Genomic DNA, 69,400 nt, shown 5'->3' on the forward strand with positions numbered 1-69,400 from the left:
ACATCTACTTCTTGTTTCAAAAGTATGTCAACCATTTTCCACCTTGGCCTGCACGCAGTGGTGTGCTGTGAACATTCAACAAGGGGGCTCTGGGGCAGCCTGGTACCAGCAGGCTCCAGTGCTCCCACTGATTGCACAGGTGTGTTAAGGCCAAAGCTTAAGGACTGATGACTAAGCTTTGCTGTTCTCCCTCACTGGGATGGAAACCAAGGCACAGAGAAAGCCGAGGCTCTCTCTTAGGACCAAAAATTCAGTGGTGGTGAAATTGAGTCTGAATCCAAGTCATTTGACTGGGAAGGGCCTGGATTCAGGTCCAGCCTCTCTGTCCAACTGTGACCCGAAACAAGTTGGCTAACGTGTCTGAGCCTGTATTTTCTTGAAAAAGAAAATTTCTCAAAGACTGTTTTGCAGCTTCACTACCAAAAAAAAAAAAAGTCTACCTGAGGGTGCTTTGAAAACCTTAAAACCCTGGCCAGGCATGGTAACTCACACCTGTAATCCCAGCACTGTGGGAGGCTGAGACAGGCAAATCACCTGAGGTCAGGAGTTCGAGCCCAGCCTGGCCAACATGGTGAAACCCTGTCTCACTAAAACTACAAAATTAGCCGGGCGTGGTGGCAGGCGCCTGTAATCCCAGCTACTTGAGAGGCTGAGGCAGGAAAATCGCTTGAACCCAGGAGGCAGAGGTTGCAGTGAGCCGAGATTGCGCCATTGCACTCTAGCCTGGGCAAAAAGAGTGAAAGTCCATCTCCAAAAAAAAAGAAAAAAAAAGAAAGAAAGGAAGGAAGAAAACCTTAAAACCCTAATACAATATAATGTGTTTTTAAACAAAAAAGAAAATAGAAATCACCTTTTCCTCTAGCCCCTCAGTTCAGCATTAGTCAAGCTCTTTAACCTACTCTTGAATGTACCAAGAGCCTTCTTCACTTGGCCCACCCTGGGTAGAAGTGGATTCTCTCTTCCTCTCTCCCCAGTTCCTGAAGTTTCCATGGCTCTATACTCTCTGTAACAAGCAAAGGGGAAACAGGCCATCCTCCCTCCGCTGGAGCTTCTCCACAGGTGAGTCCTTTGCTGCCAAAGGCTGTACCTGTTCCGCCATCTCCCCCTGGTGGTGACTCTCATGAGGCGCTCTGGCTTCGCTGGCATCTGGGCAGGTTGGAATTTAAGAGAAGTATCTAGATGCACCTAGATGGGGCTTGGTGAGGAGGAATCAAGCTGCTGGGCCTCGAGTAACATCCATCTCTGCACCGTGGCCACTGTGCCCATCATGCCGGCAGTGGGCTGTGCAATAACAAAGGAGGGCTGTTGGAGGTTGACCAAGTCATTTTGTCTAGTTGGTTGTTCAGTGCCTATCTGCACTGGATGCTCTCTGGCAGCTGTTAATATGTGCTACAAAAACCTTCACGCTTGGGCCCACTCCCTAATGTCCAGACACGTCCTCCAGCTCAGACCTGCTGCTCCTCAGCTTCCAGCCTTTTTCCTTCAGGTCCCAGCCTCTGACCAGCCAAGCCATCAGCCCTGCCCATGAGTTGTACATGTACTTCTCTTTCCACACAAAGGGGACAATTAGATGCACCATCTGAAACTTGCCTATTTATTGGAGGATTTTCTCCAATAATTTTGGAGAAATAATTTCCAAAATTATTGGGAAATTATTCCAAAATAATTTCAAAATTATTGGAAATTCCAAAATAACTTCCAATAATTTTTTTCAAGGCCACCCCTGAGTGAGGCTGCCATCATTTTTAGTTTGCACATACATATGGAGTTGTACCCCAAGTTCAGGCTTTTCCTCCCACTTTGGCTGGTTGGACAGGAACCCATAGAATCATGGGCTCGAGCTGGGGTGGGGGCCCTGCGGCTTGCGGTCTACTCACTTCAATCCTGGAGGATGCATCTCCATCTTACAATGGGCTGCTGCTGGACCTGCTTGGCCTTATGGCTTGGGAGGACTGACAAGACCCAGCTCACAATGGGCAGTTCTGGCTGCATGGTCACTTGGTGCCCCATGGCGGTTTCTTATTTTATTTTATTTTTTTTTGTTTTTTGGCATGTAGTTCTCACTGCAGATGGCATGGCCTTGCTAGAGAATCTCAGAGGGCTCACTGTGAGTCTCCCACTGGAGCCTGCACAAACACCATAGGCGTCCTTCCCCACCATTGATCTTTCAGCACCATAATGTCTGCTGGGCCAGAGGCTTCAGGCAACAGGCTGCATCTGTAGGTGACACAAGGCTACTTGGAGTCATTAGGGTAGGGCAGTCTGAGCAGGGGATGCTGTTTCCTTCTCAGGGGAAGCTCTTGTGAATGCAAACAGAGCATATTAAGTCCTGGAAGGAGAGACAGAGAGAGAGAGGGAGAGAGACAGAGGTGTGTGTGTGTGTGTGTGTGTGTGTGTGAGAGAGAGAGAGAGAGAGAGAGAGAGAGAGAGAGCAGGGGAGAGAGAGAGATGGGGGAGTGGGGAGAGAAAGAGAGAAGGAGATGGGGGAGAGAGAGAGAGACAGAGAGAGAGAGGTGGGAGAGAGAGAAGGGAAGGAAGGAAGGAAGGAAGGAAGGAAAGAAGGGAGGGAGGGAGAAAAAGAAAGGGAGAAGAGAAAGAAAGGGGAGGAAGAAAGAAAATGAAGTTGCTCTTTGCTGTATGCTCTGTGTCATTTAGGGTCTTTTTCTATATACAACACCCCAACTAACTGTGAGTTCCTTAGGGGCAGAGTTAGAACCCCAGCTCCTCCACCTACTGGCTATGTGATCCTGGGCAAACCACTTCACTTCTCTGAGCCTTGGTGTCCTCCTCTGTAAAATGGGGATTTTTTTTTGAGATGGCGTCTCGCTCTGTCACCCAGTCTGGAGTGCAGTGGTATGATCTCAGCTCACTGTAACCTCCGACTCCGGGGTTCAAGCGATTCTCCTGCCTCAGCCTCCCAAGAAGCTGGGATTACAGACATGCACCACCACACCTGGCTAATTTTTGTATTTTTAGTAGAAACGGGTTTTTGCCACGTTGGTCAGGCTGGTCTTGAACTCCTGACCTCGTGATCTGCCCGCCTTGGCCTCCCAAAGTGCTGGAATTACTAAGCCACGGTGCCCAGCCCCGAATGGGAATAATATTTTAATATTTTAGCTCACAGCACAGTGTCTGCACCCAATCAGCACTCCTTAAAGCCTGGCTAGCATTCTCCTCCCCTGTGGCCCTCTGACAGAAGATTCCCCACCCCAACCTCAGCGCTCAGCAAATCTGTGCTAATGTGTGAGTGGGTATCGATGAGTTCATATAACCCTTGGGTAGCATGTGGTTAACATGTGTGCATTTTAATAGGGCTATTTTACAGCGACTCTAATGATGTGTGGATTGTCTGGGGGCCGTGGGGGTTGTTCTCTCAAGCTATAAACTCACCAATGCTCTACTCCACATTCTCCTCAGAGTCTCTAACCTACCTCCTCTTTGGCCCTGGGTCTGCCCAAGCTGGCCCCTCGCAGGTGCCCAGGGCTGCAGGGTGTGTGTATGTGACTTGTGTGGTGTGTGCGTGTGTGTGTGTGTTGTTTGTGTGGTGTGAGTGTGGGTGTTGCTCATATGATGTGTGTTGTCTACTTGGTGTATGTATGTGTTGTGTGGTTGTACGTATGTGTGTGTCCTATAATTAAAGTCCCCAGAAACAGGAAAAAGCCACACCCTGCCTGGTTACCACCTTCTCACCCCTCTCCACGGGCTCTGAGCCCTCCCCCGACGTGGCAGTGGGCAGCACCTGTGCCCTGATCTTTGCATCTCAGCATCTCGCCCAGGGCTTTGTGCTAAACGGGTGCTCAATACGGTAGCACTTTGCTAATTGGAAAAAAGCCGTCGCGGGATGTTCTTTCCAGGGCAGTGCTGCAGTGCCCTCTGGTGGATTTTCTCTGAACTTCTCTAGGTTTGCGGTTCCGCTCGTCCTTGACAGGTGAGTCGGTCCTGGGAACCCAACCGCCTGGCCTTCTTCGCTCTGGGTCACCCCTCCACCTTGCAGAGAGTGGGGCTCAGTGGGAGCTGAGGCTGTGTGAGGGTGAGGCTGGGGTCAGGCTGGGGAGGAGACTGATGTTGGGAGTCCGGAGGTACAGTTATTCTTGTACCTCTAGGAATAAGAACTGTGAGGTGGAAATGCCCATTTCAGTGATGGTGGAGAGAAACCAATGGAACCTGAACATAGGCAGCGATCCCTTAGGAAGCATCTCCTCCTCCTCCCCCTCGTCCCCCTCCTCCTCCCCCTCGTCCCCCTCCTCCTCCTTTCCTCCTCCTCCGCTTTCTCTTCTTTTCAGACAGAAGTGCCTCCACAGATTCCCTTATTATCCACGTAGAAAAGGAAGGAAGACATGAAAGCTTGTATGTCAGATATGTTATCAGTAATCTGTTTAAAAGGGGAAAAGAAAATAGGGGAAGAGATAAGAAACAAGACAATAAATCTAGAAAATCAGGAATGTGAATAAAGATAACAACCAGAAAAGCAACAACACAGAGGTAGAAATCAAAACTAAAGTGATCTCAGTAATCATGAATAGATTAAATTATCCATCCTCTGAATATGAAAATATGAATAGTTTAAATTTAGCTATATCTTGTTAATAAAGATGACACATAAAGGCCAAGATTCTCTTACACTAGGCAAATACTCACATATGCACATCCAATCCATCAGCAAGTCTTGCTGGCTCTGCACCCAAAACACATCCCAAATCCATCTTCCCTGCTGGCGCCACTGCCCAAGCCACCATCATCTCTTGTTTGAATGATGCCAGGAGCTTCCCAACCCATCTGCTGGGTTCTTTCTGCTACTCCCCTGTAATCCAGATTCCACACAGTAACACAGTGTTGTTGTTGTTGTTGTTGTTTCCTTTCCTTTTTTCTTTTTTGAGACAGAGTTTTGCTCTTGTTGCCCAGGCTGAAGTTTTGCTCTTGTTGCCCAATCTCAGCTCACTGCAACCTCAGCCTCCTGGGTTCAAGCGATTCTCCTGCCTCAGTCTCCCAAGTAGCTGGGATTACAGGTGCCCACCACCACGCCCAGCTAATTTTTGTGTTTTTAGTCGAGATGGGGTTAGACCATGTTGGCCAGGCTGGTCTCGAACACCAGACCTCAGGTGATCTGCCTGCCTCAGCCTCCCAAAGTGCTGGGATTACAGGCATGAGCCACCGCACCTGGCCCACAGCGTTCTTTTGAAATCAGAAATCAAATCACGTTGCCACCCCTGTCCCCTGGTTTAACAATACATCATTTTCCCCCCATTTCACTTGACATAAAATCCAAAGTCATTTCTGCAGCCTATGCAACCCTGTGAGTGGGATGAAGAAATGATGCCACTCCAGAGGGCAGAATCAGGGCCAAATGACAGGAGTTGCAGAGCACGAACCTTGACCCAAGGAAGGGGGAATTTTCTAATCATCAGAGCTGTCCAAGCTGACTGTGCGGTGCGGAATAAGGTCCCCACTACAGAGAGTACGGAGCTGCAGCTGAGAGGATTTCCGTACAGGGTTGGCTGGTGGCCGAAGTAGATTTCCCTGTTGCCTTCTTGCAAGAGACTCTGTGCCTCTAAGAATAAGAACTGTGAGGTGGAAATGCTCACTTTGGTGATGGTGGAGAGAAACAAATAGAATCTGAACATAGGCAGTAGTCCCTTAGGAAGCATCAGCTTCTGCTTCTTCTTGATTACTTCTTCCAGTGGGGAGCTCAATATGTGGCGGGCAGCCCTTCCTTTCAGTCAACACTTCACGTATTGGGCAGGCCAAGTCTGTCTGCCTCCCCGAAACTTCCTCATCTCAGTCTCAGCTTCTCTCTCTTGCAGAGTTCTAAGCACTCTTCCAAAAGTGTGCCAGAAATTGTGCTGCATGTTGGGGACATAAAGATGAAAGATGTGAACTCTGCTGTCAAGAAGTGCACAGACTAGAGGCAGCTGGCTCATTCACAGCAGGAGTGCCACAAGGATGATGGGGTATTGCAAAGGGCAGGGCATGCAGGAACTGCAGTGCAGGAGAGCTCAACCCTGGCTGGGCATCACCATTATCCAGGGAGCTCTGAAAACTCCCACACTCACAGGGTCAGAGCATCCAGAGATTGTGAGGCCTGGAGTGCAGTGGCACAATCTTGGCTCACTGCAAGCTCCACCTCCCAGGTTCACACCATTCTCCTGCCTCAGCCTCCTGAGTAGCTGAGACCACAGGCGCCCGCCACCACACCCAGCTAATTTTTTGCATTTTTAGTAGAGATGGGTTTCACCGTGTTAGCCAGCATGGTCTCGATCTCCTGACCTCGTGATCCGCCTGCCTTGGCCTCCCAAAGTGCTGGGATTACAGGCGTGAGCCACCACACCCAGTGGCTTTGGTGTTTCTTAAAGATCCCCAGGTAGTTGTAAGGTGACTAAAGTCGTGGGCCCCAGGCTTAGTTGGGAAGTGCTTCATCTCTGAGACACCTGGATTCGAATCCCAGTTTTGCCACTTAACAGCTTAGTGGCCATGGATCTGCCTCTCTAGTCCTGTGAATGAGCAGGAGAAAAAAACAAGAAGGAGGGAGGGAGAGAGAGGGAAACAAGGAGAAATAGCTTGAGCAGTGCACCTGGCCATAGAACACCAGGGTGGGGCTGGGGGTGTCTTTGCAAATGGTCACATCACACCAGGCCTAGCTGCACCCCAGTACACCAGGCCGCCAGTACAGCTGTGGCACCCGCTCAGTCGTCTTCCTTTGCGGAACACCTGCTGTCAGGGTTTATTGCAGAAGGAGCCAAGATCACAACTTTATGTAGGCAACAAAATAAACCCTTACAAAACATGAAAGGATTTTTACAGCCACCCTATGACATGAGAACTGAGTACCCCCATTACAGAGAAGGAAACGGTTACATAGTCTGTCTAAGGCCATGTGAAGTGAAGGGCTGGACTGGAACTAGAATGTAGACCTATCTCATACAACACCCTGGAATGAGTCATGCCCAAGTGAAAAAGGAAACTACTGGCCGGGTGCGATGGCTCACGCCTGTAATCCCAGCACTCTGGGAGGCCGAGGCGGGCAGATCACCTGAGGTCAGGAGTTCAAGACCAGCCTGGCCATGGTGAAACTCTGTCTCTACTAAAAATACAAAAAATTATACGGGTGTGGTGGTGCATACCTGTAATCCCAGCTACTCGGAAGGCTGAGGCAGGAGAATCGCTTGAACCTGGGAGGCAGAGATTGCAGTGAACTGAGATCGCGCTATTGCAATCCAGCCTGGGCAACAAGAGTGAAACCCCGTCTCAAAAAAAAAAAAAAAAGGAAAAAGGAAGAGGAAACTATTAGAGTGTAGCTGTCTGTATTCCCTCCTGATCCTCTCACCTCTCTCCCCTCCAACCACTGTCCTGAATTTGTGTTGATCATTTTCACCCGTCTATATGCCTTTGCCATATGTGAAAGATTCCATACCCAGTACATTGCATCCGATTGCATGTTTTTCTGCCTTGTATAGACAGCATCATAGGAAAGAAATCCTCCTCTTGCATCTTGCTTTTGTCTACTAAAATTGTCTGTGACATTTATCCATTTGAATACATATATCTCTAATTTGTGTATTGTTACTGCTTTTCAAAATCCATGACTCTGCTGATGAAGTTTCAGGTTGCTTCCCGGTTTTTACTGTTACAGATAATGCTGCTACAACCATTTTTGTTCTGGTATACTGCACGTGCGTGAGACTTTCCCAAGCATGTACACCTGGGGAGGTTACTGGGCTTGGAGTACGGTGCTTTTCCTGTCTGTCGTGCAGGTTACCTTCATGCCAGCGTGAGCCAGTTTCTGTTGCTCTGTGCCCTCACTCACACTTGGTATCACCACATTTCACACATACAAGCCTACATTCTTCTTTTCTTCTTTTCTTCTTTTTTTTTTTTTTTAGACAGAGTCTCCCTCTGTCTCCCAGGCTGGAGTGCAGCGGCACAGTCTCAGCTCACTGCAACCTCTGTCTCCCAGGTTCAAATGATTCTCCTGCCTCAGCCTCCTGAGTAGCTGGGACTACAGGTGCTCGCCACCATGCCCTGCTAATTTTTGTATATATATTTTTTATTTTAGTAGAGACGGGGTTTCACCATGTTGGCCAGGCTAGTCTTGAACTCCTGACCTTAGGTGATCCACCCGCCTTGGCTTCCCAAAGTGCTGGGACCACAGGCGTGAGCCACCGCTCTCGGCCACAAGCCTATATTCTTTATACCGTCCCTAACAACCTTTTGGGAGAATAGTTGCACAGAGAACTGCAGCTAGACCATGTTCTTGGCTATGACATCCTTGGCAAAGCCCGGACGGAGGTCACTGAGGCAAGCTGTGCCAACATTGATTCAGAACATCCTGTTGCAAAACATGGAGTGAAAGACATGAAGCAAAAGAGGGCTTTGGAAACGTTTCTTGGCCATCTCCACCAACAATTTGCTTCAAGGTATCATTCTTTCGTCTTGACCTTTTTTTTTGAGGGACTAAGTAGGGAGCCCAAACTCCTATATTTACCCAGGGTAGTCCCAATTCAGGCCAGTTGTCCCAGTGTAATTATTAATAGTACCACCTTTGACTCTTCAAGGTGTTCAGACTTGAAAGATAATTTATATGGTCACCTTCTGTAGGAGGGTGGCAATTCACAGCAATTTCCTATCCACAGGTACTCTGCTGTGGCCAATGTGGGGATGACTGAATGATGGAGAGCCTGTGTTATACAAACCACAGGGGAACATTTGCCATTGTTTCTGCTATCGTCCCGCAATTGTTTAAGATGGAAGCACGAGCCCTTGGAAGCTTTCAGAGAAGAAGCTAGCCAGAAACTCACAAGCCCTTTCCTTGTGAAGATCTGGCCCGTGGAGTGCTGGCCATGCTCCCTGGTCACTGCCCATGGGATGGTCAGCTCCCGGGGCAGGTGGTGCTGAGCAGGTTGGCGGGTGTTACCCCTCCCAGTCTCCTCAAGATTAGAATCTGTTCCAGGCCACCAGACAGAGCTCTCTGCCAGCGCTCTCACTAGAACAGTTCCTGGACGTGCTTCGAGAGCTGTGGCCAAGCTCTTGTGACAACACCTCCTGGAATAACAAAGGGATCCTTTGTGGGCAATCGGCTCCAGCTAACAGCTTGTGGATGGCTGGACTCCCTCTGGCATTTTCTTTTCAAGACAGCCGCCCCCCCATTCCCATCCATTCAGCTCAAGACAATCTGGGATCGTACATAGATAATTGGATCATTTGTTCAACCTGAAGAGGTAGGTCAGGGCGGCCTTCCAACATCGAAACTTCCGGAGGAAATGATGGACACAATGGGAGGTCTGTGGGGGTGACAGCTCAGGGCATCCGCATTCGATGGTTCCCTTCCAGTAAGTATTGTGCCACCTCTGAGAGAAGCCCTTCAGCTGGCAGTGTGCTCGTGTGACAAGGGCTTATTCTTAGCAATAGGTCCACAAAGGATTTCCCACTGAGCAGCTTTGGAAACCTAGGCTGTTACTTGGAAGGGCAGGCCCATTGAGGATTGCTCTTGCCAATGGAGCTTCAAGACTCCTCTGGGGCCACCAACTCCATGAAGTCTTTGTGGAGCCACTGCCTCCCAGATGTTCGCCCAGATGAGAGTTGCACACTCTTGCTTTTGTGCCCCCTGTGTTATCCCCGTGAGTGTGTGCATATGTGTATCTGCCTCCATGCACATGTCCATATGTCTGTCACAGCACAATCACTCCCCCAGGGACAGCGACACTACCTTACTCTTCTGTGTTCTCCTTCCTGCACTGGGAACTCAGTAAAAGCTTGTGAAATGAAGAACAGAGTCAGTCTTTCACCTGGAGGTGGCTGGGCCCAGAAGCAGACTGCATGGAGTTATTCAGATGATATCGTCTCATCTCCTTTTGCCTCCTGAATTCTTCTCTGTTTCTTTTCTTTTCTGTTACTGTAGATGAATGTTCTCCATGTTGGGGGAGATGGCCACCAGCACCCCCAACTGGCAACATTGCAGCTCTGGAAATGAGGGCAGCTCCATGGTCTCTCCCCCGTCCCTTGATCACCCCTGTGGCCACAGGGTGGGGTGCAGTGACTAGCGGGTCCACTAGAATGCCATGATTGGATTGGGGTATAGCAGTTCCCCAAAGTGGGGCGATTGAGGTGGCCCTGAGAGACAAAAACAACAGACATCCAGGAGAAAAGCACTGAGCTTGAGGGACCTCTAGGAGGACAGATTCTGACCTGGAGACCTGGAGGGCTCCTGTGAGAGGAAAGACTGAAATCTCCAACCACCACAGGCTGAGGAGCTTGGGCTGGGCAGGTTTACAAAGACCACCCCCTCAGAAAGGACCGCGAGTGGTTGATCTGCAGGCTTTGAGCATGAGGCAGCAGCAAATGGACCCTCACTGGGACACCCAGCGGCCAGGTCCTGTGCAGGACCGGAAGTCAGCGGCCAACCCCTGCTCATCTGCTGGGGGACCGTGGTCTGCTAAGTGGCCCCACAGAGGCCCTCCTCCCATCAGGCTGGCTCCGGGATGACCGGGTGGTGGCCCTCACAGCAGTAGTTAACATTCTGGGAACCAGGCTCCCCGGGCACTGCCCCATTGCCTCCTGCCACATGTGCTATCTTGTAGATGTTAGGATTTAGAATCAGAAACAGGCCCTAAATTAAGCAGAGAAAGAGAGAGAGGGTGGGAGGGAAAGAGAAGAGGAGAGACTGAGGAGAGAAAGGGAGGCAGAGAGAGAAAATGTTGGAAGGACACGGGATAGTTGAAGGAAAAGATGAACAGCCGCTTTCGGGATAAACGGGCGCAGGACCGAGGCCTGCTGCTCTGCCGACCCAGGGCCAACTCCCTTCAGTCCCTGTGACTGCCCCGGGAGTCCAGTTCCCAGGACTAACACGGGCCGGTTCCTGCCCCTGGAATCAGGGATCAGGTTCTGTGATTGACCACCCCACCATGCGGACTTGAGGGGCCGCTCACTCAAAGGAAGGGTGAGAAGGAGGGAAGTTTATTGTGGACAGACAAAACCAGCAGCTCTCAGGCCCCACTAGCTCCATTTTCCAGGTAAGGAGACAGGCTTGGGCAGGGGGCAGGACTTGTCAACATCACGGTGACAGTGAGTGACAGTACTTAACCCAACTAGCTTGACTGCAGCACTACATTCTTAATCACGGTGTTTGCTCCCCATCCAACCAGGGATGGCTGCCCGGTGAGGACACCTCATTTGATCACAAATTGTAATTTAACAGAATAATATAGTGGTTAAGAGTCTGGGGACCTGTTAGAAAGTCACTACAGTTAAACAGGCAAGAGAGGAAAGGACTAGCCTGTCCCAAGGAAGTAGCTAGGATGACAGGAGGACATGAATCAGTAGATGCCAGAGAGTGTGAGAAGAAATCTGTCACGACTGAGAACTCATAGGACTGGGAAGGGAGGAAGGAGTGGGGTCTACATTGGCCTCAGGCTTCTGGTTTGGGCACTGGGTAGATGGAACTGCCCTTCACTGAGGTGCAAAGCCCAGGAGGAGGAAGCGGTGGCAGTGGAGGTGGGAGAGAGAGGAGTTTCATTTTGGAAATGTTGGGTTTGAGGTGCCTGCAGGACACCCAAGTGGAAATGCCTAGGGTTCAGTGGGTCCATGGGGTGTGGAGCATGAGAAAGAGCCATAGGTGGAGCTGGTATCCCCCAACGGCATGGTATAGTGTGAGGCTGGCAAAGGCCTGAGGACAGAGCCTGGGCATCATGGCATTTAGGGGCAGGGAAGCCTTCTCAGGTGAGAAAGCATCAGTAGCTCATTCTTTCCTTGCATGAGTGTGATTCTGTCAGCCTCTTCCTTCCCTGTCCACTCCCCCAACTTTGCCTTGCCCAGGTAAGCCTTTTTTTTGGACAGAGTTTCGCTCTTGTCACCCAGGCTGGAGTACAATGGCTCAATCTCGGCTCGCTGCAAACTTTGCCTGCCTAGTTCAAGCGATTCTTCTGTCTCAGCCTCCCAAGTAGCAGAGATTACAGGTGCCCAGCACCATGCCCAGCTAATTTCTGTATTTTTAGTAGAGATGGGGTTTCACCATGTTGGCCAGGCTGGTCTCGAACTCCTGACCTCAGGTGATCCATCCACCTTGGCCTCCCAAAATGCTGGGATTACAGGCGTGAGCCACTGTGCCCGGCCAGGGTAAGTCATTCTTAACATTTCAGCCTCCACAGTCGTTCCTCGGCACAGCCTTGCCTGGCCTCCCAAGCATGCTTTCATAGGCTCCCATGCTTTTCCAGCACAGGACTTCTTACCTTGCAATAACCAAATCATGTCCGTGACGATCGCCCCTGCTGGACTGTAAGCTCCCTGAAAACAGGGGCCATGCCTACCATGCTCACTGTTGTATCCCTGACGGAGGTGGAGAAACTCCCCCTCTCACTCTCTTCCCGTGCCCCGCCTTTTCCAGGGATTCGGATTGACTGGGTGAGTTTCCAAGACGCAGACGGGGACAGAATCACAATCAGTGTATGAAACTGACCCACATTTCTGTGGTCCTTCTTCAGCTTCCTTCATCAGGCCCACTGGGTCAGGAAGACAGCCTGGACTCTCTTGCAAGCTGGCATCTTCTCTCTCTTGTCTTCCCACAGAGTGCCTGGGTACTTGGCAGTGCTCCTCGTTTGGGCTGCAGCCCTTGGTAAGACCCAATCTGGGCTGTGAGGCTGAAGCACATGGCCCACCCCATGCCAAAAGCAGCCTGTCTTGGGGAATCACACAGTCACCCAAACTTGTAACAAAGGGGCACTTTGGTCTCTTGTTTATTTTCACCCTCACAGCCTTGGGAACCTTATGGAAAGAGGGATCACTGGAGGCCAAGATTTGGCCATTCCCAGGTCCTCTGGTGAAATCCCATTGAATAGACCCTTTCCCTTGTTTAACCCCTGTTCAGTGAATGAAGGAAAGAAGGAGGAAAGGGATGCACAGAGCAGAGCTTCAACTCTAGAGTCATGATCATTTATGAGTGTCTGTCTCTGGGGAGATCTGGTCCTAGACCATTCAGATACCATATGGATCCAGGGCTTTGCTCCCATGGTACTGCGTGGCAGACAATGGGCCCTGTTACAGCAGTTCCCACAAGCATTTGGAAGGCTCCTCTGTCAATCTGCCAGCCAGACAGTGGTATAAACCTCTGCAACCTAAGCACAGGTTGGGCTGGGCGCAGTGGCTCACACCTGTAATCCTAGCACTTTGCAAGGCTAAGGCGGGGGGACCACTTGAGGTCAGGAGTTCGAGACCAGCCTGGCCAACATGGTGAAACCCCGTCTCTACTAAAAATACAAAAATGATCCGGGTGTGGTGCCAGGTGCCTGTAACCCCAGCTACTTGGGAGGCTGAGGCACAAGAATCGCTTGAAACTGGGAGGCTGAGGTTGCAGTGATCCAAGATCATGCCACTACACTCCAGCCTGGGTGACAGAGTGAGACTCAGTCTCAAAAAATAAAAATAAAAACCAAGCTCAGGTTGGAACGTCTGCCGGGTCTGTTAGATATTCAGCATTTTCTTGGCCCATGAGTAGCCTCCAGATCTAATAAAATGTCTTTAAAACTATCTGAAACTGGCCAGGTGTGGTGGCTCACATCTGTAGTCCCAGCACTTTGGGAGGCCGAGGCGGGCGGATCACGAGATCAGGAAATCGAGACCCTCCTGGCTGACGGGGTGAAACCCCATCTCTACTAAAAATACAAAAAATTGGCCAGGAGTGATGGCAGGCACCTGTAGTCCCAGCTACTTGGGAGGCCGAGGCAGGAGAATGACATGAACCTGGGAGGCAGAGCTTGCAGTGAGCCAAGATCGTGCCACTGCACTCCAGCCTGGGTGACAGGGCGAGACTCTGTCTCAACAAAAAAAAAGTCTCTGAAACTGCCTGCATGCTGGAATTCACATCAGTCCTATAAGCTAGGTGGCACATCTTGTTTTACAAAAGGGGATACAAGCTCAAAGAAATCCTATCATTGGCAGAATACCCAGCACGAGTAACAATAATTAACAGTAATGAATGATAGTAAATGGTGCTACCATTGACTGAAGACCTACTATGTGCTAGGTACTCCATTCAGGCTTCTACATGTTTCTGTCACTCATTCTTCGCAGTTGTCCAAAGAGGTTGATGCCATTATTTTACAAATGAGGAAACCGAGAATGGGAGAGATAGGTGACTTGCTAGAGTTCACAAAGTTAATGGGAAATGGGGTCAAGGACTCGAACCCAAGTCCGTCTCTAAGGCCTTCTTCCTTTTACTGTGCTGTTCTCCTTCCAGCTGGTGGCAGGAGGTGCAGCGAGGATTCTGTGTGTAGCAGGAGGGACCCAGACAGGCCCGACAAAACAGATTCTGAAGGAAAAGGCTGTTAGGCCTGGTCCAGGAGTGGCAGCTTCAGAAACCAGGGTAAAGGAATTGCCTCATTTGTATTGCATGCTGGGCCAGGTCATGTGCCAGCCACTTCCCAGGGGGTGGCTGGGCATAGTGGTTCATGCCTGGAATCCCAGCACTTTGGGAGGCCAAGGCAGGGGGATCACCTGAGGTCAGGAGTTTGAGACCAGCCTGGCCAACATAGTGAAGCCCCGTCTCTACTAAAAATACAAAAATTAGCAGGGCGTGGTGACGGGCGCCTGTAGTCCCAGTTTCTCGGGAGGCAGAAGCGGGAGAATCACTTGAATCTGGGAGGCAGAGGTTGCAGTGAGCCGAGATTGCACCACTGCATTCCAGCCTGGGCGACAAGAGCAAAACTCCGTCTCAAAAAACAAAACAAAAAAAGAAAAAAACCAAGAAAATAGAAACCCAGGGGGAAACTGGCCAGACCTGGGACCTGGGCAGAGTGGGGACAAAAGGCGAGAAAAGACCTGACATTCAGATGGCCATTCCCCACCGGAAGCAGATGCAAAGGACTCGTGCTGCCCAGAGACACAGGGCAGGGCCTGGCAAAGGCCTTAGCTCTGCAGAGGAAAGGAGAAGCCCTGAGAAGGCCTCATTTGGGAAGGAGATGGGCCAGGAGACCTTGAAGGTCCAGTTGGCCCTGGTGGCCCTGAGTGAACCTCTCTCCAGGGATCCTTCTACATCAGCAGTGGGAGAGGGAGGGAGAAGAAAGAGGTAACTGAGATTTTTCTAAAAGATTTTGTTTTATAAAGCATTGTGACTGACTGAGGCTTCTGCTTGAAACATTAAAACCCATCTGGGAGTTCGTGTCTCTCTCAGGCTGAACTGGAAACTCCTAACACAGCTAACAAAGCCCTGTGTGCTGTGGCCGCTGCTGACCCCACCTGACTGTCCGTGTCTCCAACACATATCTCATGATGCAGTGGTTCTCAAAACTTCCCTTCCCCTTCTCCCTAGCATGAGAACCCCCTGGGGGCTTTAGAAACGCACCCATGCCCAGGCCCTAAGGCAGACCAGTATCTCTGGGGGTGGCATCCTTCTTCCTAAAAGCCTTCCCAGGTGATTCCGTGTGTGTCTAGGGCTGAGAACCCTGCCACTCAGCCTTCTCCGTCATCCTCTCCTGCCCAAATCCTCCTATTCTCCAGGCCTCAGCCAAGTCTCTGTGCGGGGTCTGTTCCAGAGGAAGCCCTCCCCGACCCCTCTCCCAGAGTTGTATTTGGCACAACAGGTTGGGTGGCCCATCTGCGCCTGTGTTCCCATGGCACCTTGTGATTGTCCGGAACTGCTTGACACTCACCTTTCTCCCTGTGACTGTGATCTCCCTGAGGACAGGGGCCTTGTCTGGTGGTTCACAGTTGCATTCCTGCACCTGACATATGATGACTGTTCAATAAATGGGCTGAAATATTAAATATCAAGTTAAAAATCTGTCTTCCTAAAAATTTCCCTTAGTCCCTGATGTTCCCACCTTCCTAATTAAACGTGAAAACCCACTTCTTTTCCATTTTTTAACTTTCCCCAAATGTCTATGGATATTGGCCCTTAATTAGCGCTTTTGAATCCCGCTGGGTCCTCCCTGTCCTCCTGAGCAGGGAGCTGGCTTTCTGTTCCTGCAAACATTAGTGTTTCCCCAAATAGCTCCTAGAAAAGGAAGCACAGCTTCTCCACAAGAAAAGACAGTTTGCAAACAAGAGCTCCGCACAGGCAGGCTCAAAGGCAACTGAAGCGGTTCCCTCTCTGGGAGATGTTTAAAGCACCTTCATTTAGGATCACAGAGAAGTTTAGTCAATACTCACCCATTTCCTCCTCCACCCTTCCTAAGAGGAAGCCAGAACGGAGCTCTTGTCAGAGAGGGTACCGGCCGCAGAACAGCTTCAGGAGAGTAGAGGGGATGACACATGTTGGAGCGGAAGAAGATGAAGGTGAGAAGCTGCCAACAGGGCATTAATTGGCTTTGGAACAGCTAAGAGCCTCACCCTGGCCCAAAAACCCCGAGGCAATTTCCGAAAGCAACTGTGGAGGAAGAGGCTGCCCCTTTCTCACCTCCTCTGAATGGGCAGCTTGGAAGTGGGAAAGAGGGCCAGGAATCCATGGGGCATCCTTCTCCCGCCAACTGCCTGGGGCCTGGAGGGAGGCCAGGCGCTCACCTCCTGGGGTTTGGGATTGTGCCTGGATATAAGGAGCTGCAGCCCCCATCTCCCCATTACTGAGAGGAGGTGTTGAGAGCTGCCCCGGCAGAGCTGGGGCACAGGGATGGCTGCTGCTAAAGTGTTGGGTGTGGACAAGTGGTCTTTGCTGAGTTTCTGGCTCCACTGACGTTTCTTCTTAGCTCAGTTTCCTTATCTGAAAATGAAGGGATTTTTGGACCAGATATCAAAGGTCTCTTCAGCATTGCTTCCTGGGGCTGGTGAGAAAACAGGGAAGCAGGAGGGGAAAGCCCAGGAGTGGTTGTAACTCAAAGACCGGCACTGAGCCCCTGTCTGGGGGATTGGGCATGTCCTCACAGTGGTATCCAGGCTCTAGACTGGGGGCTCAGATATAAAAGGGGTGGCAGGTCTACCCCTACATCTTGTATGAGTCATTACATGAAGGAATCGGGCCCAAAGAGCTTTAAAAGACTCACACAAGGTCACACAAGTAGTGAGCATGGAAGCTTTCTCTACTACATGGATGGCAGGTAGATTTACCTTCATGCCCAACTCTGATAGATTGGCAAGGGCTGTTGGGAGCATCATGTGGAGGAAAGAGTCTGTGTTCTATTAGCAATGTCTGCCACACGCTTGGAAAGAGGAAATGGCAACAAGACCACCACATGTTTACCGTAATTACTAATTATTTACTAAATTGTTATTGAGAGGCTGCTTCATGTAGGGCACTGGTCCTTATACTGGAGATTCAGTGATAAACAAGAGCAGCTCCTGCCCGTAGGAAGTTTCCATTCTAGAAGGGGAGACAAACAATATATATGTGAACAAATGACTAAATAATATCATCTCAGCTAGTGCTAAGAAGTATAAGGAAGATAAAATAGTGCAATGGGATAGGCAGTGGTGGTGTGGGAGAGGAGGGAGGAGATCAAGGCAGCCAGCAGGCAACATTTAGGCTGAGACCTAGATACTGAGAAGGAGGCCTCCTTGTGAGGAGCTGGAGGAAGAGCATCCCGGCAGAGGGAACAGCCAATGCAAAGACTCTCCAAGAGACAGAAAGACCAGAGTTGAGGCTGCTTAGAGGGCAAGCAAGGGGGCCAGTGGAGGGGATGGGAGCAGCGAGAAAGCCAGCTGCCTGCTCAGTGTGACCATTCGGATGTCTGACAGGCCCCCCCAATTTAGCCAGTCCAGCACGACACTCTCAGTCTGCTTCCCCATCACCCCTGCTTCACACACAACAAAACCTGCTCCTCCCCAGGTCTTTCCCTTCCCTTCCCAGCAAATGACATCTTTGCCCACCCTGTTGCTTGGTCCACTGTGCTACAACCCTGGCCATGCCACCATCAACTCTCTCCTGCAGCCTCCCCGTAATCCTCTACAAAAGCCCCCAAAGCACTCATCAAACCAATCCCCTCATTGCTTACTGCCCAAGGCTCTCTTCCTCCCAGTTTTGTCTTTTTTGCAGCTATCCCTAACCCATGAACCCACGAACCCAGGAACAGATACTTTATCATCTTTTTAAAAAGAGAATCTGAAGTTGGTTATAGCCATAAGAGCACTAAGCACCAATTCAATCCACACATATTCCTCTAGTTGCCCCCAAACAAACAGTGTTTCCAGAGTGGATATGAGGACTGGGTATTAATGATCACAGGACCATTTATCAGGCCCCTGCAGTGCTCCTGGCTCCCTGGCCAGAGCATCACAATAGCCCTGCAGGGACGGCATGATTTTCATCCCACTTTCATTCATGCAGAGATTTAGACTCAGAAAGGTTCAGCTTCTTATCAGAAGTCCCAGAGCTGGTAAATGGCTGAGCCAGGATTTGGACTTAGGTCTCTCTGATGCCAAAGCCCAAGCTCTTACTTCTGCATCAAGTTTCCTCCTAGACTCAGATGGGCAAAGAATGATGGGCTCAGAAAGAGACACCTCAACCTCAGTCCAGATGTTTCCCTTTTATACCAAAATCAAAGGTCAGAACCTGCTCCCTGGGTTCCTTGGGACCGCCTCAGCCTGGAAACAGGAGGGGTAGGACCTTCTGCCCACCTAACCCCAACAAAATGAGGCATCCCAGCTCTCCTTATCTTCCTAGCTTTCAGTCTTCATCCTTCCATCTGCACCTTCCCAAGTCCTTCTTTTGCCAGGTGGTCACCTTCTTGCCCTGGGCTGTTATAGCCAGTACCCCAGTTTTCTCCAGGAAGCATTCCCGTGGGAACCACAGTGCCAACATCCGGTGAGGACAGGCCCTCCGTTACCTGCTGGCCCTGCTGCCTCTGCTATCAGAACCAAGAACAAAGGAGCTTGGTGCCTGCCGCCTGGCTGGCTGTGTTTGTCCAGGGTGAGGCCTTGCCTGGCACAGATGCTGAGCAAACAGAAGTGCGGCTTCACAGATCCGCCTTACAATGAGTGGGACTTTAGGGGATGTGTTGCTGCCAGGCCACCTGCCGAAATATCACTGTGCCCAACCCCAGCCAGCACTCCAGGGCATGGAGGACTGCAGGGCAAGGGGACCCATCTCTGAGCCTTAGGCTTTTCGGCTCTACAATGGGCGAGTCGTACAAGATGATCTCCAAGAGCCCTTCTGTGGTCTGGAGCCCTGAGAGATGTTTCTGAAAGCCCATAGGGCTTGAGAACAGATCTTGGTGGCAAAATGCTGAGGGTGGTGTGGGGTTGGAAGCCAGGCTTCTGACTCATGGCAGTCCAGGCCCCAGCCCCATGTACCCACACATGCCTCTGTCTCTGACCAGCAGGACTGACCTCTTTCAGAGAAATGTCCTTCAGCACTGGATTTATGACCTCATTCACTCTCATGGAACTTCCAGGACTAGAGCTAGGGCACTTCACAGTCAGAGGACTAAGTGTGCCTGTGTTGCTTCTGAGGTCATTCAGAATCTAACTTCTCACTCTCTGCCTGCAGAAATCAGGGTAGCTGGGGAAGGCTCTGAGGGACTGTGGAGGGAGGTTTCTCCAGTTAGGACAGGAGAGCTGCATGATGATGGTGATTCTCAGAATGTAGGTGCATCAGAACCACCTGCTTGTTAAAAATACAGAATCTTGGACCCCAAACTCCAGAGGTTCTGAGTCCCAAGATTTGAGGTAGGAAAGGATAGCTTAGAATTCTGAGTTTTAAACAAGCACCTAGGTCCTCTGTAGGTTTATGATGAAATGTATTTAAAAGCTATAAAGTCCTGGGTTCAAATCCCACCTCTGCCACTTTTTAGCTATGTGACTTGAGAAAGTCACTGAGCCTTTCTGGATGTCCGTTTTGTCTGTAAAATGAGGCTGTATAAAATAACTTGCAATAAGTTCGAGTTATTGTTTCAGAGTGTTGATTGCACTGTGTAAATGTTTGTGGAGTGAATGGGACAGAAGTCTATTTGCCCAAACCAGAAACCTACTGTTCTCCTTGACTTCCTCACCTACCACATCTCTCCACCAACCAATCACAAATTCCTGTGAACTCTATCTGCTACATACACTTCACACCTGCCAGCTTCTCTCCATCCTCAGGGCCATGACGCTAGCCAAAGCCACCATCTTCCCCTGCCTGCGCACCGCACAGCACCCTCACTGGTCTCCCTGCTGCCACCATGGCCTCTGCCCATTCATGCTCCCCAGAGCAGCCATGCTCATCCAAGATCATGCCCCTACTTCAAACCTTAACTCTCAGGAAGGCCTTATCATGAGTCCAGAACAATTCCTCCTTCTCCCAACACCTACTTCTAAGAACTCCTTTCAGTCCCTCTTACACTCAAGCTATTCTGAACTTCTTTCGGATTCCTCCAGTGAATCACAGTTTCTCTTGCCCCTAGGTCTTCATACAAAGAGTATTTGCTCCCCTCCCCAATCCTCCGGAACACACATCTGTCACTCACTACTCATCCTTCCTATTTCAGCTTGAATGCCAGTTCTTCAGGACACTGGCCGTCGCCCTCACGTACGCTCGGGAACTCTTCCTCCTCGGCAATAAAGCTCCTTACACTCTACAGCGATGACTTAATCCCACATCCTCCACTGTCTTGTCCATTGCAGTAGCACCCGCAGGTACTAGAGTCTGACACATTGTGGGCGCTTACAAAGATGTGCTGAATGAATGACTAAATACTCAGCCCAATGAAAGAATGAAGAAACGATAAAGTAGTCCCTGGTCACAGGATACATCGCGGTGGGGGTCCCCCCAAGTAGGGCTAAGCTACAGCCACATGAGGGCGTTGCAGGGCAGGCGCGGGCCACATGGGGGCGCCCCCGGTCCATCTTAGCTGGTTGGCACCTCCTCGGACTGAGGTTCAGTTACCAATCGCCAATGGGCGCCAGGGAGCGGGGTTCTCTCTCTGATGGACGGCATCGCTCCGCCCAATCTAATTCATCTTTTCCTTAGTCCCGCCCACTCCGAGCCCCTGAGACCCCGAGGGTGGGCCTGGCGGAGACACCGCCAACTGAACTCCAGCTGAGTGCTCTCGAGGCCGAACCAGCGGGCCTGGCGGTCTGTGAGTGGGTGGCCAGCCGCTAGGGGCGGGGCCTTAGCGTTGACGGGCAGGCAGGCCGTCCCGCCCCTCTCACCCAGAGCGGCCGCGCCAGCGCTGGGGACAGCAGAAGTGAGTACGTGAGCGGCGCAGCAAGATCCCAGCTCGGACCCCGGACGGCGCGCGCCCCCGAAGCCCGGGATCCCAGTCGGGCCCGCAGCGGACCGCCAGATTACTGTGCACCCCGAATCACGACCACCTGCACCCTCCCGCCCCGGCCCGCCCCCCGAGTCCTCCTGCACCGAGCTCCCCGGCGCCCCGGATCCTCCTGGACCGGTCCGTCCAGATTCCCGCGGGACCGACCTGTCCGCATCCCCAGGATCGCCGAGCTCGGTGCGCCGCCTCGGTCCCGGAGCCGCCCGCTTGGATTGCATTCCCTTCTCGCCCGGATCTCCTGGGACCGGACGCGAGCCTGCCCCGGAGCCCGCCAAGCGCACCCTCTCTCGGGTGCCTGCAGCCCCGCCGGCGCGGCCCGGCCAGGCGCGGCCCGGCTCGGCTCCTAGAGCCGCCCCGGCCATGGCCAGAGCCCGCACGCCGCCGCCGCCGCCGCTGTCGCCGCCGCCGGGGCTCCTGCCGCTGCTCCCTCCGCTGCTGCTGCTGCCGCTGCTGCTGCCCGCTGGCTGCCGGGCGCTAGAAGGTGAGCGGCGTCGGGGGGGCGCGCCCAGGAGCAAGGTGCACGGGGTCGCGGGGCTGCAGGCTGGTAGCGCGGGTCCGACTGGGGTTGAGCGCACGTCGGAGGAGGCCCCGCCACCGGCGCCGGCTCCGGGACCCAGAGATGGGGTGGGGAGGCCGCCCCCGGAGCCGCCTCGGAGGCTGGAACTGGCTCGGAGGCAGGCAGCCCGCGGGTTGGGGGATCCAGGGGAGCTAGACTTGGCACGAACGTCCCCGAAAGTCCTGGCCCTGCCTTGAGCTTTCGCGGGAGTCCCCCACACTCACGGCAGAGAAGCGGGGCTCCCGGCACCCCCCGAAGTCGGGGATGTGTAGGCGACCCCCCAGGCAAGGCGAGGGCCGCGGGGCTGTGGCGGGTGGGGGCGAAGCGGGACTCTCCGGGTTGGGGGGCGCTAATTAGGAGCCCGTTGGAGTTAACTGTGAGAGTGTGAGTGCGAGCACCCCGCTTTGCCAGGGGGCCGCTGCGGGGGCGGACAGGCGGTGGCCTGTTATTGTTTATGGTTTACCGGGCGCCAATTACACCCGAGGTGCTGTGTGCGCGGGCCCCGCACCCTTTTCGGAGGCTCCCTCTCGCCTTCTAGCAGGGCTTGGGTCTCCATTGAACCCCTGAAGTTGTGGGGTTTGCCCCAGGTAGCACCAGAGCCCTGCGCCTTCCTCAGTAGCCGGTGGGAAAAGGCCAGGCTTCTCTGGGTTCTGTGAAACCTGCCAAGACTGCTGTGGGGGGCAGCTCCAACTTCCAAATGATTGTACTTGGATGAACAGCCCCGCGTTGTTGGCCCTGGCAGGAGAGCTCACACGCATGCCACTTGACACAAGCTTGCCGCGGACAGAGGCCCCAACACCAGCCACAAACAATAGGGAGGCCCACACACACTCACGCCCCATTTCCAAGAATTTCGGAGCCATTAAATGAGAGGGGGTCAAAACCTTCCCTAAAGTGGAGGGAGGGAAGCCCCAAAAATTCGAGGGCAATTGGAATAAAGGCAGTACTTATTTGGGGCATCTTTAACAGATCTAGTCACTTTCTTAGTTTAGGAATGAAAAGAGAATTCTGTGGAACTTGGCTTGTTCTTATGTTCACAATCGGTAAACTTAAAGGTTGGAAGGAAAAAAGAACACAGTTCAGAGAGAAAGGCATCCTCTGGTGCGTTCTAATGTTCTCCAGGGGAAAGATCTCCTATGATCCCCCACCCCCTTCCTCTCTGAGCCCACTGTGCTGACAGATCCAGTCCCACGGGTGGACACATGCAAATTCAGACCGGCACACCGAGGTCTCGCCCACACTCACACACATTCTCCCACATGTGTGTGATAGGATCGCAGGCGTGAGAACCCAGTGTGGGGCTTTGTCGTTGATTGCCTTGAGGGTGTGAGCCAGGGAGCCTGTTCAAGTTGCCAGATCTGTGTTGGGTCTCTGTGTCGTAGCCCAGGAGAGACGACATTGGTACACACACCCTCATACACTTACGGGGCTGTGTGTCACCTGTGTGTGTCGTGCCGCAAGGCCCTTGTTGTGGGTGTGGTGGGTGCTGGTGCTGAGAGTGGAGTGGGGGTGTGGTTTGGGTCAGGTGCACAGGTGCTACCTGAGGAGGCTCTCTTCTCCCTCCCTCCTTCCCTTCCTTTCTCTTTTTCAACCCTCATCACCTACTGGACCCTCAGGAGTCCAGGCGCTAGCAGGAGCCCAAGCTTCCAAGCCTCCAGGCCAAGCAGCTGGAAGGCTGTCCAGAAGGCGGTGTCCTTATGTGCTGGGGCAGCCTGGGAAGAGGGGGCAGCAGGGCCCTTCATTCCCCGTTCCCAGCCTGCCCACCTCCCCTCGGCTGTGAAGTGGGAGCTAGGGCTACTCTCTGGTTGTGAGGCCAGGCCAGCACGGGATGCCTCTGGGAAGCAGCGGTGCCTACAAGGGTGGTTTCACCAATTCCTTCGCTTTTGCAATACCTCAGACCCTCTGGTCTCCAGTTTGTGCACAGGAGAATGTGAGAGAACAAATGCAAGGTGCTGACCCCAGGGCAGACCTTGCACCTACCCACCCTCTGGCTCTCCCTCACTGGGAGACAGGATAGAACGGCATCGACCTCATGGGGTTCTTCTGAGAACTGCATTGTTAATGTGTGCAAAGTGCTTAGCACATAGGCATTGTTATTCAAGGAGTAGCTGTTATTATTATTACCCTAGGGTCTGCTCCTTGGGGAGCCTCAGGAGTGTGTGCCCTTATACTGCCCGAGGGAAGTTAGAGGGAGGAAAGAGGAAAGGGAAGGTTGGTGCAGGGGGCCGAGGGTGGGGTTGTCTCCCCCACATCTCTGCAACTCCAGGGAGGGAAGGAATGGGGAGAGAGCGGGCCCAGTGGGTAGCTGTTTTCTGCCTGTCCTCCCTCCCGTATTCTGGGGCTTGGCGTGTGGATGGGTGGACTTCAAGGTCCTGGGGTGTGACCGGGATAACGTGGGTTTCATAGCACTGAAGAGCTTTTCAGTCCCTCCAGCCTGACAGGTGGGGGGGTCCAGCTTTCTCCATCCAGCCTTCCATTTGGCTTCGTCAGGATTTTGGTCTGCCCTTGGCCTTGTGGCTCTCTGTGTCTGGGGCATGACATTTATTTAGGCTCAGGGTCTCTGAGCCCTGGTTGCTACCTCTCGTGTACCCACTAGTTAGATGCTGTCTAGTGCCTGGTTCCTCTTCCCTCCCTGCACACTTGGGGGTCACCAAGACTCTGCATCCAAGGCTGCCATCAGTTTTCTGTGTGGCTGGAGCCTGGGTCCTTGCTTGTCCGCGTGGATGAAAACATGCCCTCACCTTGCCCTCTGATTGACTGCCCCCTTTCCCCGTGCAAATTGCCCTGGGCTTTACCCACAGACACAGGGAAACAGGGCCACCTAGTCGCCCACTGGCCTTTTGAGTAATGTTCCCCAGTTCCCCAAAGCCAAGATTATTCTCCCCTCAGGGCCATCAACGGGTCGGGGAGTGGGGTCCAATGGGGAGCAGACTAGGAATGGGGCCTGGGATAAGGAATGGTGCCTGAACCCCAGCGCCCCTATACCTGGGATAGGATGGAGAGGTCCCTGCTGGGAAGAGACCCTTTTGAGAAAAGAGAAACAGTTACCAGATCTCAGGATGTGGGGCCACCACATTCCCCTCCAGCCAAGCCATGGTAACGGAGCTGTCACTGCAGTGGAACCTGTCCCTGAGGGAACAAGACAGCATGGAGCCCACCTCCTCCACAGGGACAGCAGGAGTGACCCCTGAGAACATGGAAACTGAGAGGGGACAGTGGGCTGGGATTTGGGGGGCTTGCTCACTTGTTTGAGTTGCCTCTGGCACCCCCAAACCCCATCCGTGTCTGTCAGGAGCTGGCCTTCTGAGCGGCTGCTGAGGGCCGGCAGGTATTTGGAAGAACCAGTTTGCTCGGCACTGCCCTGTCTTTAGCCACAGCTGCTGCTGCCGCCACTGCAGCCTCAGCGGCTGTGAGCTGAAGCCGAAGCTGCCGTGGGCAAGGCCTCTGCCGCACAGCCTTCCACTAATTAAACAGCATGAAGAGGCTGAATCACCAGGCCTGCATAGTTTGAAAATTGTAGCCCTGCCTGTTGTGCTGAGTCAAACTGGTTTGTCGGGATTGGGCAGCTGGGGGGGTGAGGGGTGGAGGGAGACTGGATACAGCTGGGCACCTGATGGGCTGGGAGAGGCCCCCTGCCCAAGGGCTAGCCCTGGTGCCAGGTCTCCTATTCCCTTCTGCCCCCAGCCTCCTGGCCAGACCCAGTGTGGCTAGCATCACAAGGAAGGGCTGAAGGGCTCAGGTTAAGGGCTAGCTGTCCACCCGTTCTTCTGGCTGCTGGCAGGGCCACGAGTGGGGTGGGGGCATGGATGAGCGCCCAGGCGTTTGGGCTCCCCGCCCTGGGCTTCTTCCCCCTTCTCCTCCCTCTCAGGTTTATTTAATTATAAACCCCCATGATCTGAGGAGAAGAATGAAAAACAAAATGTGTTCTCTGTTCTGAGATGTTCCCCTCCCCTCCATCCCAGACATGGGGGCCAAGGGGCTGTGGCAGGAAAGGAGGAAGCGGTCCTGGGTGAGTTAGGCTCCCCCACAACATGTATCTTCTCCAGGCCCCACGGCAGGTTACCCTCAAGACCCCTTGATCCTCACGCTGACCACCCTGTGTGTACAGGCTGGCACAGGTGTGTACACATCCTGACCCATGGGAGGGGAGCCAGATCCTTCAGCTTGGTAGCTGAGGAAGGGACTCCATGAAGAGGAGGAGGGTGTCCGACTCAGGTGGCATAGCACTGCTCCAGGGTGCTCCTCCTTGCGCAGATCCTGGCCCTCTGTCCTCCTGCCCTCCTGCACACTCTGCAGGCCCAGCCCTGGTGCTGACCTTTCCTTCCACCTCTAAGTCCCTAGTCTGGAATTTGGGCTGAAGGCTTGCTGCTTCTGTCCTTAGTTGTTTTGTGTTTCTGTTTTTGGTTTTGGCTTGGTTTTCTTTTTGTTGTTTGTTTCCTAGGTCTCAATGACACTCTTGCTCCCAGGGTGCTATGGGGCCTGGCCCTTCACCAGGGCAGGTGGCAGGCCCTCAGCTGGTGCCCCTCCCGCAGGCCAGGGTGGCCATGATGTCCTCCTCATGCCCTGCTCAAGGTCCTCAATCTGCAAGTGGAAGAGCCTTGCCCAGAGCTCCTGAAGCCAAATCTCTTCAGGGTGCTACCCTCTACCAAGGGCTCAGGGGCCCTTGAGACGGTGCCATTGTGCTGGCAGGGAAGAGGCTTGTTACTTGGGCAGGGGCTATACCTGGGGAGGCCGCACCCAGCCACACCCAGAATCATCTTCATACCCCTGCCCCACCCCAGCCTCGTGACCTGACTGACAGCTCCTGCCCAAGCCAGGACAACAGGAAGCAGGGCTGGGGCTCTTTCCCTACACCTCTGGCTAAGGCTGCCCCAGCACCTCTGCTTCCCTTGCAAGAGTGGCCCATGTGGCTGCCCTGCCTGAGCGAGAGGCACCAGAGTGTTGGGGCAGGATGAGAGGGGTACTGCCCTCTCCCAGTAACTCTTCCTCTACCCCACTGGAAGACATCCCGTAAAGAGAACCATGCTTACAGGGTGTGTGTGTTGCGGGTGCATGGAGGATGCACCTCTGAGGCTTTACACAAATCTAGGTATTGATACTTACACCATGTCAGGATGCTCTTTTGCAGGGACTGTGGCATGTTCCAGTGTCATTGGGCATCTGTGACTTTGCAGCTGATTGTAGTTTGTGTGACTGAGTAAGAGCATGTCACCAAGTCTATACAGGGAAACTGGTGTTTGTGTTTGCACTTTACACTGAAGACTGTATGACTTGCAGCTGGTGATAGCATGTGCAATTGGGTGTGTAAGGAGAACATACTGTAGGGTTGGGTGTGCATGCCCTCGGTGTGTGCATATGTTTCAGGAAATCTGCACATAGGCAGGCTGGAAGCGTGGGTCTGCCTGAGGCAAGCCAGATCTCTGTGTAAGAAAGATTCCTGTATATGAATGTCTAAGGAAGACTAATCTGTTTGTACCATATGCATCCGTGTGTCTGAGAAAGACAGACCGTGGCTCTGTGTGAAGCTGGGTGTGTGTTTGTGGGCGGCTGTGGCTTTGTGTGTTTTTGTCCACCATATGTGTTGACTTGTCGCTCTTTAGCCCCAGTGGTGGGGAGTGAGCCCAGCCCCCGACGACTGGATGCTGTGAGTGCATCTGTGTGTTTGTGCATGGGCCGGGGCCACACAGCTGCTGCCACGTGGCTGCTCTCCATGGCCCTGTGGAAACCTGAAAGAGGTGTTGCTTCGCTCCTGAGCATCAAAGTTCCAGTCCTGGAAAGACCCTGGGCCTGGTGCCTACCTCCCTGGTGACTTTGCGGGGCAGTTGTTGTTTCCTGCCCCCCGACAGAGCCCAGTGTCTAGGGTGGCCAGCCTCTTCTCCCCTCTGCCTCCTGCAGATACATGGTGGGGGCAGCGAGGGATGGGGTGCAGCAGGCACCTGGGGGAGCTGGGAGCTTGCTCACTCACTCCTCTTTTGTCTTTACCCGCTGCCCCTCATACCCCCGTCCCAACGTGTGTATGTACAACACAGGTACACACACGTGCACACACGTGCACACACATGCACACACAGCACAGAAAAGGTGGGTTGGGTCTCTTCCTCCCAATACCACGGACGGATGGGTTCTATGACCCCCCACACACCCCCCTCACCTACTGCCGAAGGCGGGGACGGGCACCCCAGGGCTGAGGAGGGCCTTGCCCTGTCTCCTGTGCCCGCGCAGGCTGAAGGGAGCAGGCTCCTCCTCTCCCCCTCCGAGAAGCGGGGAAACCGAGAGCACGCGGCCCCCTCCCCACCGGAGTGACCGGAGCCCTTCTTCAGGCACACATGACTCGAAACTCAAGTCCTCTCTTCATTAATGGGAAAAATGTGGCGAGATTGAGCGATGGCCAAGGCTGAGCGATGGCCAGGGGCCGATCCCCTCCCTCCCTCTCTCGCTCCCCCCAAATTAAACAGAAATGAAGAGCCTCCTTGCCTCCCTCGCTCCTTCTCTCCCTCCCTCCTTCCCGCCGCCGCCTCTCCGCCGTCCCCTCCCTCCGCTCCCTCCTCCCGGAGCCAGCGCAGGGCTTGTTTTAAACTGTGGAGGAATCTGGCTGGAGGGGGAGGGGGCTGAATATTTGGGTTTAAACAGTTCCAGATGGGTTTGGCACAGGCTGAGCAGAAGGAAGTGAGGGAGCGGGAGGAGGGAGGCGGCGCGAGGGAGCGGCGGGAGCCCCGGCCTGCTCGGACGGGCAGCGGCGGGCGGACCGGCGGGAGGACTAGCTGCTGGTGCAGGGCGCTCTCGCTGGGAGGGCTCCCAGGACGGACACTCGGGCCGCCGGCTGGAAACAAGGCCGCCTGGCAACCTCCCTCTGTCTCTGTCTCTGTCTCCTCGGGCCTCCGCGTCTCTCCATCTCCCTGTCTTTGTAGTCAGCCACCGGCCATCCCGGCTGTCTGATCCCCGCCAGCCGGCTCCGCACATCCCTCCGGCTCCGTGCCGCCCACCGCCCGCCTGCCGGAGTCGCTACCCCTCCCGCCTCCCTCCCCGCCGGTCTCTGGGCCCCGGCTTTTGAGTATCTCGGCTTCCCTCGAGTACCCCCCGGCCAAATGTCTGTGTCTGTCTGTCTGCCAGAGGCCAGGATCACTCCCCTTGCACCCGGGCCCTCAGGGGACCAGCGGCTGCGGCAGCAGGAGGAGCCTCCCTCCCTGCAATGAATGGCTGCTACCTGCTGCCCCTTTGCCTGACATCGGGGGTCACAGCTGCCTTGTCCACCCTCGGGGTCCTCCGCCGTCCTCGACTCAGACCCAGCCTCAGGAAACCACTGAAGACTGCAAGCCTGTGGCCGTGGGGTTTGGGTCTTTCCCCACCTGGGCACACAGAGGGGGTGATGTAGAGGCCTCCAGAGGTCCTGGGGCAACCCTGCCCCATTCCAGCTTCAGAGCTGGCGGCACTGTCTTCCAGGCCACGGGAAAGGGGTTGGCACCTCTTTCCTTCCTTTCCTGCCCCTGGTCTAATCTGGGGGTCACACTGTCTTTCAGAGAGTAGTGACATCCAGCCAGAGCCCAGAACCAGGTTCCTAAGAGAGCAAGAAACTTTAATGGGCCCCTGCTATGACCAAACAAAGTGAAACAGGCAAGAAACCAGCTCAGAACACAGGCTGGGTACTGTGACAAAGCCGCTGGCCCTTGATGCACAAAGGAAGGCATCTTACCCTGACTTGGAGGTTCACAGAAGGCTTCCTGGAGGAGGCAACAGCTCTGTTGGGACTTAAATAATAGGCAGTTTTCTCGACTTTCTTTCATCCCTCCCTTACAGAGGGGCATATTGCAGTCAGAGTGCAAGGGATTAATTATAGAGTCAGATACACCTGAATCTGAGCCACTCTTGTCCCCTCACCCCAAGTCCTAGCAACTTTACCTTAGGCAGTATATTTTCTTTGTCTGGGCATCAGTGTTCTCTTCTGTAAAAAGGATACACCAACAGTACCTTCGTGCAAGGATTGCAAGAAAAATTGAACTAAGAGCTGGTTTGGGGCTTTGGTTGTCCCCTCTCCACCCTCAAAGCGTCCCCTCTCCACCCTCAAAGCGCATCCCTGCCCCATCACCTGTAGGTGCTGGGTGGGAGCTGGCTCTGGCCTTTCACTGCCCTCCCCTTCCCCTGGGCCTTAGTGTGGGGCTGGGCCTTTGTGCTGGGAACGGAGTCAGGGGAGGCCAGGACCAGGGTCTGAAGCACACAGCCCTTTGTTCCAGGATAAAGGCCCTGCCGGCCCCTTTGTGTGGAGATTAGCAGAGCCTGTAGGTGTGTGGACGGGCCTCTGCTCCCGCCTCATTAACCCAGGCCTGGGGTCAGGGCACCCACCCCTAGCCTGCCCAAGGGGACATCTCTGGGGCTGTGACATCTCTGGGGATGGCTGCAGGGTCTCCTCTAGGATAGGGAAACTGGGAGCTTTCAGGACTTGTGGAAAGTGGAGCCTGGTGGGAATCCTTTCCTGAGCCATCTCTTCTTTCTTTCCTTTTCTTTTTTTTTTTTTGTTTTTTTTTTCTAGACAAAGTTTCACTTTTGTTGCCCAGGTTGGAGTGCAGCAGCGCAATCTCTGCTCACTGCAACCTCCGCCCCTCGGGTTCAAGCGATTCTCCTGCCTCAGCCTCCCGAGTAGCTGGGATTACAGGTGTGTGCCACCACACCCGGCTAATTTTGTATTTTTAGTAGAGACGGGGTTTCACCATGTTGGTCAGGCTGATCTCGAACTCCTGATCTCAAGTGATCCACCTGCCTCGGTCTCCCAAAGTGCTGGGATTACAGGCGTGAGCCACGTCGTCCTCTTCCGCTGTGATCTCTTCTTTCTCCTCACCCTGAGATTAGTCCCTGACCTTTTACTCCGTTGTTCCTCCAGAGACCCTCATGGACACAAAATGGGTGACATCTGAGTTGGCGTGGACATCTCATCCAGAAAGTGGGGTGAGACTTTCCCATCATTCTCTGAGTGTTGTTTGCCATTAGGCCTCCCCCCACTTCCAGCCTGCGTGCCCCCTCACCTCACCAGGGCCTGGAGGAGGGCTGCCTCTGCCCTCTGCTGTCACCCTCACTTCCTGTGCTATCCCCATCGTCCTCACTTGTCACTCTCTGAAGCACCTCATGATCCTTCTCTGTGGGTGTTTCTATCTCTTCCTACTCTGCCTGCCTGTGACCCCCAGCTCCCACTCCCTCTCCCTCTGCTCCAGACAGCCCTCTGCATGTCCATCCCTACCATCTCCCTCCTCCCTGGGTCCCTGGAGAGAGCACTGGCTTGGAAACCTTAGTTCCAGATCTTTAACTTGCTGTGTGACCTTGGGCAAGGCCGTTTACCCCTCTGGGTGGCCACTTCTTGACTGTTGAATTCCTGCAGTCCGGACCTCTCTCAAATATTCTAATTAATCTCCCTAGATGGCCTTCATGGCTGCTCGAAGCCCTAGAACCCTGGAGTACGATGGCACCACAGGCCCTGCAGTCATCATGCCTGACTATGTGACCTTGGGCAAAACTCCCTTCTGTGGGCCTTGGCCTCGTCATCTCTAAACATCGGGACAACAGATGCGGCTCCTCATGGAGTTGCTGTGAAGATTAAATGCGATGTTAATAGTGACAGCCAGTATCCCAGAAGTGCTTGCACTGTTACAAGCCCATTACATTTATTAGCCTGATTTAATTCCTCACAGCCTTGTTTAGTTCTAATCAGCCCCATTTTACAGATGATGAAACTGAGGTATAAAGATAGCAGATATAGCTGATGTTCCCACAGTACTTAACAAGTTGCTAGTCCTGTCCTAAATGCTTTATTCAGTTAAAGTCATTATTCCTTACACATCATTATGATCCCCATGTTACAGATGGGAAAACTGAGGCACATGGAGGTTAGGTGACTTATCCATAATCACACAGCAAGCAGAGAGCTGGAATTTGAACCCATATAGCCTGTATCCTCAGCCGCTACACCATAGAAGCATCCCCGTGAAGTACATAGAGCAGATCTGGGCATGAGGGAAGCACTTGGCAAATGCAGGCGTTCACTCTGTTTTTTTCATTGGTCCATGCACAGTGGGAAGAGGTGAGTGGCTACGATGAGGCCATGAATCCCATCCGCACATACCAGGTGTGTAATGTACACGAGTCAAGCCAGAACAACTGGCTTCGCACAGGGTTCATCTGGCGGCGGGACGTGCAGCGGGTCTACGTGGAGCTCAAGTTCACTGTGCGTGACTGCAACAGCATCCCCAACATCCCTGGCTCCTGCAAGGAGACCTTCAACCTCTTCTACTATGAGGCTGACAGCGATGTGGCCTCAGCCTCCTCCCCCTTCTGGATGGAGAACCCCTACGTGAAAGTGGACACCATCGCACCAGATGAGAGCTTCTCACGGCTGGACGCCGGCCGCGTCAACACCAAGGTGCGCAGCTTTGGGCCACTTTCCAAGGCTGGCTTCTACCTGGCCTTCCAGGACCAGGGCGCCTGCATGTCGCTCATCTCCGTGCGTGCCTTCTACAAGAAGTGTGCATCCACCACCGCAGGCTTCGCACTCTTCCCCGAGACCCTCACTGGGGCGGAGCCCACCTCGCTGGTCATTGCTCCTGGCACCTGCATCCCCAACGCCGTGGAGGTGTCGGTGCCACTCAAGCTCTACTGCAACGGCGATGGGGAGTGGATGGTGCCTGTGGGTGCCTGCACCTGTGCCACCGGCCATGAGCCAGCTGCCAAGGAGTCCCAGTGCCGCCGTGAGTGGGGACTGTCCTGGGGAAAGGGTTGTGGGGAGGGCCTGGGCCACAGCTACCTACTGCCCTGCACCCCCGCCCCTGCTTGCTATCTGACTAGGAGGTCTGGGAGCAGGTCCACAGTGGAGGCAGGAAAGGGAAGAGTGGGGATCAGATGCAGAGAATGTGGTGCAAGGAGGGAGAAGAGAGAGAAAATCAGGAGAGACACAAGGATAGTAAGAGAAAAAATGAAACTGAAGAGAGAGGAAGAGAAGCGTGCAGAATCCTTGGCAATCAGGCACCTGGAGAACCCAGTCAGAGGCTTAGGAGGCCAGCAGAGATGCTCACTTTGTCCTGGCCTGAGTGTATACTTCACCCTGAAAGTGGTAGGTTGGCCCCAGGACTGAGGGCATGGGGGCTGTGGGTACCTTGTGCATGGCCTTTTACCCTGGGCTCTCTTCTGCCCCTTGGGTGGCAGTATATAAATGGCACAGTGGTTAGGGACCCAGTCTCTGAAGTTGAGTCCGGACTCTGTCACTTACCACTGACGTGACCTTGGGCAAGTTACATTTTTTTTTGAGATGGAGTTTTGCAATTATTGCCCAGGCTGGAGTGCAGTGGCACGATCTCGGCTTGCTGCAACCTCCACCTCCCAGGTTCAAGCAATTCTCCTGCCTCAGTCTCCTGAGTAGCTGGGATTACAGCTGTGTGCCACCATGCCCGGCTAATTTTGTATTTTTAGTAGACGGGGTTTCACCATGTTGGTCAGGCTGATCTCGAACTCCTGACCTCAAGTGATCCACCCGCCTCAGCCTCCCAAAGTGCTGGGATTACAGGCGTGAGCCACCACGCCTGGCCCTGAGCAAGTTACTTAACTGTTTGAACCTCAGTTTCCTCATGTGCAAGATGAGGACAATAATCAAGTTTCCTTCATAGAGCTGTAGTGAGGCTTACCTGAGCAGTGCTTTGCCCGTAGAACAGTGTCTGGCACATGGGAGCACAGCCACCAGCTAAGTGTTGGCCATGAGTCTCCAGAGCCCTGGGATCCATGAGAGCTGGGCTGTTCTGCCCTCATTTTGTACATGAGGAGTTCAGGAGGCCTGCCTCCGATGGCTTGCCAAGACTTATGTACGAGGCTTCTCAGTTATCAAAACTGTCCACCTAGGGGGTCTCTCACTGAGCCTCACCAGTCCTTGTGAGGTAGATTCCTGCCATCTCCCCATTTCGCCAATAAGGAAACTGAGTCTTGGAGAGGCTCTGTGCACAGGCCTTGTAGCTAGGGAATGTGGAAGCTGACATGGAAGCCTCCTCCTGTGCTCTGCCATGCAGGACAGCGCGCTGAGGGCCCTGTCTTTCGCTCCCTCTGCCCGATTCTCTTCCTTGGGGCTTGCAGCCTACATACAGCTCTGAGGCGTAGGTGATGGCTCTTACCGCAGCCCTAGGTGTGAGGGGCTTGGCAGCATGAACCTGGCTGCGAGGCCCAGTGTTGTTATGTGAAGGTGAACAGTGCCTTTCCCGGGCCCTCTCCACTTCTCGATGGGAATCTGTCCTGAGATTTCCTCTTCCTAAGTGGAGAAAGGGGGTGGGGTGATGAGCCTGACAGACTGAAGAGGGGCTAACACTCTGCAGGTCCCCGGCAGGAAATGCATGCTGGTTCCCATAGCAACCAGGCTGGCCTGGCCTCTGCCCCCTCCCCCACTGGCTCAAAAGAGCTAGGGTGGAATATCACCTTCGTGAGGGGAGATGAAACCCCAGAAAAGGGCAATCCCTAGCGCTGGGCATTCTCCCCTGTGGGTGTCCCCCTCCAGAGGCAGTCATATGGAGAGGCGTTGACCCACTTTAGTGTCTAGAAGGGTCTTGGTGTGTGCCCATTTTCCTAACACAGTTATTACTAGTGCCTCCTTTGACTTGCAAATTCCAGTGTGAAGAATACACGATATGGCTACCATAAATCCACAGAGCCTGTGTCCAGGGGGCCAAGGGTAGATGGCAGGAGGGGAGACCCGGGAGAAGGGATGCTCAGGCCCTGGGCTTGCTCTGGGGTGAGTCCCCTTGTGAACACTTGAGGCCTCTGAACTCCAGGTGACCCCAGCCTTCCTGCCTGCTTTCTTTCTCTCCTCCTCTTACCCGTCCTCAGCCCCCATCCCTGCCCAAGGGCAGACAGGAGCTGCTGCCTGTGCCTGGTGGGTGGGACGAGAGCTTCCCTGTGAAGGCCCCACCTCCTGGCTGTTCTAGGGTGTCCTTCAGGGTCCTCAGGAATGATTTTTCTGGAGCCTGGGGAGAGGTGGGGCATCTCCACAGTGCCGGGTGCTGCTAGCCCACCGGGGGTCTCTTCCCCATCCCCGCCTCTTCCTCTGCCTTTCACTGTCTTCCCTGCCTCAACAAGCCCAGGCTGTCCAGGTGATGGGGCTGACGTCTTCGTCCATGAGGCCCCGGGGTAGGGGTGAGGGGGGCAGGGGCGGGGAGGAATCCGCTGACATGGGGTTTCCATGGGGCAATAGGGCCTTTTGTAGCTGCAGCTGGAGTTAGGCAATCCTAGCATTGCCCCCACAGTCTAGGAGGTGGAGGGGCCAGACCTAGGCTGGGGAGAAGCCAGGTTCTCACGGAGGTGTGGAGGTCTGGTGTCTGCAGTGAAGGGAGATAAGCCCCATCCATCCTCTTCTCCCCCACAGCCTGTCCCCCTGGGAGCTACAAGGCGAAGCAGGGAGAGGGGCCCTGCCTCCCCTGTCCCCCCAACAGCCGTACCACCTCCCCAGCTGCCAGCATCTGCACCTGCCACAATAACTTCTACCGCGCAGACTCGGACTCTGCGGACAGTGCCTGCACCAGTGAGTGAATGCGCATCCTCTCTCCCCCTCTGCAGGCCTTCCCTCTGGGGGGCCAACCTGGGAAGCCTAAGCAGTCACTATGAATAGCCCCATTTTCCAGAGGAGGAGCTGAGGCTCAGGGAAGTTAGATGTTGTGCTTAAGATGGCACAACTGGGAGGTGACTGCCCCTGAGCCAGAATCCAGGTCAGCCAGCTCATCCCTTCCACCAACACTTGCTAAGCACCTACCACTTCCTAGCCACGAGTAGGGACTGGCTAGGAGCTTAGCAGTTGGCCTTCTAGTCCATCGCCCCTCCCTCTGTATAGAAGTGCCTCTCCCCAGCCCCACTCTAACCATGGAGGGAGCCTCACATCCTGAGGGTGGCCTGGTGCCCCACTTCCTCTCTGCCCTGGCCTTTGGTGTGCCAGGCATTGTCCAGGCTGGAGTGCAGTGGCACGATCTCGGCTTGCTGCAACCTCCACGGTATTGACGGTGAATAAAATATAGTCATTGTCCTAAAGGAGCTCGCAACCTGGTGGGAGAAATAGGTGTAAAAGCAGATAATTAGCATAATGTACTGAGAGCTGGGCTAGAAGGCTGTCTAGGAATTGTTTTATGTACATGCAGAGTATAGGGCAAGGACGAATCAAGGAAGACTTCCAAGAGGAAGTGACATCACAAGTTGGGTATTGAAGGATAGATAGGAGTCTGCCTAGTGAAGAAATGTAGGAAAGTTATTCTGCTTATCAAAGTAGAGGCAAGGCAAGGAGGTAGAAAGCAGGTTGGAGTGTGCAGGAACTCTGGGCAGAAGGATGGTCCTAGAGACCCCAGCTCACTGCCTTCTCCCTCCATGTTCCTCACAGCCGTGCCATCTCCACCGCGAGGTGTGATCTCCAACGTGAATGAAACCTCACTGATCCTCGAGTGGAGTGAGCCCCGGGACCTCGGTGGCCGGGATGACCTCCTGTACAATGTCATCTGCAAGAAGTGCCATGGGGTTGGAGGGGCCTCAGTCTGCTCACGCTGTGACGACAACGTGGAGTTTGTGCCTCGGCAGCTGGGCCTGACGGAGCGCCGGGTCCACATCAGCCATCTGCTGGCCCACACGCGCTACACGTTTGAGGTGCAGGCGGTCAACGGTGTCTCGGGCAAGAGCCCTCTGCCGCCCCGCTATGCCGCTGTGAATATCACCACAAACCAGGCTGGTGAGGAGGGGGCACTGGAGGGCAGGGCCTGGGTCACCTTCCCCTGGATCGAGCTGAGGTGTCCTCGGGCCTGCTAAGGGACCACTGGGGGTCCCATGGGAAGTGGGTCTTTGGGAAGGATGCCAGGGTCCAGGGAGCCCCTGGTGAGCCCTCTGCTCTTCCCAGCCCCGTCTGAAGTGCCTACACTACGCCTGCACAGCAGCTCAGGCAGCAGCCTGACCCTATCCTGGGCACCCCCAGAACGGCCCAACGGAGTTATCCTGGACTACGAGATGAAGTACTTTGAGAAGGTCAGAACCTCAAGGGGCAGGAGGAGGCCTTGGGCTGAGATGGGCTGAGATGGGCTGAGAAAATTACCCCCAGATCGCGATGGGGCCCTTGGGAGCAAGGCCTTGGGTATGGAGGGGACATGTGGCAGGCCTGGGTGTGAATAGGGGCCAGTCGGCCTCAGGACCCACCTGAGGATGCCCCCTCCCTCCTGGCATTGCAGAGTGAGGGCATCGCCTCCACAGTGACCAGCCAGATGAACTCTGTGCAGCTGGATGGGCTTCGGCCTGACGCCCGCTATGTGGTCCAGGTCCGTGCCCGCACAGTAGCTGGCTATGGGCAGTACAGCCGCCCCGCCGAGTTTGAAACCACAAGTGAGAGAGGTTAGTAGCCCCCTGCGCCTGTTGCCATCATGGCCCTCACTGTCTGTGCTTCCACTCAGCAGCCCCTTTTCCATCTCCAGGCTCCGGGGCCCAGCAGCTCCAGGAGCAGCTTCCCCTCATCGTGGGCTCCGCTACAGCTGGGCTTGTCTTCGTGGTGGCTGTCGTGGTCATCGCTATCGTCTGCCTCAGGTACTCCCAGGCCCATTGTTGCTTCATGGGTTGACTAGAACTGCCTTTTAGCATCCTAGAGCCCTCCTGCCACAGAGATGAGCTGCCACCACCTCCCTCAGACCCAGGGCCTTAGCCCTCCTGGGGCCAGTCGTTGCTGGAGAAGCCCTCTCCCGTCCCTGCCTGTGTCTTCATCCTGCCCTTTCTCCACACCCCATTCCCTGAACCTCCGGGCAGGTTCCCTAGGGACTGAGTCCACTGAGCCCCTTGCTCAGAGACCCAGAGATTGCTGTGACCACCAACTGTGGGACTAGGCCCCGGGCCATCCGCTGTGTCCTCTCTGCCCCTTCTGTGAGCCCAAGGGTCCCCTGAACAAAGGGAGCCAGATGACTTGTCTCAGGCCTGCCCTCCACCCTGCCACCCTACAGGAAGCAGCGACACGGCTCTGATTCGGAGTACACGGAGAAGCTGCAGCAGTACAGTGAGTTTGCTCCCGCCGCCCTCCCCAAGCTCTCCCAGCTCTCCCAGGCCCCTGCAGGGCTCGCAGACACCCTTCTCCCCTCCTGGGACTTCATTCCTTAGAGATAAACCCTGAGGCCCCCTCCCACTTCCAGTCAAGTGCCATTTCCTGACCCCTATCTCACTCCAGGTACCCTGGGCCCCTACTCACTCCTGCTAGCCCCAGAAATGACTGAGATGTGACCCCTCCCCGTAAAGGCAGTTAGTCTTGTGGGAAAGACAAGATGCATACACACAGGAAACAATTCAAGAACAATTAAGCTCGAGCAGGTGCTCCTATTGTAAAGGGCCCTCAGAGTTTAGAGAGTAGGAAGGCTTCCTGGAGGGGGTGGACTTGAGCCGAGCTGGGCGGGATGAGCAGGGTTTTGGGAGGTGAGGGAGAGCATTCCTGGCCAGAGGAGCCTCTGGAAGGTAGTGGGTGGGGTGGGGAGGGAGCCCAACTGTGGGGGCAGCGGGAAGACTGGTTTGACAGCCGCTGGGAAGCCAGGCTGGGTAGTTGTGGCCAGCCCTCGGAGGGTCGTGAAAGGCAGGCAGAGGAGTTTGGACTTGACTCCACCATAGGTAATTGGAAAGGCTCTCAAGTTGGGGAGTAATACAATGAGAGGATTGTTTTAGGAAGACAGCGGTATGCAGGATAGCTCAGTGGGAAAAGGCCAGAGGCAGAGAGCCCAGCTGGGAGGCTATTGGAATAGTGCGAGTGTTGAAGGCCTGGACAAGGTCAGGGCAGTGGGAACCAGGGGAGGGATGAATCTGAGAGAGGTCTGGATGTGATGAGAGATGAGAGAGAAAAACTAGGAGTAGAATCCTAGGTGTCTAGCCTTTATGGTCACCAGGAGTTCTCACGGGGGCTGGAGGGTTAGGGCAGCAACATAGAGGAATATGGGGCTGGCCTCAGCCGGGAGCCTGCTGGAGCTGTGCCCGTCGTAGGGAAAAGCTGGCTTGACTGTTACCCTCTCACGCCCACCTCTTCTCCTTCCAGTTGCTCCTGGAATGAAGGTTTATATTGACCCTTTTACCTACGAGGACCCTAATGAGGCTGTTCGAGAGTTTGCCAAGGAGATCGACGTGTCCTGCGTCAAGATAGAGGAGGTGATCGGAGCTGGTGAGTCTCCTGGGGCACAGTAGAGATGAGAAGCTGAGGCAGGCTGGGTACAGGGGTGAGTCATAGCTTGTTCCCTGTGCCTTGCAGGGGAGTTTGGGGAAGTGTGCCGTGGTCGACTGAAACAGCCTGGCCGCCGGGAGGTGTTTGTGGCCATCAAGACACTGAAGGTGGGCTACACCGAGAGGCAGCGGCGGGACTTCCTAAGCGAGGCCTCCATCATGGGTCAGTTTGATCATCCCAATATAATCCGGCTCGAGGGCGTGGTCACCAAAAGTCGGCCGGTTATGATCCTCACTGAGTTCATGGAAAACTGCGCCCTGGACTCCTTCCTCCGGGTAAGAGCCAGCCCCCAGGCCCTCTCCCTCCCCCAGAAAGTTGGGTTGGGCTAACCATCCCCTCCCACAAGTCAGACAGCCCCTATTCAAGTCCATAAGCATTTACTGAGGTGGCTTGGTGCAGGGAAATGGCAGGGCCTTCAGAGCCAGAAGTATGGGAGGTCGCATCTTGACTGTTCCTTACTGCCTGTGTGACCTCAGGCAAGTGACTTAACCTCTCTGAGTCTCAGCTGCCTGGTCGTAGAATGGGAGTGGTAAGAGCTAGTGGGTTCTCATGGGATTAATTGGGATGTTATCTACAAGATACTTGACACCTAGTAGGGCAGCTCACTTACCCTGAGGGCACTCTGGACATGGTTGCAGGAGAGATGAAGCAGAGTCTGAGTACTTGGAGAGGGCAGGCAGGTGGGCAGGCCACGGGTTGGGATGGGGGCAATAGGCCCATCTGAGCCTGCTTGTTGCCTGCAGCTCAACGATGGGCAGTTCACGGTCATCCAGCTGGTGGGCATGTTGCGGGGCATTGCTGCTGGCATGAAGTACCTGTCCGAGATGAACTATGTGCACCGCGACCTGGCTGCTCGCAACATCCTTGTCAACAGCAACCTGGTCTGCAAAGTCTCAGACTTTGGCCTCTCCCGCTTCCTGGAGGATGACCCCTCCGATCCTACCTACACCAGTTCCCTGGTACAGGAAGCCGCTGGGAGGGAGACTGGGGGCGGGGCCTATCAGCCAGGGGCTCGGGCCTTGGGGGCAGCCTGGAGTCACAGGGTGAAGGGCCTGTGCCCCCCTCACCAGGGCGGGAAGATCCCCATCCGCTGGACAGCCCCAGAGGCCATAGCCTATCGGAAGTTCACTTCTGCTAGTGATGTCTGGAGCTACGGAATTGTCATGTGGGAGGTCATGAGCTATGGAGAGCGACCCTACTGGGACATGAGCAACCAGGATGTGAGTGAGGCTAAGCCAGAGTGGTTAGGTGGGTGGGTGCTGGCTGGAGATCATAGCAGCAGCTCACTCTGCGTTTCCCTGCTGTCGGCCCAGGTCATCAATGCTGTGGAGCAGGATTACCGGCTGCCACCACCCATGGACTGCCCCACAGCTCTGCACCAGCTCATGCTGGACTGCTGGGTGCGGGACCGGAACCTCAGGCCCAAATTCTCCCAGATTGTCAATACCCTGGACAAGCTCATCCGCAATGCTGCCAGCCTCAAGGTCATCGCCAGCGCTCAGTCTGGGTTGGTACCTCTGCCTCTGCTCCCACCAAGCCAGTAGCCCTGTCTCCTGCCCTCGAGACTCACCAGGTCCTTCTTTTCTTCCCACAGCATGTCACAGCCTCTCCTGGACCGCACAGTCCCAGATTATACAACCTTCACGACAGTTGGTGATTGGCTGGATGCCATCAAGATGGGGAGGTACAAGGAGAGCTTCGTCAGTGCGGGGTTTGCGTCCTTTGACCTGGTGGCCCAGATGACTGCAGAGTAAGTGTGCCTCAGATTTGGAGGAGCAGGGCAGGGGGCCCTAGACTTGGCCCAGAGTAGAGGGCACGAGGAGAGGGACTAATCCTGCTTTTGCTCCATCTGCAGAGACCTGCTCCGTATCGGGGTCACCCTGGCCGGCCACCAGAAGAAGATCCTGAGCAGTATCCAAGACATGCGGCTGCAGATGAACCAGACACTGCCTGTGCAGGTCTGACACCGGCTCCCACAGGGGATCCCGAGGACCGTGCAGGGATGCCAAGCAGCCGGCTGGACTTTCGGACTCTTGGACTTTTGGATGCCTGGCCTTAGGCTGTGGCCCAGAAGCTGGAAGTTTGGGAAAGGCCCAAGCTGGGACTTCTCCAGGCCTGTGCTCCCTCCCCAGGAAGAGTGCCCCAAACCTCTTCATATTGAAGATGGATTAGGAGAGGGGGTGATGACCCCTCCCCAAGCCCCTCAGGGCCCAGACCTTCCTGCTCTCCAGCGGGGGATCCCCACAACCTCACACTTGTCTATTCTTCAGTGCTGGAGGCCTGGCAGGGTCAGGTTGGGGTAAGCTGGGGTTCCACAGGGCCCAGCCCTGGCAGGGGTCTGGCCCCCCAGGTAGGTGGAGAGCAGTCCCTCCCTCAGGAACTGGAGGAGGGGACTCCAGGAATGGGCAAATGTGACACCCCCATCCTGAAGCCAGCTGGCACCTCCAGTTTGCACAGGGATTTGTTCTGGGGGCTGAGGGCCCTGTCCCTACCCCCGCCCTTGGTGCTGTCATAAAAGGGCAGGCAGGGGCAGGCTGAGGAGTTGCCCTTTGCCCCCCAGAGACTGACTCTCAGAGCCAGAGATGGGATGTGTGAGTGTGTGTGTGTGCGCGCGCGCGTGTGTGTGTGTGCACGCACTGGCCTGCACAGAGAGCATGGGTGAGCGTGTAAAAGCTTGGCCCTGTGCCCTGCAATGGGGCCAGCTGGGCCGACAGCAGAATAAAGGCAATAAGATGATTCTCTTGCCCCTTCTTATTCCTCCTCCCAAAGCAAGATTCCCTGATTCAGAGTTCACAGTCCCTGGCTGGCAATCCTTCACAACTCCCTGGAGGCATTGAGAAACCAGACGCGGGCCCATCCAGGCTCAGTTTCCCCTTTGTGCTTGGACCTCACTGCTTTGAACATCTAATACACTTCTTGGAAGTGGGTCAGTGGCAACAGAGAACAAACTACCCCAGAGCTCCTTCCTTCTAAGGCAGAGGGCTTCCTGGGGTGGGGGCAGGCTCTGGTGTCTGGATGGTGTTTTACTGAGTCGATTCCCAGCCTTTGTCTTTAAGGGAGCTGAGGGGAGAGGGGGTTGATCAGTTCCCAGGGTCACGTGACCATGGACAAAGGGAAGGAGAGCCACTGGTGTTCAGAGGCGGAGGCCCGGAAGTCCGGCTGCTCCTCACTGAGCGCTTCCTATGCCCAGGCGCTGGGCTAAATGCCCCATTTATACAGGGATCTTATTTAATCTCACAACAACCCAGCCAGGCAAGGAAGTATTTTTAACTCCTTTTTACAGAAGAGGAAAAGGAGAGGTTAAGTAACTTGCCCAAAGTCGCTGAGCCAGTAAGTGAGGCCCGCGGCTGGGATTCCCACCCAGAGACTGCCTGCATACTTGAAAGGTTCAGAGGATAAATAACAAGAACCAGGGAGAGGGTTAGGAAAACAGCTTCTGGAAATGCCAAAGGAGAAAGCGTGGTGGGGGGCCCTCAGAGGCCCGTCGGACGCAGGAACAGGCTGGGGGAGGGGGGAAGTGCAGTCATGTTCCCAGTGTCGGGAGGGATCCCTGGGCAGCAAACCTTTGTGCTTTCCGAGAGATCTGCACAGCCGAAATTAGAGGGTCCCTGGGTCTGCACAGAGGCATGAACAGACACCGCGCCACGTAGATGAGAAGTTCACGTGTCGCGGCCCCGCACCTCTCCCTGGACACGTCCAGGCAGCGCAGAGCTTCCCAGGGGAAATCTAAGCGAGAGGTTGCACCTAGGGGTCGGCGGAGCCGCAGGCCTGGAAGCATGCGACCGTGATTTCAGGCTCCGGGGTGGAGGCCCAGGGAGGCCGCGTGGAGGAGGCCGCCGGCGAAGGTTGCAGGGTCTGCTGCGTGGCGCACTCCCGGCCGCGGAAGCCGGCGGCGATCGGAAGAGCCTGGGAGAGGCCCCCGCACAGCTGGCGGCGGCGCGGGCTCCACAGGCCGCCCCTGTCCCTCACCGCGCGCTCCCGCGCTGGGGCTGCTCGGCGGCGCCCGCTCCTTAGTATTCCCCCCACGGAGCCCAGCCGCGCCGCCGCAGCCGGCCCGGGGGAGGGGCGCCCCGCACGGCTACGCTCTAGGCGTCCCCCGGAGAGGACGCGGGGAGGGGAGGGGAGGGGAGGGGAGAGGAGGGGACGCAGACTCTCGGCGTAGGCCTTCTTCCTCCCCCAGTAGGGGAGGGGCTCTGCGGGGCCGGGGCGGGGGCGGGCGATGCGGGGGCCCGAGGTGGCCCTTGGACTAGGCGCCGGAGCTGTCAACGGGGCGAGGTGTGGCCAGCGGCCGGGGGAGGGGACGCGGTGCCGAATGGCCTCCTGCACAGCCGCTCGGCATTCCCCGGCTGCAGGCGCAAATAAAGCGGAGGGGGCGCGCTGAACAACTGCTCAAGGGTCCACTTCCTACTCTGGAAGCTAGGGGCTGGGGAGGGATCCGTGGCCCCTGAGTCCTGCGAAGCCGCCCTCGCCATCCTATGCCCTCGCCTTGACTTTTATAGTTGGAGTCTCGGTTTAGGGCGCGGAGATGCTGGGGTGGGGGCTTCACCCGCAGAGGTATGACATCGCCCTCTACTGGGTCCGCAGGGAGGGCAAGATCTTGGTCGTTTAGCGCCAAGGCGAGAGGGGCCCTGGGAGCCAGACAATCAGGGAAACTCTTGGATTGTGCGCCCCAGGCCGAGGATCTCGAGGGACATCTTGAGCCCAGCGGTCGAGGGGAAGTAAGGTACTCTGTCGGCTGTGCCTTGTGCAGCCACCACGCATACCTCGCTCCTCCTGTATCCAGGTATCCTCGCCTGCATGCGCGCCCTCTCCTGCCGCTGGCCCACAGAAACAGCTGACGAGCACACTACACTGAGTGTAGCTTGTACACTACCAAGCTACACCACACCATAGTCCTTACTCCCTCACTCACAGTCATTCGTCCTCAGTTACTTGACCCTCTAGGCCCCACCTTCCAAGCCCCGACGCCCTCAGAGCCTAGGGGAAGGGATGCAGAGAGGGAAGAAAAGCCATCCCTTTCCTGGAAGGCGCCTCCCGCCCCCAGCGCACGTCCTATCCGAACCGCTTAACCTAACTAACCTGTGTCTCCCTGGAAAGGGCTGGGAGGAGTCCCCAGAGCCCCCAGCAGGGTTGCAAGGAGGGAGGGCTATGATTAAAGCAGAGGAAGAGACAGAAGAGAGAGGGCGCCTCAGGAGTTGTCTGGCTCTTCTGGGGACAGATAAGGAGTGAGAGGCAATGAGATTTTAGTAGGCCTAGCTTTGGTTACTTACACACTTCCTGGGGGCAGAAAATTCGATCTCCCAAGTTAGGGCTAAAAGGAAGCCGGTGGGGGTGAGGGGTTGTTGAGTCTTAGGAAGGGGCTGCTCCCCCTTGATTCCCTCATTCCACTTGCCCCATTGGGGCAGTTATAGCCCCAGAGGAACCACTTCTTGCCCTCTCTATGCCTGAGCTCAGAGAGTAGGAACAGCTAGGGAGCAAAGGTGCTTTAGTCTGTGCTCAGCCCCTGAGCACAGGGAGAGGTGCCCAGGACAGCAGGTGAGGGAGAGGGACCTGGACACGAGTCCTTAGATGTAAGCCTGAGTGGCCAGACCCTGGATTATAATCCAGAAAATGTGGGTAGTGCCCTGGGAAGGGCTGCCTATTTATGTACGGGCAGACCGGGGTTCAAAGCCCAGCTCTTTTGTTTCTATACCTCTCTGCCTCAATGCCCTCAGTGATAAAAAGGTATCGTTATCATTTCTATATCATGAGATTGTTACATCAGTTAATACATGTAAACTATGTGCCAGGAAGTGCTCAAAAATGTTAGCTATTTTTTATTTGTATGAGGTTTGAAGAAAATACAGAAGCAAATAGGAAAATGCTGAAGGGTGCTTGGCACATAGCAGGGGCAGAATAAACCAAGGCACTTGGAGAAATCAACCAACTCCATTCAGGTCTCTTTGGAAGGGAAGAGGGTGAGGAAACTAAAGGGGCAGAGAAAGAGGTCCCACTCACGGGGCTCCTGGAAGTTTTGCTGCAGGCCTACCCCAGGCCCTGGATCAGTTCCTGGGGTAGGGCTGCTGGGGCCTGGGTGGTTTGAAGGCCATGGGAATGTGGTGCATTGCTGAGAGGGCAAGTGTGGTTCATGGCTTCTGGCTTTTTCTCAGCACACTGATCCTGGGCCTGCTTGGAGAAATGGAACTGTTTCCCCCCAGTAGTCATTCTTCAAGCATATACTAGAGAACTCCTGTGTGCGAGGCACTGTGCTGGGCACTGGGGATACTGCGATGAGGGAGAACAGAGAAGATCGATGCTTCAAAGAGCTTCAAGTCTAGTAGGGAACAGGGATGTGATTCAAATATACACGCAGATAATTGTATCTAATTACAGGTGGAGGTAAATGTTACAGAAGCCAAGTTGAGTGTTGTGGAACTAAATCACAGTTCTAGGGATTTCAGCTAGTCTTGGGCAGGGCTGGGGGCTCTCTGACCAGTTATTTGATGCCCAGCAGAGGGAGCTGGGACCCCCCATTACCCTCCAGGTCCTTTTAATCTTTTCGTGTCTGACCCTGAGCATATCTTAATTCACTCCCCCACTCATTAATTTATTCAACATACTTTCACTGGGGGGGTTCTATAGACCAGATCCAGTGTAAGGAGCTGGGGATGTGGGGATAAACCAGCTTACAGCCCCCACTCCCTGGAGGTGTGCACAGCTGAGAGGGTCCCTGATATGTAAAGCAACGAATACAATGTGGTAAGTGCCACGGGGTAAGTTCTATACCTGGATAAGCACTTCCAAGTGCTGTAAGGAAGGGACCTAGGCCAAAATACTGTCAAAAAGGGCTGCCCAAGAAGGGGATTCTTTTTTTTCTCTCTCCCTGTCTTTGAGATGGAGTCTCACTCTGTCACACAGGCTGGAGTGCAATGGCGCAATCTAAGCTCACTGCAACCTCAATCTGCCACCACGCCTGGCTAAATTTTTTTTGTATTTTTAGTAGAGACAGGGTTTCACCATGTTGGCCAAGCCGGTCTCAAACTCCTGACCTCAAGTGATCTACCTGCCTTGGCCTCCCAAAGTGCTGGAATTACAGGCGTGAGCCACTGAGCCTAATTCTTGAATTCAATCTTGGTGGCTGTGTTGCAGTTAGCAAGAAGAGACGAGGGAGTGCTGTGTGTAAAAGTTCTAGGGCCGATGAGAGCAGAGCAGACTAGGGGCCCTCATTCCAACTCAGAGGATGAGGAAGGAACAGGGTCATGAACATATGATATTGCCCAAGTCTTCCCTTTTCCATAAGTCATTCCCAGCCGGGGGCCACCCGCTTCTCACAGCTCAGAGGAGCAGTCTTGGGCTTCTGGCCTCAGCAGTTCTTGGTTCCACAGAGTTCCTTGGGCACCCTCTATGTTGCTGCTTCCTTAGCCCTTTGCTCCACTTCTTCCCTGCTGCAAGGTACATCTGTCCACAAGGGTTTCTGAATACGTGATGCACTCTATGCCTGTTTCCAAGAAAAGGCTCCGAGAGGTTAAATGACTTGCTGAAGCTCACGGAGGCAGTTCCTGGCAAAGACAAAATCCAGATCCCACCTACCCTGTCCCCAGTTCTGTGTTCCTCCCCCTACATCAGGATACCTAGGAAGGGGGTCCAGGGGAATCCAGAAGTGCTCCACTTGGGTGACACACTCAGGCCCTTCCTGCCCACCTCAGAGTGACCCCTCCTGCCCCCCAGTTGCACACATTTTAAGGGCTGCCTCAGCTTTGTTTTTTTTTTCAGAGAGAGGAGGAGAGAGATCAGAGGGAAGCTGGGCACCCAGGCACTGAAGGCACTTTTCAGGAGCATAGCCCAGATTCTAGCTTGGGGTGGGGCAGATGGGCAAGGGGCTCTCTCCCTCCGCTGTCTCTCCCTGCGCCTCTCTGTTTCTCATTCATTATTCCCATCTCATAAAGCAGGAATGAAAACAGACTCAGGATGTGGCTGGAGGCCTGTGGTGACATCAGCCCAGAGGTGGCTGCCCTGACCCTGACTACTGGGGGCTGAAGAGACCTCCTTCCCTACTTCGTCCTGGCTTGGCAGAGAGAAGGAGAAAGGGAAGAGTCAACTGTCCCTGAATCCCTCTCCCTTCTGGGGCACTGAACTTGGGACAGGTAAGAAAGGTGGCACTTGCCTGAAGGGACCAGAAAGGGTGTGTCCGCAGAAATGTGAGGGGTACTGGAGTTGGCTTTGGCCAGACACCACTGCCTCCCACACATCCTGCCACTCCTTCCCCACAGCCACCCCAGCACCACTCCTGGCCATTGTTCTCCAAACATCCCCTGCACTTCCTTTCGAAGCCCCCTCTGCTACAGAGGTCTTCCCTTAGATTCCCTGCTCCTGCCTTCTTCCCAGCATCACCTCCCATGGCCTTTCCAAGCCCAGGTCAGCTCACACTCCGGCTTCTGAAACTTGGTATCTGGCTGACCAGATTCTTCTTGGCTCCAACCTCGTGGCTTTCCTACACAGATGCTGACCTCTCACCTGCCGCGACTTCCTCCATTCCTAGTTGGCCTCCTGACAGCACACTGGGCTACCCTTTGAGCCTGGTCATCACGTAGCCATCTCCTCCAAGATTGCAAGTCAGATATTGCAGGCTCTTATCCATTCCTCCTTTCTGCCTAGTTTCAAAATCTGGTCCCCAAACCCCTTCTTCTCCCCAACTGTGGACCTTCTGAGATGCTCCTCTCTCCCAGCCCAACCTGGATTACACCCACTCCCAAACATCCCCACCACCATCTCACTGAATAATCCTTTTCTTGTTTTGCTAATTTCCAGGAACATTCCCCCACAGCAGCTGGTACAGACTTCTCTACACTACTCAAGCCCCCAGTTGTACCTTCTTCCATTCTCAGCAGAGTTTCTCACCTTCAAATGTACTAAAATAATGCAGCCTCTCAACAAATACTCACTGAGACTTCTTTGCCAGGCAATGGAGATAAGTGAGCCCCCTTGAGGAGCCCACAGGCCAATGAAGGAGAAGAAAATGTGATAGGGTGATGTAGGAATATTCCGGGTGTCACTGATGGATTTTGAGGATCGTGCCATCATGAGGACAGTGTTTAGGGAAGTGGAGTGAGACAGGTGTGGGAGGGACTGGAGGATGTAGAGATAGTGGCAGGAAGGCAGAGAAGGATGCCACAGTCTAGGTGAAGGGTAAGAAGGTCCTGGTTGGAGATGGGGTGAGGAGGAGGTGCTGCCAAGGTGGCAGGTGTGAATGATCTTGCAAAGGTAAGTAACAACATGCTTGGTGACTGATGGGGTGTGGTAGGGGAGAGATAATAGATGTCTGAGCTTGGGTGATTTTGGGGACTGGCAGTAGGGCATACTTTGGCACCATTTGCGGATCCAGAAAGTACAGGAGAAGGAATGGTAAGTGCGAAGGAGAATAATGAGTTCAGTTTGAGGCTTGCAAGGAGAGATGCCTCGTAAGCCATTGAATATCTGAACTGGAGCCACTAGGCACAGCATGGAAGCCCGGGATGAAATACGGATAGTGGGCAGGATTGCCTGGGAGAGTTTTGGAGAGAAGGGGAGGCTGAGGTGGGTATGAGTGAATATGCCTCCTGGCTGCTCATGCAGGCATTGTTCACGCCTCTCCAAGAGCTCTCGCCACACCGCATTGTAAATGTTCCTGTTTGTCTACTCCCACACCATCAGCTTCTCAAATGAAATCTTAGAATAAGAAGTACTACAATTACCATTACTGAATGCTTACTGTGTCAGGCACTGTGCTAAGAACCTTATTAGGTTATTCCATTTAACATAAATGAATTAATAGGTGAATGAAATAATGGATGTTAGGATATAGTACCTGGATGGATGGATGAGTAAAATATGTGTATGTTGATGTACATATGGACAAGTAGGTAAATTGATGGGTAAATGAATGGGTAGATCAGAAGATAAATGGAAGGATGACTAGAGGAGTAAACCATGTATGAATGATGAATAGTTGGCTGAATGGATGATAGATAGATGAGTGGACAGAGAAATGGACATGTGAATGGATAGAGGGTTGAATGAATGGTGGATGGATGAAAGAATAGACAAACAGGTGTGTGGATGAGAGAATGCTTGGATGGATGGATGGATGGATGGATGGATGGATGGATGGGTAGGTAGATAAATACATGAATAGATAGAGGAATGGATGGGTAGAAAGAAGGATAAAAAAAGAAGAAATGAAAACTAAATCAATACACAAGCATAAATGACAAGATAAGTAGATGAATTGGTGAATGAATAGATGAGTAGATAAATATATGGGTGGATGGAAAGATGAATGAATGGTAGGATGGATGAATGGGTAGACAATGGGCATATGGATGAAAAGATGAATGAATGGATGGATAATTGAAGGACTAGATAGCAGGATGGCTAGATGAATGAATGGTTCGATCAATGAGTGGATGAGTAAAAGGATGGATGAATGGACGTGTGGATGGCTCCTCTCTCTCTCCCCTGTTATAATCTCTTTAACAGTCTTAATCCTGAAACCCCAGGACACAAGCAGATGCCAGGTTTGGAGGGTTGTGATTAGAGTGGGAAACTTACCGGCATCACAGAAAGGAGGAGTGTTTTGTGGGGCTGCCAGGACAGCCATATCTATTCCCAGGTAGAAAAGTGCTTTTTAGGAAGTAGCATTCAGGCAGGGAGGAAGCAATGAAGCCTTGCTGAGGTAAAAGATAGGACCTATCCCCAAAGGCATCTGGAGAAGTGGTGGCAATCCCCAGTTCATAGTCTGATAGGCCCAGCTGCAGGCCTTCAGTTCAGTTCTACTACCTAGGAGCTGTGTGACCTTGGGCAATTTCACTTAACCTTTCTGACTTTCCTCCTTTGTAAAATGAACCAGTAACATCTACCTCACATGGTCACTGAGAGAATAAAACAAGATGTTGCAAAGAAAGCACAAATGCTTTCAAGAAATAATAAAATATGTAGATTTCATTTTTGGTAGGGGAAGATAAACTAAGGAAGTTTCACTTTGTGCCTGTTTAGGAAGAAGTGTGAGTTTGGTATGGGGATGATGGCATCATGGTCTAGGGTCCTCATGGCCTCTGGGCATTAGCACAGCCTCATAGCGTTCTCCTTGAGAAGCCCCCTCCTGCTTCCTGCTCCCACAGGCTCAGGTCCTTGGAGATTTCCGAAGGCCAGAGCTGGAGGAAGTAGCATCAGGGTGCAGGTGGGGGCAGGAGCTAGCCTTGGAGCCCCTCCCTCTAGCCCGACCCTCCATCTCTGGGCCAGGTGCCAGCAGGCAGGGCACTCAGCTCTGTATGAAACAAAGAAGAGTTGCTCGTTGTGGAGGATGAGTCATGGAGACCCCAGAATGGCCCTGGGAGGAAGTGGGGAGAGAGTTCCTCCCCCAGCCCATCCCCAGGAACAGGACTTCTCCCACAGCTGGACCTCGATGTGGAGCGTGTGAATTAAAGGGAGCCAGGAGGCCGGGCGTGGTGGCTCAAGCCTGTAATCCCAGCACTTTGGGAGGCTGAGACGGGCGGATCACGAGGTCAGGAGATCGAGACCATCCTGGCTAACACAGTGAAACCCCATCTCTACTAAAAATACAAAAAACTAGCCGGGTGAGGTGGCGGGCGCCTGTAGTCCCAGCTACTCGGGAGGCTGAGGCAGGAGAATGGCGTAAACCCGGGAGGCAGAGCTTGCAGTGAGCTGAGATCCGGCCACTGCACTCCAGCCCCAGCGGCAGAGCAAGACTCTGTCTCAAAAAAAAAAAAAAAAAAAGGGAGCCAGGAACTGGGATTTGTACCTTTTTCCTCCCCGCTACTTTCTTTCACTTCCCTTCTTTCATTTTCTCTCCATCACATTGAAACGTTTTCAGATGGAAGAACAGAGGCTGGGAAGCTTGCCTTGGGTCTTGCAGATATTGACAATATTCAACACCTGGGCTTTTGGCTCTGCTGGAGGCATTTCCTCCTCCTAAACTGGCTTGTACTGACCTTGAACATAGGATAGGTGGAGAAAGACTGTCTTACACTAGACTTTTTATGTAATTTCATCTTCACAGCAATCCTGCAAGGATGACTTTATCACTCAATTTTACTTTTTTTTTCTTTTTTTTGTATTTTTAGTAGAGACGGTGTTTCACCATGTTGCCCAGGCTGGTCTCAAACTCCTGAGCTCAAGCGATCAACCTGCTTCGGCCTCCCAAAGTGCTGGGATTACAGGTGTGAACCACCACGCGTGGCCATTCCATTTTACAGACAAGAAAACGGAGGCTCAGGGAAGTAACTTACCTAAGGTCACATGTCTGGTAAGGGTTAAAGCCTGGATAGAACCCAGGGTGTCTGACTCTTGACTAGAGTGGTACCTTAGAGAGAGGGCCTTGAGGACAGGGACCACACAGGGATCTGAGAGAGGTGGTGAGAGGCTCTAGAGGCATGAGGGCCTGGGTACTGTTCGGTTTGACTCAGCGGCAGGACTCCTGGCTCGGCATGCAGCTCTGCGCCAGGAGCCCCAGCTCTCTGTGCAAAATGAAGATGCTGAAGCAGTGCCAACAGAGCCATACCCAGCCCCAGCCCCCACCTGAGGGCTCGGGAAATGACACACCTGAATGTAGAACAGATTGTTGGACCCGTCTCCAGGATCACCTCCCAGGGGAGGGGTTTGCAGATGGTGGCTCAGCAGCCCCTAGCAGGGAGGAGGTCCAGGCCTCCTGGGTGGGAGTGCCCTCCATGGCCCAGACCCTGCGGTGTAGTGTGGTGGGCACATGGGCCTGTGGGTCAGGTCCTGCTATGTGACCTTAGACAATTTGCTAAATATCTCTGGGCCTCATACTCCTCTTTTGTAAACAAAAGGAGAAAATGTGTTCTGTCTACCTTCTGGGCAAAGGGCCTGGAGAAAGAGACCTCCTACTCCATGGGGATCTAACTGTGGATCACAACCCAGTCTCTGGAAAGAGGTCGGGGAACGGGAGCTCTGCATGATCTGCCCATTGGTAAGGAGTGTTAGGAAGCACGAAACAGCACCCTGGGGGCTGCCTGGAATTTTTTTTTCACAGCTCTGCCTGTGCATGAGGAGCAGCTTCCTCTTGATACCCTTGCTATGGGATCTGAAAGGGAGCCTTTTCTGCTCCTGCAGAATAGAGGATGTGTTAAGGGGCAGGCGGGGATGGCTCCTGGGATAGTGATTGGCTCTGCTGTGGCAGCTAAACTCTCCTGTGGTCAAGGCCGGACACTGGGCTCAGCTCTAGATCATCTGCTCCTGGCACAGGCAGGGTGACTGAGGTACTCAAAGGGGCAGCCAGCAGAGCCTGAGCTCCCACATTCTCAAGCCTGAGGCAGAAAGTGCGAGTGGCCAGCCTGCAGGGGCCTCTCTTTGGGGACTGTAAGTTGCGTAGAGGCTGAAGTGCCCAGGAAGGGGTGGCGGGGACAGTGGTGTCATTTCAAGTGTGTGTGTGGGTCATCCCTTCTCCTTCCACACCAGCCTTGGCTGAGGCGGCAGCTCAGGCAGAAGGGAGGCTGGGGGGAGGGGAGGGCAGAGCTTTGCAAAGGAGGAGGCAGGAATTCTGGTTGGAAATCATTCAAATGAGGCTATGAAACCAGAACCCTGTCTCAGAACAAATTGGCCAGATTTGGCCTGGGGCCGAGAGTACAGTGGGAGTGGAGGAGGTTGGGCCCTGGCTGAGCAGGGGAGGGGTTGGACAGGGCTCTGATGTGTGGCCCCAAGAGGAGCCCAGTCTTGGACTGTGATGGGAAAAAGGGGGCAGTCGTCCCTGTTCTTCCTGCCACTCTGTGGGCTGCCTGCCACGACCTAGGAGGGAGCTGCCAGGAGCCCCAGCTACCCTCTGGCCTGTCCTGGAGCGAAGGGATCCAGTCCATCGCTGACACCTTCCAGGGCCACCCAGCTGTGACCCTGCCACAGTCCTGTCACTGCTCTTTTATGGAGCAGAAGAGGCCCTGTGGCTCCCCAGCTCAGCGAGTATTCATTCTCACTTTTCTCTTTCCCTTCTAAGTCCCATGCCAGCAGCTCCAGGGATGAACTGGGCTGGGGCCTAGGGAGGGAGGGGTGAATCTCTGAGGCTTTGGGGTATGCCTTAACAAGTGGGTTCTCACTCCTTGTCCTAACTAGGGGGGTCTCTGGGGGCCTCTCGCAGGGTTGCTGGGGAATGCCTCTCCTCTCTAGTCAGAGCTGAGGATAGGCCTGGGTCACACACTGAGGGGGGGAGGGGGGAGCACTAGGGGTTCACTGCAGGGCCAGGCAGGAGCATGCATGGAGGAAAACGAGGCCTTCAGAGACCCATCGAAGGAGCTGTTGTGTGAGACAGGCAACCTTGGAGGGTCACCCAGGTTCATGCCACTGAAGGGGTGGAGGCCTGGGCTGATGGAGGGGCGGTGGAGGCAGCTGGGGATGGACTGACTAAGCGGGGAGTGGCCAGGCGCAGGACACTCCTCGGCCAGGACCAGATTCCTGTCCAGCTGGCCGGCCACAGGCAGAGCCCCAGGGAGAGCTTTCTAGGGAGAAGCTCTCTCTGTCTGTCTATAGTGATCTGAGTGTCTGCGCCCCTTCTCAGGGAGGAAAACAGGGTTCCTTGGCCACCCAGCCCCCACACCTCCTCTTCTAGACTGAAGAGCCAAAATCAAGCCTCAGAGCCAGAGAGAAGCCGAACTCAGACACAAGCCGTGACCTCTCGTTTCCTGTCCGACCCTTCCCTCTTGCCACCCCAGTCCTGGGGTCTGTCTGGCATCCCGTTCCTTAAACACTGCCCTCATCATGCAGGCTTCTGCCCTTGTTTCCATGACAGGCACTCCCACTTTCTGTCCCCATAGCCTTTCCTTTAACTCAAGTCTCACCCCATGGAGAGAGAACCAGAGATTGGATGGGAACCCCCTTCTTATTCTTCTCTGTGCCCACTAAGCATCCAGAGGGGACCTTACTTCCTACCCGCCTCCAGTGTGGGGTCTCAGAGGCCTCTGACCTTCCCACTCCCGCCCCAATGGAGGCTTCCAGAATCTTCTCTGCTCCCCACCACGTGGATTTCTAGGATCTTCTCCGACTTGCCCCTCCGAGTGTGGGTCTCAGTCTCGTTCTCTACTCTCAACACCCCCTACCCCACCTCAGCGAGCCCTCAGGATTCTCTCTGTTGTCTCCACACCCCAGCGTGGACTTCCCAGGGGAGCCCTGAAAGAAAGGCGCTTCTCAGGCCACAGAGGGGGTGGCCAGCCCTGGCGCCTGCTGGGAGGTGACTGCCTTCTGGCCCTTCCTTAAGGATCAGGCTGGACCTGGACCTCCACTCTCAACCCCTCCTCTCAACGAAGTGGGGACCTGCTGTGGCGGGGGAGTGAGCTGGAGGGGGATGGGAGGGGCAGGAGAGGTGGGGGAACCGGTCTTCTGTTGTTCTTGGCTTGGAGCCCCCAGCCCCAGGGAAATCCTGACTCTGTGGAAAACTGAGCAGGCAGTCAGGCGGAGGAGGAGGAGTGGGAAGAGGAAGAGGAGGAGAAGGGGGAGGAGGACCAAGGGCTCAGGGGGAGGAGGGGTAGGGGCTCCTTTCATAAATCAATCCCACCAACGTCTCAGGCCTGACGAAAACCAGAGACCCAGGGTCCCTTGGGGGCCAGTGTGGGGGCGCCGCGCAGACCATCAGATGGACTTCAGGAGAGGAAAGGCTGATTCAAGGGGCAGCGTCCTGCCCAGAGGGTTCTGCCTCTAGCCCCCCAAAACAACAGGTGTTTGTGTGGTGGGGGAGGGGTCTGAGAATTAGGCCTCACAACTACGGGAGCACAGCCCTCATGGCTGTGACAGATCGATGGGGAAGGGGGGCCCCACTTGTCTACAATTCAGAACTCTTTTATTGCCATGGATTGAGGCCTGGTTCAACTCCTGGGGAACCGTGCGACTTCACACAAGTCATTTCACCTCTCCAGGCCTCTGTCTCCATCCCCCAGGGTGCAGGATGCTGGGCCGTGAGGTTGAAGTGGATGTTTATAGAGGTCCCACCTCACTTTGGCACCCTCTGACACTCCACCACAGTCCCTCTCAATGCTTGGTAGAGGAAAGAATATTGTTCTGGAGCTGGTAGGACAACAGTGAGAAGTCTAGACTCCACCATTTAGTAACTGTGGCCGTGGGCAAGTCATAGAACTTCTCAGATCCTCAGTTTCTGCATCTGTGAAATAGGCATAATATTGGCTCTCTGGCAGGGCCATTATGCCAGTGAGTGAAGTGCCATTAAGCCAGTATGGAAAGTGCCTGGTCCTGCAGATTCTCAGTGGAAGGCCATGGTTTATTTTGTGTCTGCCTCTTGGGTGTTCGCAGCATCCAGAGATCCCCTCTGTCCTTTACTGATGCTAATTAAGTGGATGCAGCTCCCAAACTGGTGACATAGGAAACCCTTGCAAGCCACTCCCTCAGTATTTCCAAGCCTGCTTCTCCTGCACCCACTCATCCTTCCTGCCATGGCTGGTGTCTTCCTGCACTGAGTGTTGCCCCACTTGGCCACTGCCCCAGGGGACACGTGAGGCCTAGGATGTGCTTTGGCTGGCCATCACCAAGGTCTGCGCCATGGAGGAAGGATCCAGCCAGCCCAGCGCCGCCAACAACGAGCACTTGAACATTAACTGCCACTGCTGTTCCAACCCCCAAGTCTCACCAGCTGCTGGCTTTGCTCCCACAAATGTCCATCACGGGCTGTTTCCTGCGCCCTTCCCCTCTAGTCTCCCCTCCCAATCCCTGCCCCTCACTCCTTCCCCATCCAGGTTCCTTGGCTGTTGACTGAGCCACCCAGCACCCCTTTATACTGCGCTCCTCTCCCTGCTTCGGCCCAGACCTTACCTGGTTTCAGCCAGATCCCCATTCAGGTACACTGAGATATTTCAACCAGTAGAAGAGACTGATGCTTGTGGTATGTTCTGTTCCTCCAAGGGGATGCCGAAGGGCAGTAGTGTGTTCATTTCCCGGGTAGTAATGTTTTCTCATACCTAGATTGTAAGACTTTGACCAACGCTTCCCCTGCCCTGAGCTTCCCCCATCTCTCCTGCCCCTCCCATCCCCAAAGGCTCACCTTCTTCTCTAGGCCTCAGGTTCTCTCTGGAAATCCCTAGGGAGGTATGTGGGGAGGCATTGGGTCGGGCCACTCCAGGTCCCCACTTTTTTGTGTGTGTGTGTGTGAGATAGAGTCTCGCTTTGTGGCCCAGGCTGGATGCAGTGGCACAATCTTGGCCCACTGCAACCTCTGCCTCCTGGGTTCAAGCAATTTTCCTGCCTCAGCCTTCTGAGTAGCTGGGCATGTGCCACCGTGCCTAGCTAATTTTTGTATTTTCAGTAGAGATGTGTGGTTTCACCATGTTGGCCAGGCTGGATTCCAACTCTTGACCCCAGGTGATCCGCCTGCCTCTGTCTCCCAAAGTGCTGAGATTACATATGTGAGCCACCATACCTGGCCAGGTCCTTACTCTTGAGTTTGAACAAACCCATTGGGCTGGGCCAAACCTGGGGCACAGGCTGGGGAGAATTTGGCCAGGCTGGTCTGATCCCCCTTGAAACTTCTAGCTGTGGTCTCTTTTCCCAGGAAATCTTGTCTACCTCCAAGATTTCCATTCACTGATGGTGTCCCCAAGGATCCATGCTCCAAGATGCAAGGGACAATGGAATCAGAGGCCTATGAGGGCTGGGACCTTGCTGGGTGGCTCTTGTAGTGACCAGAACTGCCATTGTCTGAAGGTGTGGGCTTTCAATGGTGAGAGGCGTGAGAAGCCCCTGGGGGAGAGTGGGCAGCGCACAGGTTCCCAGATAGAATCTTTCCAGATTTGTCTTGCCCACTGCATACCAGTCCCTCAAGGATGGAGTCCATACATTATGCAGTGGTGGCCCTTTGGGCCTCTGGGCCTGAAGCTTACTAGGTCTCACCTGTTGCCCCAGGGCTCTGAGCAGCCCAGTCAGGCCAGCTGGAAAGATCCAGAGAGACCATTTCTCTGACAGTGGCATCCCCACTCCTCTCCCAGGGGCAGAAAGCCCCTCTCCAACCCCCATGACAGATGACACCCAAACTCTGCTTGGCCACTCCCAGGGACGGGGTACTCATGACCTCCCAAGGCAGCCCCCTCTTGGTGGGGTAGCTGGGATGATTGAAGAGTTCAAAGTGGAGACTCCAACAAGCATTTATTGCTAGTCCCTCTGTGGGAGCAAAAAGGGGGTCAGGGAGCACAGCTGTGGATGTCTCCATGAGGGAGGGTGTGGGGCAGGGCTGCCTGTTTAGGGTGAGGTCCAGGATCCTGGGGAAAAGGCTCACACCTAGGAAGCCAGGGATGGGATTTGAGTCTCTGCTCTGCCATTAACTCATCGTGTGGCCTTGAGGGAGTCCCTCCTCTCCCTGGGCCTCAGTTTCCACAAATGTAAACTTTGGGGGCTGGGCTTGGGGACTTCTAAGGGCCCTGCCCCTGGCAACGGATGCTCTTCCGTGAGTCTATGAATAGCTGGCGCGAGGGATCAGGCCTTGGCCCACAGGGCTGGGCTGGCTTGACAGTGCTCAGAGAATGAGCCCTGTGTGGGACAGGACAAGGTTCCCTTTCATTTCAAGAGGTCTTGGCAGCAGCCCAGGGCCCACAGGCTCTCCCTCCTGCCAAGGTCAACCTGACCCTGACCTGGGGGGCACCACTGCCTGGGGTGGTTGAGGTCAGGCGCTGGCGACTTGGTTGAGAAGGAGCCCAGCACAGACGATGACTCCCATCCTCTGGGCTGGGGTCAGGGTCTGAGCAACAGCAGCTCTGTGTGCCTTGTGTTCCTGACAGTGACCCAGAGCTCTTTCCCCCACCCCACCTTGGTGGTTCCTGGAAAGACCCCCTCTGGCCTTGGCATCAGGCAGGTCTGGTATGGAATCCAGACCTGCCACTTACAGGCCATATGACCTTGGGCAAGTCATTGCTCCTCCTCATCTGGAAGTCAGTGACTGTAATTTCTACCTTGCATGGTTGCTGGGAAGATAAGGCCCACGAGCAAAAGCATCATGCACACAGCACGTACTCCATGAAAAGTGGCTGCAGTGATCATGACCAGAGGCCCAGCTAAGCAGGGAAGGTGACAAGGAACTAGCCTGGACTTGGACTCTTCCTGCTGCCTTAGCCCTCTGTTTCTTGGTCTGTTTGTCCATCAGGGCATTGGGGGGTTCCAATTCTCAGGCTCTAAAATCTGCACAATTTAAAGTAGTCAAAACAAACTCCACTGACTCTATTTATGCTGAGAGGGAACAAGCTCCTGGCCGGGTCTAATGGGTTCCAGGTGTGCTCTGTGCCCTGCAGCGCCTGAACTGGCAGCAGTGGTGGTGGCTGTGACTGTGCCCGGCTGGCTAAGAAGACCCAGCTAGGCCAATCCTCTCTAGCCCAGCCCTCCAGCCTGTGAAAACTGTAGAGCTGGATCAGGCCCTTCCCAGTATGGTGGAACAGATGTTAGCCTTGTGCGCAGAGGGCCTTGTGCTGAGGAGCGTTGTCTGCACCCCCAGCAGCACACACGGGGGCTCCCAGACTCTCCTGCCTTTATCGCAACAGGTTCTGGGGCTGCCCAGACATTTTTCACAGATCTGTAAAACTCCCTCTCACAGGAGGTCGGCTGTGGCAGTGACCTCCCAGAGAGGCTCGGGGAACCAGGTGGGAGCCCAGAGGGCATGAGTGAGGTTTCTTTTATTACCATTATATATTAATTATCCTGTTATATAATCAGAGTGACAGCTGTCATTTATTAATGGCCAGCCATGGGCCAGGTACTGTATTTGGTGCTTTCCATCTAGGATTCATCAAATGCTTACAGCCACACATGGCAATGATAGGCTAATGTCATCTCAAAGAACACAAAGGGAGGGAGGCTCAGGGATACCAGGAGCCTTGCCTGAGGTCACACGGTCAGGAACTGGCTGAAGTGGGACTTAGGCCCAAGGCTGTCTGATTCCCACGCTAAGTTCTACTCACCATACCAGGCAGGCCTGTCTCAAGGGCCAGAGGGAGTGCATGTGTGTCAGTGTGAGGGTGGATAGGAGGATCTGGAAGCAGAGCTGGGAGTAATTTCTCCTTGAGTGACAATGCCAAATACCCATGAGGTGAGTGAACAACACCTTCTCCCATTCTAGCTGCACTCCCTCCCTGCACCCAGTCTTCCTAATCCCAAGCCTGAGCCCTGTCCTGCTACCTGGGTGGACAACCTCTCCCTCAGCCTCCTGACCGCCTCTGGACCAGGCCAGCCCAAACCCTGCCCCAGGAAATGGAGGCGACTGTTGGCATTGAGGCCACCATCAGATCATCCTACTTTCGCTCATATCAGCTGGACCCTCCAGGACAGACTGGGCAGTTCCCCGTTGGGGGAAGGCTGGAGATCCATCTTGGAATCACAGATGGTGTGTGGGCACCATTGCAAGTGGGGTGCCTTGGCTCCACTCTTTGGGTAATTATTAGTAGTAGTAATGTTTAGCCTCTGTAGTCCCAATAATCATCCCATACACACAGTGTCCTTACTGATGTGACTTATCAAAGCACCAGGTACTTTCCTTCACACCGTTTACCAATTTGTTATTAGACACTCACACACATATTTTCTTGGTTCATTCTGCCCTCCCCCAGGCTGCAAGCTCAAAAAGGACAGTTGGCTTTCAGCTGTATCCTTGGTGCCTGGCACAGCGTTGACATATAGTACAGGTCCCTGATAAATTGTGTTGAACACACTTGTGGATGAATGAGTGTAATGGAGTCAGCAGGAAGCTACGAAGAGGTAGACAGGACTACGGGAGAAGGCTGGGAAGCGGGAGGAGTATGAGGAGGAAGCTTCAGGAGTCTGTGGATGGAGCTGGGCTGGGAGGGCATATCCAATAGGGACAGGGAGGAGGGACACTGCATTCTTGGTGGCCCCTGGGAAGCCAGGTATGGTTCTGGGATGAAGGAGCTAAGCTGTAAGGCCCCTTCACCTGCCTGGAGCTGAACTGTGGCCTCCTGTAGGTTGGGAATCAGAGGAAGCCTGTGGATGAAGCCCTCTCTTGTATCTCCAGACTTTTGCAACCCAGAAGAGCCACCCCAGGAGACTTTTGCAACGCAGAAGAGCACTTTCTCCCCTCCCACTGATACTCTCAAGAGGGTATTCGGGAAGGACCTCAGTATTTAGGCCCTTTCAGCGAGGCCGTGGAGAAGGGTCCTGATTACTCAAGTTGCAGAATGGGATGCTCCTCAGCCTGCATCCCCTTTCTCTCCTGTCTCTAGAGCTGTTCAGTGCATGACCCTCTCTCAACCAATCTCTACTCCTTAGCCCAGTGTTCTTGGGATGGCGGAAAGGGAAGTTGTTTTGGAGTCAGAAAGATCCGGGTTCAAAACCAGCTCTACCACTTTCTACCTGGGTGACCCTGGGTACACTTAGCTTCTCCAAGCCTCAGTTTCCACGTCTCTAGAATGGAGGGGATAGTGCCCACCTTGCAGTGTGGCAGTCATCCCAGTGCCTGGCACCACACAGGCACTCACTGATCGCCTGGCCTCTCATTCCTGCTCTCACCAACTGGCTCTGTGACTTTGGGCAGGACTCATTACCTCTCCTGGTCTCAGCTTCCTCATCTCAAAGACAGGGTTGCATCGGGCAGTCTTGAAGGCCCCTTCCAGCTCTGACTTGCTCCGTTCTATTCTGAGCAGGGAGCCCCACCTCTGGGGAGGGGGAACACGAACATTCTTTCAGCACAGATTCAACCCAGGCACATGCTTGCCCAGCCCCATCCTTCACATTTAGCCTGTAGCTGTTGCCACATGGGCCGCGCCCTTGGCACTGTGCTGCTCCCCCCACCCCTGCCTCACTCGCCAGGGCCACAGGTGGGTGGCTTGTTCTTGTGGGACTGAAGGAGCCTGGGAGGACAGAGGAAGAGGGTGGGAGAGAAGAGGGAAGAGTGGAGGGGCTGCAGGGATAGCCGGGTGGGAAGGGCGGGGCTTTGAGCCCCGTGGAATTCTAGCTCTGCCACTTTCTAGCGGTGTGTGTCCTTGGGCAAGAGGCTTTAACCTCTTAGAAACCTGTTTCCTCGTTTATGAGCTAATAATAACAATTTTTAAAAAACCCATTAGATCGCAGTGAGAATTAAATGAAAGAATATCTGTCAAGTGCCTGGCACTGCAGCGGTTCTGTTCTGGGGTCGGGGGAGGCAGGCACGTACACCCTTCCCTCGCCCCGGGTAGCAGGAAGTTCCACGAAGACCCGTCGGGGCGCCTTGGCCACCTTCCCGCAGGCAGACCCGAGCCGGAGAGGCCCAAGGTCCTCCCCGCAGCCGGAGCCATCTCCCGAGGGCTGGCGGTCTGGGGTCCTTGGCCCGGGAGCCCCAGCCCGCAGAGCAAGGGGAAGGCTGCGGCCGAGCCAGCCCCCGACCCACCCGCCCCGCCTGGGCCTCGTACAAGCGCCTTTGATCTGCAACCTTCAGGGGGATTAAGAGCCTGAGAGTCCCGCTCCCCGGGGTCCCCCGCTCCCCAACGCCCTCCCTCCGGGCTGACCTCCCAGTCTGCGGCCCGGGCTGGGGGCCGGCTCCGCCGCCGGTGGTCCCCGCCGCTCCTGGCGGCCGCGCCTCCGGGCAGGCCACTTGGATTACAGGGGCAGCAGCCGCGGTTGGCGGCTTCGGGGAGCCCTGGGGCTGGGGCCCGCGGGCGGGGCGGGAGGGGAGGTTGGGGGCGGCGGCCCCGTCTCGGCCATTTTTGGCCGGGGAATCTGTGTAAAGTGTTTAAAAAGAAAAACTCTCCGGAGGAGGACGTAACCTTTTCTTAACATCTGGGGCTCAATTAGCTAATGACAGCAAAGCCTTCTCCGGTGTCGCTGACCCCTGGGCGGCAGCCCAACTCCCCCACCCCCGGTATTTATACAGCTGCGGCCCCTCGCTGGGACTGGGGGCAGGGGGCTTGACTGGGTTATCTCGGCGGAGATCCGCCACCCACCCCAAAAAGGAGAAAGAAAAGGCTTAGCACAGGGTCCCACCCACCGCCCCTCGGTCCTCCTCGTCGCCCCTCACTCTTTCCCTCTCTCTAGCTCTTGGCGCTGCCTCTGCCTTCCCGCCCCTGGGCTTCCCTCCTCTGCCTCTCCTACATTTTCTACTCTTTCTTCTTTCTCCTCTCCTCTTCTCTTTTTTACCTCTCCCTCTCCCCTTTCTCCCGTTTCTTCTTCATCTCTGCTTTGTCTCTCCTTCCTGCCCAGCTTTCTCACTCCTCCCTCCCTCTCCCCCTTCTCTCCTCCCTTTCTTGCCCACCACCCCCTTGCCTGTCTGTCTCTCTTTTCGCCCCTCTTTCTCTGTCTTTTCTCTCTCCCTAGCGGCCTCCCCTCTCTTTCTCACTCTCTGAATAGCACTCTTGTTCCCTCTCTGTGTTCCTGTCTCTCCCTCTCATTCTAGCGCTTCCTCCCCACCTTTGTCTTTCCCTGTCTCAACCTCTGAATGCCTGTCTGTCCTCCCAGAGGTGTGTCCTACCCTGGCTGCCAGGCAGATGCCCCCAGGGGAGCAGACCTATTGCTGGGCCACCTCCAGACCAAGCATCCTTTCCTGCTGCGTTGGGCAGGCCTGTGGCTGGGCACTTGAGGGCTGACTCTGGATCCTGGGTGTGGGAGGTGTGTGGGAGAGCCGTGTTTAAGGCTCTCCATGGCTAGAGCCAGAGGGGATCCCCAGCGGCTTCCCCAGACACCCTGCCACTCCAGCTGGTGGAATCTCGCCTTCCCTGGAGGCTCCTTCCCTACCACTCCACCCATCCCCAACTCCCCCAACACCCTGCCTGGTATTTTGAAACCCGGCACAAGTGCAGATACACACTTTCCTCTTTATCCTCCCTGAGCGCAGTTAAAACAGGCTGGAGTCCCTTAAAAAAAATTCACCAATACTAAGAAAAAAACTGATCAGCTCAGAAACTATAAATAGCACAAAATAGTCATGTCCAAGGGCAGCGCAGAGCAGCAAAGAGCACACAGTTAGGAGTGAAAGGAGCTGGACTCAACTACTAACTCCATTATTTAAACAGTTCTGCCTTCTCCAGGGAGTCATTTGAGCCTCAGTTCCATCATCTATAAAATGGGCATAATAATAGTTATTAAACGATATTGAAACATTGTGTTCTTTCAATCAGGCATTTGCTTTTTGTTTTCCTGGAGAAAATCTTGGACTCTGATTTTTCCAGGATAGAACTATGTTCCAAAATTCTACCTCCTTCTCCTCCAAATACACTTGAAGCTCTGGCACCCATTGCTGACCCCTCTTATCTAAGGGTGAAGGCTTTTCGCAGGAAAACGCAAACATAGGCAACATTTACAAACAATGGGTTGAGGGGGTAGGGAGTCTCAGAGCTCCTGAAACCTTTGGTTGATGCTGGGTGGGACCCTGGGCTCACTGCGGCGGATGCTTTGTGAATCCTCACAACAACCAAATGAAAAGGGTCTTGACGTCCCGTTTTACACTTGGGGAAAAGCGGAAGCAATTGTCCAAGGACCACAAAGCGGTCTAGGAACCCAGGGTGTAGCCTCTAGAGCTTTGGGGAAGTGGGGTTTCTCCCAGGAGGCAAGCGGTAGAAGCGAGGTAGGTGGCTTGGAAAAGTTCGGTAGTCGGACCTGGGCCGCAGAGGGCACAGCGGCCACTCTTTCTGAGAGGCAGAGGTAGGTGGGCTCACCCTCCCACTCCGAGCCGGCCTGACCCTGGATGCAGGCGGAAGGGGGGCAGCGGGGAGCGGAGGACTGTGCGGAGGCCTCGCTGCAGCTGCTGCACCCCCACCCCGCGTCGCCTCCCAGCCCTGGCTCCCAGTGCTCCGGGTTTGCTGATGGTCCCGGATGGACAGCCCGGAGAAGGCTTCCTGTGCAGGAAGACATTCTCATCAGATCTGTGTCCCGAAGCCCAGCGCTGCTGCCGGGGGTCTGACCCGGCCGCTCCGAGCACCCCTCCCCCGAGCCCTGGCTGGGCGAGAAACCGAGATGGTGGCTGCAGAAACTGGAGCCCCGGCGCCGGGGCGACCGCGAGGGGCTGAGGCCTTTGAGAGCGCTGCCGCCCCTTGCCAAGGTCAATCAAACCCTCCCACGCTCCGGAGGCTCGCGCTGCGTGCTCGGGGCAGCGGGGATTGGGGCCGGAGGGGGCGTCCCCGGCGGGGCCGGGAGAGGGTGGGCTGGGGGCTGGCCTTGGGGGCGCCTCCCGCCCCCTCTCGGGGAAGGTGCTCGGAGACTCCTGGGCCCTGGGCGGAGAGTGTGGGGAGACTGGGGCTAAAGGCAGAGACCCTGGCCGAGGGCTCTGACCCACCCAAGAGGAAATAGCTACTAATTAGGGACGGGACGTTTTTATGCTAATATGCACCTGGCTGGGCTTTTCTGGGGGCTGAGAAAGAGTGTAGAGTGGAAGGGAAGAAGTTCCGGAGAGCGGGAAACTTCCGGAGGCACTTGATTCCAGGATAAAAGACAACCCCTGCTCCTGCTCTCCTGCTCACCCGCTGTGTGGCCTTGGGGAAGTTACTTAGGGACGTGGAGGAGCTTCAGTTTCCTCCTCTGAAAAAGAGACAACACGGTCAAGTTTCTTCCCAAGCTCAGTCACTGTCAGTAAAAAGATGGAAAGCCAGCCCTCGGGTGGCTCTTGGAGAGGGGACAGAATTGCGGAGGTGTGCGTCGCGGGACAGAGTCCTAGTAGAGCCGGGTGCGCACTGCCAAGGGCCTGCGACTGTCTCCATTGTTGTCCAGAAGTGGGGGGTGGGCAGTAGAGGGAGGTCGAACAGAGGTCCTCCGATTGTTGGAGGGAGCGGTCAGGAGGTGCTCCGCTGTAAAAGAAAATGGGAGGTGGATGGGAAGTACTGTAGAGGAGTGGGTATTCTATGGTGGGACCGACTTGAGCTTAATCAAATAGTTGGGGTGGAGGGGCGGGATAGGTTGAAGATGCCAAGGAGAGAAAAGGGAGATGACTGATGGAGTCAAGTCCTGAAGAAGGCCTAGTGGGTGGGAACCAGGCAGGGTGCAGGTTGGAAGAAGTAGAAGGAGACAAGTTGGAAGTGGGGAGGAGGAAGGGGAGAGGAGGAAGTGGTGGAAGAGGAAAAGAGGAAGGAAAGGTGAAATTCAGGATATTTTGAAGGGAGGGAACGCTCTCCATTGGCCTTACTCAACTCAGCTCAGTATTGCAGGACGCCTCAGTGTTGTTTCACAGACTAAGGAATCAAGAGCGGATTTGGGCTGGCCACGGTAGCTCATGTCTGTAATTCCAGCACTTTGGGAGGCCGCGGTGGGTGGATCACCTGAGGTCAGGAGATCCAGACCAGCCTGGCCAACGCGGAGAAACCCCATTTCTACTGAAAATACAAAAATTAGCCAGGCATGGTGGCGCATGCCTATAGTGCCAGCTACTTGGCAGGCTGAGACAAGAGAATCGCTTGAACCCAGGAAGCAGAGGTTGCAGTAGGCCGAGACCGTGCCACTGCACTCCAGCCTGGGTGACAGATTGAGACTCCATCTCAAAAAAAAAAAAAAAAAAAAAAGAGTGGGTCTGGAATAATCCACCATGGAGACCCAAGCAGGAGTAGGGAAGGTTGGACAGCAAGGGCTGATGAGCAGGGCTGCCACTGAGGGTGGGTTACAGGAATCTGAAAGCAAAGTAATAGAAACCTTTGAGCTCACGGGAAACAGAAAGCGTTTACTGAGATTGGCTTGGGATTCATGGTCTCATTGACTTCTCACCACCCAGTGTGGTCCGTGTTATTTCTATTTTACAGATAGAGAAACTGAGGGTCAGAGCAGTAAAGGACCTTGCCCAAGATCATTCAGCCGGTGATAATGAGATGAAGGAATGGTTTGAACCCAGGTCTGTCTGCTCCCAAAATGAGACTGCTTCCTTTGGGGTCCATTGGGCAGGAGTCCTGACCGTGGAGCCTTAGCAGTCCTTCCCTCCCTGGGCGTGGCCATCCTGGGAGCACCGACCCATTTGGCTGGGAGGAAGGGGCTGGGCATTTTTGACTGAGTACAGGCTGCCCTGAGCCAGCCTGAACTTAGCAGGAAGCCCCAAACCCAGCTGAGAGGAGAGGGGAAAGGGTAGGCTGCGCCTCTGCCAAATGAGATCAAACCATATATTTTATTCTGCAACATGCTATTTTTATCTTAATATTTCCATGCATATATATATATATATATATGCCTATTTTTTTAAGTTGTGTAGTGCTCCTTTGCATAAATATTTCATTTCTTATTTATCTATTCCTCTACTGCTGAACATTTATGTTGTCTCCAGTCTTGGAATTACAGGTAATGCTCACTGAACATCCTTGTGAGAATGTCTGTGTAATGACACAAGTACTTCTACAGGATAGATTCTTAAAAAATGACATCAGTGGGTTAATGGTATGCTTTTAAAAAATTCTTATAGATAGTACTAGACTTCTCTCCAAAGATGCTTTATCAATTTACACTGCCTCCATTAAACTATGAGTTTGCCTACCCACTGACACCCTTGCCACTGGGTATTCGCGCTCTCTCTCTCTCTCTCTTTCTCTCGCTCTTTCCATATAGATAAGTTTGGGTGGGGGGCAATCTACTGAGTGAAAAAGAGTTTTCCACTTATGTTTTCATTTGTATTACCCTGAGTCTCTACAGGTCTGCCAAAGGTCCATTAGCTGAAGAAAGCACTGTGAAGGGAAGAAGAGCTCAAGATGAGTAGCAGAGATTTAGGGCAGCTCTGAGGAAGAACTTACTCCCTAGATAACAGAGGCACCTGAATTCCTTTCTCTGTGCACATTCTTTTGCTGCAAGGAAGATCGCATGACCCCAGTAGCTCTGGGTGAGGGCTGGCTACCTAGGGTCTCATGGCAGTTAGCCAGACACTGAGAGATGCCCGCTCCCCACGGGCTGCAGGGACAAGCTAACAGGCTGCATGGGACAGAAGATGGCAGTTTTCAGGGAGGGCAGAGGAAGGGGTTCAGCTTCCTGAAAGAGCCAGGGAAGATGAGGGTCACCATGGCGGGGGAGGCTAGCCCTGGGTGCTAAATGAAAACAGGAAGGTCAGTAGTTTGAGGAGGTGGCAGATGGGAGGGAATGGGATGCCAATCTAAGCTTAGCAAAGATGGGACTGGGCAGTGGTGGCTGCACTCCCCCCATCCCATAGGCACATCCACCCCAGCCTATTGATGATAATAACATGGCTGATATTTTTGAGCCTTTACTGTATTAGACACTACTTTCTTTTTTTTTTTTTTTTTTTTTTTTTTTGAGACAGAGTCTTACTCTGTCACCCAGGTTGGAGTGCAGTGGCATGATCTCCACTCACTGCAACCTCTGCCTGCTGGGTTCAAGCAATTCTCTTGCCTCAGCCTCCCGAGTAGCTGGGACTACAGGCGCCCACCACCTCGCCCAGCTACTTTTTGTATTTTAGTAGAGACGGGATTTCACCGTGTTGCCCAAGCTGGTGGTGAACTCCTGAGCTCAGGCAATTCACCCGCCTTGGCCTCCCAAAATGCTGGAATTACAAGTGTGAGCCACTGCGCCCAGCCTAGATACTGCTTTAAGTGTTTCAATGTTTTGACTGATTTTATCCTTTTAACAATTCTGTGAGGTAGCTGTAATTATGATCCCCATTTCATAGATGAAGACATGGAGGCATAGGCCTAAGTTGCCTACCCAAGGTCACACAGCTAGAAAGTGGCCAAGCTGGGATTCAGACCCAGGCCAGGGGGCTTGGGAGGCTACACTTCCAACCACCTCACATGTGGCTTTTCATAGCCTTTCTTAGCCAATAGAATGACCGCTGCTATTAATTAAGAGTGGGCCAAGAACACTTAATTCTTTGTCTCTAATGCTTACAACAAGCCTTGAAATAGAAGGTGCTACCCTAAATTTATAGATAAGAAAAGTGAGATTCAGGGAGGCTGAGCACCTTGGTTGAGATCACCCACATAAAAAGAAGTTGAGCCAGACTTTGCACTCAGATCTGTATGAATCAAAAGCCCCTGCCCCTTCCATATCACTACAGGATATTTTGCAACATGAGAAGAGAAATCACACAACCACAGAATAGTCATCCCCCTAAAAATGCCTCTTTCCTGTAGAGATGAGTGTATGTGAGTGCAGCCTGGAGGCAGCATCTATGCACTCTATGGTGGGGGAAGGGGGGCCAAGGGGGCCAAGGGCTAAGAAAGGCTATGAAAAGCACTATGCAGTGCTGCGGAGAGACTATCTCCCCTCTATCAGCAGGGCTGCTTGGGAAGCAGAGTGGCAGTTTGGGAGGGGAGTCTGGGGAAGCCATCCCTTTTGTTACTGGAACCTAGAACCTCTCTCCACCCCCATCCACTCCATATCCACCTCCAGCTTAAGAAAAGCATGAGTTGGCCGGGCGTGGTGGCTCATGCCTGTAATCCCAGCACTTTGGGAGGCCGAGATGGGTGGATCATGAGGTCAGGAGATTGAGACCATCCTGGTTAACATGGTGAAACCCTGTCTCTACTAAAAATACAAAAAATTAGCCAGGTGTGGTGGCGGGCACCTGTAGTCCCAGCTACTTGGGAGGTTGAGGCAGGAGAATGGCGTGAACCCGGGAGGCGGAGCTTGCAGCAAAACGAGGTCGCGCCACTGCACTCCAGCCTGGGCAACAGAGCGAGACTCCGTCTCAAAAAAAAGAAAAAAGAAAAAAGAAAAGCAGAGTTGGTATTATGGACAGAGCTGCTTTTGAAGAGCCCCAAGTCACTGGCTGACCTGAGAAGGACTGCCATTTCACCTTATATGAGCGGCCTGTTAAATTAAGCATTGTCTTATTTTTTTTTGTCACCCAGGCTGAAGTGCAGTGGCGTGATGTCGACTCATTGCAACCTCCGCCTCCCGCGTTCAAGCGATCTTCCTGCCTCAGCCTCCTGAGTAGCTGGGACTACAAGCACATGCCACTACGCCTGGCTACTTTTTTTGTGTTTTTAGTACAGACACGGTTTCACCATGTTGGCCAGGATGGTCTCGATCTCCCGACCTCATGATCCACCCATCTTGGCCTCCCAAAGTGCTGGGATTACAGGAGATGATTTCAATCTCCTGCCCTCGTGATCCACCTGCCTCAGCCTCCCAAAGTGCTGGGATTACAGGTGTGAGCCACCACACCTGGCTGTCTTTTTCTTTTTTTAATTTTTGAGACAGGGTCTCAGTCTGTCACCCAGGGTAGAATGCAGTGGTGCTATCATAGCTCAATGTAGCCTTGAACTCCTGGGCTTAAGCCTCAGCCACCTCAGCCTCTGGAGTAGCTGGGACTACAGGCATGCACTACCATACCTGGCTAATTTGTAAATTTTTTGTAGAAGGGTCTCGCCATGTTGCCCAGACTGGAAGCATTGCTCTTTCTAAGGGTATATGTAAGAGTGCAAATTGCCCTTGGACCTAGCAACTTGGTGAAAAGGATGTATCAGTCATTCACACCTACCTGTGAATTAGTTTCTCAGCCGGGACAGTGTTTCTCAAACTAGGGTATCTACTTTCAGAGTTCCTAAGTGCTCTGAAGAGTTTTAAATTTTGGATGTAAATTTCAGTGATGTTAAAATATTTTAGCAG

At 54.2% G+C, this 69,400-nt stretch overlaps 1 protein-coding gene and 1 long non-coding RNA gene across 5 annotated transcripts in view; both read left to right on the plus strand.

Annotated features, from left to right (window-relative positions):
- The first annotated feature begins 21,070 nt into the window (after positions 1-21,070).
- On the plus strand, positions 21,071-41,668 carry EPHB3 (EPH receptor B3). 2 transcript variants are annotated; one of them, XM_005546580.4, is made up of 16 exons: positions 21,071-21,642; positions 30,590-30,654; positions 31,772-32,444; positions 35,093-35,248; positions 36,092-36,433; positions 36,599-36,723; positions 36,924-37,083; positions 37,164-37,272; positions 37,680-37,732; positions 38,750-38,872; positions 38,960-39,207; positions 39,676-39,891; positions 40,003-40,152; positions 40,246-40,439; positions 40,527-40,682; positions 40,788-41,668. In XM_005546580.4, exons 1-16 carry the CDS (start codon positions 21,522-21,524, stop codon positions 40,894-40,896), a joined length of 3,000 nt encoding a protein of 999 aa, XP_005546637.3. In that variant the 5' UTR covers positions 21,071-21,521; the 3' UTR covers positions 40,897-41,668. The 2 variants fall into 2 exon arrangements, with proteins under 2 accessions (XP_005546637.3, XP_073889861.1); XM_074033760.1 differs by lacking the exon at positions 21,071-21,642 and adding an exon at positions 29,066-30,364.
- A 22,000-nt stretch (positions 41,669-63,668) lies between these two features.
- LOC135969684 (uncharacterized) overlaps positions 63,669-69,400 on the plus strand; it is a 15,146-nt gene continuing 9,414 nt past the window's right edge. Inside the window, exons 1-2 of one of the 3 annotated variants that reach the window (XR_012431821.1) lie at positions 63,669-63,914; positions 65,599-65,687. This is a non-coding gene — a long non-coding RNA (uncharacterized lncRNA). Of the gene's footprint in view, positions 63,915-63,991; positions 64,536-65,598; positions 65,688-69,400 lie in introns of those variants that run through there. The other 2 variants (XR_010585057.2, XR_012431820.1) reach the window with 2 other exon arrangements.

This window comes from Macaca fascicularis, chromosome 2, assembly GCF_037993035.2.
Source record: "Macaca fascicularis isolate 582-1 chromosome 2, T2T-MFA8v1.1".
NCBI classification, from domain to species: domain Eukaryota; kingdom Metazoa; phylum Chordata; class Mammalia; order Primates; family Cercopithecidae; genus Macaca; species Macaca fascicularis.

Coding starts and splice junctions, on each gene's coding strand:
- EPHB3 (XM_005546580.4), top strand. CDS start 21,522: ATGGCCAGAGCCCGCACGCCGCCGCCGCCGCCGCTGTCGCCGCCGCCG. Junction 36,434..36,598: donor TATCACCACAAACCAGGCTG/GTGAGGAGGGGG, acceptor TGCTCTTCCCAG/CCCCGTCTGAAGTGCCTACA. Junction 38,873..38,959: donor AGAGGAGGTGATCGGAGCTG/GTGAGTCTCCTG, acceptor TGTGCCTTGCAG/GGGAGTTTGGGGAAGTGTGC.